Here is a 72,089-nt window from a genome sequence, read left to right as displayed (position 1 = left end):
AAATTATGAGTGATAGGATATTTTGATAAAGCTAATATTTATTATTTATTGTTTTAATATATAAAGAGAATCCAAGTTGATACTTAAATATTGTAGAGGCCTATATTTTGTTCTAAAATTATGGTGATACAAAATGGCATAGGAAACAAATGCACCAGAAAATGAGATAAAGGAAAGAGAAACATCTTTTAATCTTACCCTTTTAAGTTACAATACTAGTTCTTTTTAGGGCTTGGTTGACTATGTACCTATTACTTTGTAACTGAGAGCTTATTGCTATAGATATGTTTCTTTATTGAAATAAAACTTAGAAAAATGTCACTTTTGCATGTTTTATGACACACGATAAGTGTTTAATAAACAATAGTAATATAATACTTTTTTTCTTTTTGCAGTACTCGGCATGGAACCTAGGGGCACTCTACCTCTGAGCTACACCCCCAGGCCTATTTTTTTTTTTTTTTTATTCTTTATTTTGAGACAGGGTCTCACTGAGTTGCAAAGGGCCTCACTAAGTGGTAGATGAGACTGTCCTCAAACCATGATCCTTCTGTATCAGCCTCCCAAATGCTGGGATACAAGCATGAGATGCCATGCCCGGTTTAGAATATTCTTATAACAGTATTTTCTTATTTCCTTGCATACTGGCCTCTCGTTGCTTTATTTATTATCACCCCAGCTTAAAGGATACTTAATATGTAAATATTCAGACTATTTATTTTAATGTATTGCATTTGATATTTCAACTGGTAATTTTGTACAAATTATTTTAATTAATTTTTAATCTGCTTTTCTTTTATTTAAAAACATAAAATCTATATAGTTAATTCTTCCTATGGTAATTTAAGAAGCTGTTTTTACTTTAATAAAACTACAATTTGAATATATACTTTATATTGAAGATATTAAAATATAAGTACACATATGAATTGTGTGCCAGTCATCATCATGTCTGTTGTATCTGTTTGACATAAAACATTTCCTGAAGAATTCAGTTATTAATATTTGGAGCCAATGTAACTGCGTCAAGAGAGTTGGAATCCCAAAAGTGGATAAATGAATGGATAAATCCATTGCAATGGATTTACTTGGGTGGTACCTGGTAGGCAGGTCGGGCATGGCTAGAGGAGGTGGTTCCCTGAGGGTGCAGCCTTGAGGACTATGTTATAATTCTTCCTTTTGCTCTGTCTCTATCTCTGTCCTGCACTTTCTCGCTTCCTGACTCTAAGATGTGACCACAGTCAGCATGTTCTCCTTTTCTCCACTTTGTGTTGCCATGCCCTGAGATCCATCTTCCAGGGACTCACATGGACTGGACCCAAAACCGTAAAAAAACTTCTTTCCTCTAAGTTACATGGACAATCTTTAGATTATAGCTCCAAGAATGCTGCTAGATATATCATCTTAATACTTGGAGGAACATTTACAAAAATTTTAGAAATATGGTAATGGTAAGATACAGCTGTTTCAATCCTCTCATTAACAAATACTTATTTAAAAAACTGTTTAATTATATAAGTGAATTCTATTACTTTAGCATGTAATATTATATTCCTATTAGATTATATACTATACAGGAATATTGCAAGAAAGGCATGCAGGGACAATTATTCCATTATAACAAGTGATCTGATTAGTAAACTCAAAGAATATAAGTGTAAAGTAAATGGAGATATTATTCAGGCCATAGTACAGGAAAACTAGTGAAGATACATTTTCATTGCCAAGATGTGAGAATTTTTCAACAGAAGAGATTGAAGTAGCAATATATTAGTGAGTTTCAGGAGAAAAGATTTCTCAAATTTAAAGACTCTCAGTTTTTAAAATAATTTTTTTATAAATAGTAATCTACAACCTTACATGTTTTATCAAAAAGTATGGCAAACATGCTTTCTATGTGATCTTTGGTTATTAGATGGCAAGATAGTTTCAGTTTTTTTATCATATAAATAGAATCATTTTTTCAAAAGAGTGCTTAGTATAGCATAATATTAATTAAAAAATCCAATATTACTTGATAAGGCCAACCTGATTTAGAACTATTGCAATAAAACAGATTCTATTTGAGACTATTGCAACAAAAATAGAAACAACAGTAATGGGATTTCTCAATAAAGGAGAGAGATTGCAGCTTAAGCAAAGAAGAATTTATTTAAAAAAAGTGTTCGTGGATGGAAAATTGCTGGTCAAATGCAAAAAGAAAATATCAGAGACAAAGGGGATTCTGGTTAAGCTAATCTAACGGGATTCTTGCTGGAGACAAGCCAAGGTTGTAAGATATCATTTGAATGATATTGAAAGATAAGGAATGTGAATCAATATTAAAGATAATTAGGGGTGGATGATGGGCATTGGAGGTTTTTCCTAAATTGACTTATCACTGTTATTTGCCAAAATTGTATTTTTATGAAAAATTGTACAGGCAGGCTTAGAAGACATTTCAGGAGGTTGACTAAAATTTTATCAAGCAAAGAATATTTGTCAGTATGAAGATGATCCAAATTTATGCACACCAGATGCTTTGGACCTGCTTTGTGGTAAAAGCTAAAAATTATTGCAGCCCAGTGATGATTTGTGATCAGAAGAGTCTTAAAAGGGCACAGGCTCAGCTAGTTTAAGAAAAAGGATGAATCTGCTGAGGACTCACCAGAAATGACTTTAGTCACCTGCAAGCACTAGAAGAAAAATGACTGCCATCCCAAGACACTGAAAAAGAGATAATGGATTTCTTTTAGCTTTCTTGAAGATCATGGCACTTTTGTGCCTTAATCCTGCCACCTGCTGGTGTCACATAGAACTGAAAAGTGATGTCAAAATAGATTTTAATGTGAATTTTAGAGGAAAAGTCATAAATTTAAGATTCAAATGTTTTAATAAAGCAGCTCAAGTTTTGCTAATGTCGTGTCTTTGAATTTGTTTTATTTAAAAAGTTATACCAGCGTATTTAATTAAAGGAAATAAGAAATGCCTGGAAATGTGTTTAAGCCACTGGTTACCTTTCTTCTATAGTATTTAAGAACTTAATATTCACAAAAAAATTATCTTACTAAAAACTGAGAAGAGTATGCAGAGTGATAGCAAGGAATTTTTACAGAAACTGCAAGTCTGGTTTTCCACACAATATATATATGTTTTCCCTGATAACTATATTCCTGTGGGTTTCTCTATATTCTTGGCTTTCCGTGAATTCTATGCAAATATGTGGCAGAAAATCTGAGCCCCATGAGGAGATGCCATTGTATCATTGCTATACAATGATAATGCAGGATTCTAGAGCTAAATTTGTACAGAGTGAAATTATAGGGAGATTGTAATTACGGTTTACAAGAAAACCTATATGATTATAATTTGGGGAATTTAAAGAAAATGCTATTTCTCATTTGGAGACAAAATCTTTGTCTTATGAAAACTGATTCTTTATCCTTTTCAGGAGTGAACAGACAATTATATACTCAGAAACATAATTGGTACAATACTGATTAAAGGCAAAAGGCACTTTAAGATCTCTTATTAGTCAAGCATTTTCCCATTGTATAAAGAAAAGATCTTAGAATATATCTAAAAACAAAAATAAAAATAAATCAAGGAATTTAAAAATGTCCTCAGGATAGAGCATTTCATATATTTTCAGTCTTTTATCTCAGACTAAATCAAAGATACTTGTTAAGCTGGGTGTGGTGGCATATACTTGTAATCCCAGTATTAGGGAGACTGAGATAGGAGGATCCAGGTTCACAGCCAGCCTCATCTATTTAGGATGCTCTCTACAACTTAGTGAGACCCTGTTTCAAAATATAAACTAAATCATATGTGCTTATTAAATTTTTGCCAATAAAATAAATAAGACAAGTCTGGAGAAAGGAGAACTTGAGACAATGGTTTATTTGCTAGTAGTCTTCCAACCAATATGATTCCAGTAACCAGGGGAGGATCTAGGCACATAAATTATAGAGCTAAGAGGATCGCCTCTGTATGACTTTTGGAAGGATATGTTTGAAGTGTTCTCTGAGAATCCATAGAGCTCTTAGGAAATTCTGATGTGAGCAGCTAATTTATGAGTTCTTAACTTCAAATAGTAGATACATCTCAGAGATGTTACACCCTGGGCATTTCTGACTTGTGTATTAATGTACACTTGAAGACATTAGGCGAGATGCAAGGGATACCAGATAAACTGAATTATTTTTAAATTGGAATAAAGATGGAGTTGGTCACTTAGCAACAGCTGGAAAAAGACAAGGTGAATCAAAAACTTTCATAAAGATAAAAATATTTTCAGATAACCTTAGATATTCAATTGTAATTATACAATTAAAGCATCATGTATTAGTCATAAAACCTTCAAAAGAACATTGTGGTTTTCGGTTACTCATTCAGATACATGTTGAGCATATGGCTGTTATTTAGAAGCAGAACGATAGAAGAGAAATTCCTAGACAAATGAACAAAATAATGGCTAAAAACTTAGTTGTTCATGTCTCTGTCAGTTTGTTTTTAATGTGGGTTCAGTAAAAAATTAACATTTAAATTAAGAATAGAAAAGAACAGCTTACTCTTTCTTTAAATAAATTAATTTAAATACTAAATTAAAAATTATAAGTATATGTTGGAATTATATTTGCATAAGTATAGAAATACCAGTCTAGTGTCTTCAGTAAAAATTGTGATTTTTTTTGTCCTTTTAAGTCCTCTTTGGAAACATGCAATCATATATAAAATTATACTTCATTTACATATGTGAGAATATCAGTTTCAATCTAAATGCCCTGTATGGGGAAGGGGAGAGTGGGGAGGGAGGAAGGCCACCAAGTGCTGTATGCATACATGTAAATATCACTGTGAACTACATTGTGATGAGATACTTTAACGCATCAATAAAAGTATAAAATAAAATTAAAATAAAAATATCAAACAAGAAATGTCTGCATTTTCTGAGCAAAATGAAGATGATTAAGTTAAAAAGAAAAGGGGCTAACATTATGTCATGGTTAGTTATTAGATACCTTAGATACTAGGGATCCTGTTAAGTGTTAAAGTCTTCTGTAGAACACTAAAAAACAAATGTATAGCCTAAAGATAGTGTTCAATACTTTAGACTATGCTATCTATTTTTTAATTTAAAAAAAAAATTTTTGGTCAATTGTAGTCATACATCTTAATGGGATAAAAAACTTGTGCAGACATACACGCACACATCACCCAATCAGCCTTTACCCGAGTCCCTCTCTATTCCCTCCCCATCTCTTCTTCCCATGCTTGGTTTAGTGATTGACTCTGATGTTTGTTGAAGTACATCATGTGCTTTAGAGAGTTCCACTCTTCCCCCCTCCCATCCTCTCAGTTAGGCCACCTTATTTGCTCCTCTTTATGATCTCCTTCTTCATCTAGAGTTCCTCCTGTCACTCATTTCTCCCTAGCTTTCACGTATTAGAGAAAGTATCCAATTTGTTCTTTTTTGTGACTGACTAATCTCACTTAGCATAATGTCCTCCAGTTCCATCCATTTCCCTGTAAATGATGTCATTCTGTTTTCTTTATGGCTGATAAAATTCCATTGTGTATATATCCCAAAGTTTTGTAATCCATTCATCTGTTGATGGGCATCTTGGCTGGTTCCATAGTTTGGCAATGGTGAATTGTGCAGCTATAAACATAGGTACACATGCATTAGTTTGGTAGTTTAGTTTCCTTTCTTTTGGGTAGATACCAAGAAGCGGTATTGCTGGATCAAAAGGTCAGTTTGTTCCCATTCTTCTGAGAATCCTCCATACTGTTTTCCAAAGGGGTTGCACTAATTTGCGGTCCCACCAATGATGTTTTTGATTTTCCAGTTCTCCACATCCTCGCCAGCATTTGTTGTTTGTGTTTGAAATGATTTCCATTCTATCTGGAGTTAGGTGAAATCCCAGGGTAGTTTTGATTTGCATTTCCCTGATTGTCAATGGTGATGAGTATATTTTATGCATTTATTTACCATGATACTACATTATCTATATCAGAGAAAAATGTAAATAAAAAAGTATATGGTAAACAAAATGCTTATCCCCCTCAAAATAATAAAAAATCATCAAACTTTTTATCACCTCTGGTTTCCATGAAGACAAATTAAATTGGCTTAACATTTCTAATTATGGGAAGACATTCTTAATTACTTAGTTTTAAAATAACAATATTCTATTCCAAAAGATATTGTTATATTTAGAAAATAAGGACTTTAAGAACCGGTTTTATCAGCTATTGGAATGTAGTTTTGTAATGTAGTTTTGAAACCCTAATCATAATAAAAACAGACGATAGGAATTATTTTCATCTTGGCTCGTCAAAATGAATATTGAAAACCCAAAATTATATTAAAAGTATTTTTATAGTATTTAGTATTTACTGTTTGTTGGAGATACTTTTTAGTATTTCAAAAATATTAACTTACTTAGGGTCCATGGAAACACCATTCATCTCACCTCTTGCATCTCACCATAACACCTGTAAGCTCATTATTTCTATTTTGTAAGTTCATTATTTCTATTTTGATAATTTGAAAATGGAAGCCTAATGGCTTTAAGCCACTTGCTCAAGGTCATATAGCTATTCTGCTTTTCACACCTATTTTACCTCTACAAAAATAAATGTATGATCTTTTTTTCTTAAAATGTAAATGTGTATATCATATTATATATTCTGTTCACATTGAGGCTATAATTCTAAGTGATATGAAAAAATTATTTAACCAGACTTCAGGCTTCAAAATACTAATAACATGCATATAAAACAAGGAGATACAGTAAAGAGAAAAAAAAATTTTTGAGAGAAGAGAGTACATAGGATAGAGGGAGGAAGCTTGTAAAATAATTGAAGAAGGAAACAAACATTCAGAAAATAAGAAAACAATCAACAAAAACTAACAGGAATAACAATAGCAAATCAAAGACAAAACCAATAAATAACTGACAGAGATAAAAAGAAATAAAAATACTGCAAATTTATATAGATAGGGTCTACTTGACCTCTGCAGTGATACTTTCAGTCATTTAATGTCTGTCCACTCTAGTGGATTCTGGAGCATGGTCTAGTATCTATTAGCTCAGTAACTTATTGTCAGTTTTTAGACCCACTTTTTCTGTGTTTGTGCCCCTCTTTCACCTCTTATCACAGGGTTCTGTGCTTTCTGGACTTGGGCCTGTGCCCCCCTTATCCTCACTGGCAGAGGTTGTCCAGTGTATGATCTGGCTATATCACTCCTGGGTATCTTTTCAAAGGGACTGAAATCAGAGAACTACAGTAATATATGCATGTCCATGTTCATAGCAGCAAAATTTGCAATAACCAAATTATGGAACCAAATTAGGCCTCTATCAATAGAAGAATGGATTGCAAAATTATGAGAAATACACACAATAGAATTCTATTCAACAATAAAGAAGAACAAAATTATGTCATTTGTAAGATGGAAAGAGTCGGAGAACATTATGTTAAGTGAGATTAGCCAAGCACAGAAAGAGAAGGGACATACGTTTTCTCTAATATGTCAAGCTAGGGAGTATTAGGGATGCCAGAAGAACTCCAGATAATGAAGGGGAAACCTCAGCAAAGCCAGGAAGGAAGGGTAGAGAAGGAAGAAGGCTTAATTAATTTTAAAAAAAAGCTATATTCGACTATGTCATGTGAATATAACATTATTATCATGGTCACTGGGTATCAGGAGGGAGAGAAATGGTAACAGGGTTTGGGGGAAGACCAAGTACTGAGTGAATATATGCCATTGACAACATGATCCACATTATGATGGGACAACAGCTAATCCCCTTGAAAAAATCAATCAATAAACAAAACACCAATAAGTCTGTTTTAGGTAAATATCTTTGAGGAAAACTTCAGAGTTCAAGAAAACTGAAAAATTCTCTCATCTTATGTAGGAACATAAAGTGAATGTCAAATGATTAACTAGAAATTCATTTGAAAATATTTGTATTGTTTGATAAGCATACACTATTTTATAGTCAAAGGAAAAGCCCAAAAAATCAAGCTTTTGAGTAGTTATAGCAGTGAGATAAATGTAAATAGTGATCATTATTATAAGATTAATTCAAATAATTCAATATTCTTTAAACCTCAGAACTTATAAAATGGAGGACACAGAGAAATGCTAAATCAAAATGATGAAGAACACTATCACTCTTCCAGTATGCCAGTTGGAACATGCCACTATTTCTTTCTTCCATAATTTCCTCAGTTACACAGAGGAGAGATGCATTGGAATTGTGTTTCCCAGAAGCTTGGCAAAGAATGTCCAAATTTACATTCTGCTATAGAGAAGCATGTGCTTGAGATTTAGAAGAAGTCAGGAGTAATTTCCTTCCTCCAGCTGTGGCCAGCAGAGAAGTGAGTTTCACCAGATGTAAGGCTTTGCAGCAGCCTCCATATATTTCCCTGCAAATCACTCCTCTCATTCCTTAGCCATTTGTGTCCTTGAGCAGTTAAATAAAATATTAAACAACCTAATTCACTGAATTTTAAAGAAAATTCTCTGAAGCAGTACAGCATTTATTTTTGAAATATTATTTTGATGTACCAGCAGGATATGTATTAAGATATGTAGCTTCATTAGCCATAATTTCAAGTCATCCCTTAAAATATTCTAACAAATTAGAAATAGAAATTTGCTTATGTAATATATGACATTATTTTAATTTTTATACACCATAACCTTACTTTAACATTTTAGATGTTTTCCGGAAAAACCTATGCAACAACCTCAGCTCTTTCTTTTCAGTGTGTGTGTGTGTGTGTGTGTGTGTGTGTGTGTGTGTGTGTGTGTGTGTGCACGCATTTGTGTGCATGAGGGTGCTGGGATTTTCTACCAGAGGTTTTCTACCATTGAGTTGCACCCAAAACTCTCTTATAATTATTTCATTTTGAAATAGAGTCTTGCTAAGTTAAGTTAAGGCCACCACACACTGGCTTTGAACCTACTCTCTTCCTCTCCCAACCTCCCAAGTCCTGAGATTGCAGGAGTGTGCCACTGCACCTAATTCAGCTCTGTCATAAATCAAGCTCCTACATTTGTCACTACAGTAACCAATCATTCCTTTCAAATTCAATGTATGAAGAAATAATTTTGGTGCTCTTTCTTGTATTTTTTCTTTTCTCTGATTTTGCTACAGGTAATATTAAAAATGATTCAGCATGTAAAGAAATAAAAATATCATAACTCTATAGTTCTTTATTCAGAACTATAATTCCAAATGTTTTATTAAGATGAGAATTTTTAATATAAAGTCATGTGTTTTTCTCCACGTTTTATGGCTAGAATTATTAAAACAATAAGACAAGGTTAGAATTTACTGCAAAAGGCTGGCCAGGCCTCTCTGTGCTATACCCTAGAATATATACTCAAATTAACCTTGTGCATTTGAATGAAAAATGTAAGTTTCATTTAGTAGGAAAATAATTATAGCCTTCCAAATTCTTAATTTTTCCCTAAAACTGTTTATAAAAGCAAAAAATGTAAGACTTTAAGAAATTGTTAGAATACTTAAGAATATTTACATACTGGTTAAAGGCCTGTCATAGATCATGCAATGAGGCAGAAAAAAAAGAGATGTTTCAAGAGATTAATGGAAACTTCATTTTTAAATGCAGAAATATAAAGGATCGAATTTAGTTATTATATATTATCTTGTCATTTGGTAATTGATCTCCTAACATCATCAAACAACTTTTTTTTACAACATAAACAATTTATTGCTTGTATTTTTTTAGAGAAAGACCACCACTTGAATCTCTGGCAATGTTTCTGAGGGAAGCCAAATAAACTCTGAATCTGCTGAGATCTGAAAGTTCAGTTAAAGGCAACTAAAATGAAGTGAATTCAATGACTTGATTTCATCAAGTGTGAGTAGAATTAATACAGTGCTACTGATCTATAATTGATAATAGTTCAAGAATAAGATTTTGACAGAAAAAAATTTAAAAAATCAACCCAAAATAAAAAATATTGGTAAGAATCTGGGAGAAAAGGAAAAATTATAAATATTTGGTAAGATTGTAAATCAATCCAAGCATTTTGGACACTGGTATGAAGATACCACAAAAAACAAGCAGTTGGATCGTCATATGACCCAAGCATATACTCCTTGGTATCTTTTTAAAGTAAGTTATAGTTCACAATAGCCAAGTTATAGAAACTACCCAGTTGTCCATCAATGGATGAAAAAATAAATAAAATTTATGATGGAGGCTTACACAGCCATAAAGAACAAAATCTTATTTGTGGGTGTATGGAACTGAATAATATCATGCCAATTGAATTCAGCCAGATTCAGAAAATCAAACATCACATATATTCTCTCATGTGTAAAATCTAGAGAAAGAAGGAAAGAAAATTCTTCTGTTTAATGCAATCCCACATACTGATTTCATCATTTAGTTTTTTGTGCCTTGGGGTCTTGTTGATTAAGTATTTACCTGTGCCTTTGTGTTGCAGTCTTGGACCTATGCCCTCTTCAAGGAACTTCAAGGTCTCTGGTTTAATTTCCAAGTTTTAATCCATCCACAATGGATTCTTGTACAGTGTGAGAAAGTAGGGTTTTTTCCACTTTTAAGCATATAGTTAATCAGTTCTGCCAACACCATTTGTTGAACAGGCTATCTTTTTTTCCAGTGTATGTTCTTGGCCCCTTTGTCAAAAATCAATTGGCTGTAAGTGTCCAGATTTGTTTTTGAGTCTTCTATTCTTCTCCATTAGTCTATGTATCTGCTTTAGTGCCAGTACCATGGTGTTTTTATTAATATGGCTTTGTAGTATAGTTTTAAGTCAGGTATTGTGATTCTTCCTGCAAAGTTTTTGTTACTGAGAATTACTATGGCTATTCTGAGTTTTTAATTGTGCCAAATGAATTTAAGGACTAATTTTCTTATGTCTATAAGGAATAACCTTAGTAATTTAATGGGTATTTTGTTGAATCTGTAGATTGCTTCTCAAAGAATGACCATTTTGATGATATTTATTCTGTCTATACCAAAACATAGAAGATCTTTCTATGCATATATATGTTTATAATGCACAGTTCACAACTGCCAAACTGTGGAACCAACAAAGTTGTCCATCAAGAGACGAATGGATTACAAAACTATGGGATATGTACACAATGGAATTTTTACTCAGCCATAAAAAAGAACAAAATTGCATCATTTACAGGGAAATGGATAGAACTAGAGAACATTATTCTAAGTGAGATTAGTCAGTCACAAAAAGTAAGAAATCAAATGTTCTCCGTAAATTGTAGAAGCTAGGGAGAAAATGAGTCATAGGAGAAACTCTAGAAGAAGGAGAAACTATAAATGAGCAAATAGGGTGATCTAATTGAGGGGGATAGAGGGGAAAAGGGAACTCCTCTAATGTACATGATGTACATTCACAAACATATCAAAGTCAATCACCAAGCCAAATATAAGAAGCAAGGAAGAATAAGGGAATAAGGAAGGAGTTAGGGAAGGACTAAATGAGTGCATTTATGTCTCTAGCAGCTTGTGTGCATGTATGTCTCTAGCAGCTTGTACCACATTAAGATGTATGACTACAATACACCAATAATAAAATTTTAAAAAGAAAGAAAAAAGTAAAAAGAAAAAGTAATCTCCTGAAAAAGAAGAAAGACAGTAGCTTAATGAATTAAAAAATAAGGGAAAAGGGACAGGAGGGAAAGGAAAGGAAGGTATATGGAAGAAACAGACTACGTAATTTTAAGTGCATTCATGAACTTAAATTATACTTAGGAAAACATTGTAAACTGTGCACATATTATTTAAATGCATTATTCAAATTTATCTGAAAACTAGACTTTTAATAGTTTGAGATAACAAATAAATTATATAAATTTAATTGCTCTATGTTCCCAACTAACAAGGAAGCATGTTGTCTAGCTGTTGAAATGCACAGGAACCTTTGGAGACCACCATGCTGCCAAAAATGTAAATGAATACAACAAAAGTTCAAAGCTTTATTCAAGATTACAGACCAAAGTGGGAACAGGACACATGCTAATTTTTTAAATATTTTATTGATTCTAACCAGCCAGTCCCCAATGGATAGAATAAAGATAGACTAAAGAAGAGTAGTATATAAGATTATATAATTTAAAATTTTTAAATCTAGACATTTTTTAAAAACTTATTGTACTAAAGTATTTAGAAATTTCTGAAGAATGTTTTAATTATTATAGTAATTGTGTTAGTTTTTTATAACCACAAATTCAGTGGATGTAAGTAATGGGCATTTTTTGTCACACAGATTTCCTAGTTCAAGATCTGGGTTGAACAAATACAGTTCCTTAGCTGGAGTGCTCATAGCTGTGATCAAATGTCACTGAGCGTTCAGGTTTTATCTCAGCTTTTAAGCCATCTTCCAAGATTCAAGTTCACAAGGTTGTTGGGAGAATTTATTTCTTCAAAGCTATGGAAATCAAGGAAGAGTTTCACATCTTCAAAATCAGTGGTCAGAGAATCTCTGATTTCCAGATCCTCTTTTAAAAGGCAAACCTGATTATGTCCAGTCTAACAAGGGTAAATTACTTTCTATTAGCTAAAAGTCAATTCATTAGAGGGCCTTTATTGCATTTCCAAAATCACTTTATATGTACCTTACAACAAAACATAATCACAGAAGTGCATGCCCCTTTTTCATATTCTACCTATTAGAATGAGTATTAGAATTAGAATCAGTATTAGAACCATAGATTTTACAGAGTCTTTGTATTCAAGAAGAGCACTCAAATATTGTTTCCTCTTCCAAAATACTTATTAAAATATAATTAATTAAAATAAGCTATCATCTAGGATATATGTAGAATTTTTAAATGACATTTTTTAAAAATAAGTTTTTACATTTTTTTATATCAAAGAATGGCTTCCAGACCATAATCTCAAATTTATAATATTTGACTAGGTTTTTGGCTTAAAGTTGTAGATGTTATTGGCCATAAGAGAGAGATGGACTTAATATTGCAAACTAAAAAACACATTGGTTGCTACACAATAAATATTACTGATATGACACCCATGAGCCCCTCTTAGGTAACACCTGGGAGTAGATTATCTGAATATCACACTATATGAATATGTATATTTAACCTCATTAAATATTTATACAAATAGTACTCCAAAATTGGTAATTCAACATATAATTCAATCTGTGATGTTTATGTTTCACGGATTATCCTAGTTAGCTCATAACTCCTGATTTTGATGACATTTAAAAAAAAAACTTATTTGTTTTAGATTTTGTTGTTAGATTTTCTCTTATTACTTGTGAAGTCAAGTATTATTCCATATGTTGAATTGTAATTTTATGCTCATATTTTAAGACACTCTAAGTATTTTAACCATTTCTCTACACTTTTATTTCTATTGTGTGATATGAGATTTTTATGTATTCTCTCTCAAAAATGTATCTTTATATATTGGATACAACACTCATTGCACCTTTTATTTGGCTTATGATCATTTTGTTACACTTTTTGTAAAAGTAATATATCTGAGTTTCCAAAAAAATTTCTTCAAATTTAGTAGGATTTTTGTTTGCTTAAAAACAAAACCTCTACCTCATGAAATTATGATAATCTTTCCCTGGATTTTCTTCAATGAGTTTTGTCATTTTAATTTTAACATGTAAGTCATTTATCTACTAGAATTATTTTATTGTAAAGATGTAACTTATTTATTTCCATATGGATTTCCAAGTGAATGAACATCATTAGTGTAACCCCCACAACTCCTCCCCTCTTTTTTACAGCCCCATGTATCTGTATACTATTTGGCCAAATGATTTACTGTCTTTCAGCTACTATGGTAAATATCATAAATTATATGGCTTACAAGCAACAGAGATACATTTCTCAGTTTTATAAACTGAGAAGTCCAAGATCAAGGATACAAGGGATTGGGTGTATAGTAAAGGCTTTTTGAATCCTAAAACAGAAGGGGAAAACTAGCTCTGTAAAGTCTTTTATAAGAACAATAATCTCTGGATCTAAAAATTCCCCAGTGACATCTCTTTTCAATACCATCATCTTTGGGTTACGTTTTAATATTTAAATTTTGAGCTGTACACAACCATTTAAACCATAGCATGAGAGATGTATGGATAAATTTTTATATATTCTCACTTTATTTTTGTTTGTGGTAGTGCTATACATCTTAATATGATCTTACAGAAATTACTATTTTTTGGTAGAACAGTTCCCACTTTGTTATTTTTTTCAGAGTTTCACAGAAAGTTTACTTTTCACATATCCGTGCATATCACAGAACCAGCTTACTAATGTTCAGGAGAAAGCCAGATGGGTAACTGAGAGAGGCAAATGTTTTCTAATTTATTCCAGAATGGTTGCATATATCTAAGATGTACCAAATAAATGTAAATTTCCTTTTAAGAGATCTATTTCACAAGTTAAAAGCTTAGCTCAAAAAATAAAACTGTGGACATATTTATTAGTAAATACTATTTTATTTATTTTATGTAGAATGTTTAAAATTTAACAACAGGAAGCAATATATAACTTAATGATTCCTTTATAAATACTCATGTTATTATGTGAGATGGTAATATGAAAGTAAATAAGCATTCAGAAATTATTTTTCAAGTTTTTATTTTAATAATCTATTCTGTACTATACATGTATATGCATAGTATTGTTAGGGTCCGAGAGTCGCCCCCTTACCCAAATAATGAAGAACACACCAAGGATGTAAATCACAAGCAGATTTTATTGTGCTGCAGCTCTTACTGGCAAGCCAGGGTCAAGTTTCCTTCACAAGCCTAACTGTCATTCAGAGGAATTGTCCAGCAGCTACCAGAGGAATGCTTCCTTCTGGCCAGGCTAACGGTCAGCCTCTTAGACAGCAGGCAAGTGGTCGGAGCTTGACCCCAAGCCCAAAATAGACCTTACTTTTATAATCCCAGAAGGAGTGTTCACATTGGGATACAGCCAATAGGTTTACAGAGTAAACAAGTGCAGCCATCTTGTTCTTTGCAGCCATCTTGTTCTTTGCAGCCATCTTGTTCTTTGCAGCCATTTTGTTCTTTGCAGCCATCTTGTTCTTTTGTTAAGTTCCAGATACTTTGGAAACATTCTTAACAGAAACACACTTTGGAAACATTCTTAACAGAAAAATGCTTTGGAAACATTCTTAACAGGAAAACAAGTTCTAGACACCTTAACTTACTTCTATATCATAATATTTTAATTTTATAAGGGGAATGGGATGGCCCTCTCAATACTCTTATATTCCTAATTTTATAAGGGGAGTAGGATGGCCCTCTCAATACTCTTACAGTATTATTATTGTTGTTGTTGTTGTTGTTGTTGTTGTTGTTATTATTATTATTATTATTATTTTTGCACTGCTGTGGATGGAACCCAGATAAACCCCCAGCTCAATTTTTTTATTTTTATTTTTTTGAAACAGGATCTCACTGAGTTGCAAAGTCCTCACTAAGTAGCTGAGGCTGTCGGCAAACTGTGATCCTGTCTTAGCCTCCCAAATTCTGGGATTACCAGTGTGTACCACCACACCCTATAGATTATTTTTAAATTCTTCTATTTAATTAAATTTTTCCTTGTTGTTACATGTGTTAGATAAATATACTTTTGATCTAGCATTATATATTATAAGAAGAAGAAAATTGTAATGTGATTTAATCTGCTTTTAATGGTGTATTAAATGTCATATCATAATGTAAATCATGTTGACAGTGCCATACTTGCTCACAGAACTTGGTGACTTCTCATATATCTCCCCTTTTTTGCCCTTCCCAATGCATAGTATTGAGATTGATGTTGGTATATTCATATATGTACACATAGAAAAATGGTAGTATTTCTATTAATTAACCTCAGCAAATTATCAAGATGCTGTTTCAAAATAAAATTTAAAAAAATAAAAGAAGGAAAGAAAGAAAGAAAGAAAGAAAGAAAGAAAGAGAGAGAGAAAGAAAGAAAGAAAGAAGAAAGAAAGAAAAAGAACTAGCCAGGCTGGGGTATAACTTGGTAGTAAAATGTCTCTGTATTCACTCTCCAGTACCCCCCACAATATGTTATAGTACTTGAATTACATAGACATGAGTAGAGACATATATTCATTTGTCCATATATTCAATAAATGATTAATGTATGAATAGTACCAATGATCACTCCAGATGATTGGAATTTTTAAAATTTACAATGACCCAGTTAGAATTTGCCTTTCATGATAACTAGTATAAAATATAACATAGTGTGTCCTAGGTCAGGTGTACATTTTATTTTATCTGCATTTGTTTTCTAAATATATGCTCCATTTCATAATTACATAATATTCACATACACTGTAGTTGAGACACTATTCCTACGCTCATATTTAAAGTGAAAACCAACCCTGCTCCAGAGTCTACTTCTGTAGTTAATGAAAAAGTAATTTTTGGAATTATAACTTGAGGCTCAAGAGTAAAGACAATTTTGACATGTGTGAAACTGAGTCCTTCTTTTTTCTGCAGTTGATAATAAATCCTGAAATGGGTTTGAAACATCTGATCATTGACAACTAAAAGTAAGGGTGGGTTTTCATTTTGAACTCGTGTAGGTAGGTAAATACTTTAATTTCATGTTCTCAATAGTGTTTCATCCTCTTACCCAAAATGTAAAATATGTTTATCTTGGTTTTATCTACGCAAAAAGAGTACTCTTGTACTCTTGCTGGACAGAGTCGGGCTCATTTGTAATTCCAGTTCTTGGAAGGCTAAGACTAGAGGATCACAAGTTCAAGGTAAACCTCAGCAATATAGGAAGATACTTAGTAACTTAGCAATATCTTGTTTCAGAATAAAAATAGAATAGGGCTTAGGGTGTAGCTAAGAAGAATGCCCTTGGATTCAATTCCTGGTAACAAAAACAAGAATGATCTTTGTTTGGATTTTGTGTTTGTAGCCTTCCTGCAAAAGGCTTTAGAGATTCAAGTCACCCACTGACAGGATTCTTTTCCCTTTATTATTTCTTAATCATTCAGCCTTCAGTTATGTGATTACATCAACCACATAAAATGTAATTTGATCCTAAAACATTTCAGCACCTTAAAGAGAACTTTCATTTCCTACTTTCTTATCTGTTTGAGGTGGTTCACATTTATCAGACTTTCAATTTTATCACGACAAAGCAGTGGTACAAATTTTCTTAAATTATACTTTCTGACAATAAACTACCCACAAGATAATTTAAAGGCAATTTGTTGTGAAGAAAGTATGTTCTTTAAAAATGTTAATTGATATGAGTATACTGAAATTAATTTAAAAACACAATGCAGTATAATCAAAGGCTGAGAAGACCCTGCGTATATCATCTCTGAGATATGATTATTTCCCAGTAGTATAATGATCTCTAATGAAAATCAAAAGTCATAAGACATGGTAACATAATGCATCTTCAACTTGAAATAAAAATCAAAAAATAGGGAAAATAAAAATGATTAGTCCTTTCGGTGGGGGACAAACATCTCTAACACCAACTAAAGATTTAATTAGAGATTATTATGACAATCACACACATATTTGGAAAATACCTGCCTGTTCTTTGCACTTAATTGATATTTACCTAATTTAGTACAAAAGAAGTATACTGAGTAAAGTAAGAAAATAATTTTTATTTATTATTATAATAATTATATTGTTATGCTTTGGGGATTATTTTAGATAAACTACTTTGTGAGTAAAACAAATAAAATCTTTAAAAATGTTTGACATTTCTGAAATATGGCACACAAATTTTTATAGTACTAAGCTTTTTTAATACAATATACAGTACATAATGCCTTAGGGCAGGTATTATCTCTTATTTCAGAAGTTGTTTCTGATTGGAAGAATAAGTCAATACTAAACACTTCCTCTTCTAATTAGGACACTCTGAGTCAAATGTACTGCCAATGTATTTCCTAATGCATCACTTTAATACACAATTTGTTGCATTCACAGGCCAAATTGGCAATATACTTAACTCAGAGTATTTTATTAAGTGGAGGGAGTGTTTAGTATTGACTTATTCTTCTAATGTGTTTGTGTGTGTTTACATACATGTATGTACATGGATCTAGTAACACTGATACAGTATTTATGTGTGTAGTTTTATTCATTAAGCACTTTGAAATAAAATATATAAGCATTGATATTATGTATTACATACTGACGACATAAAAAGTGAAGAACTACTTCAAAGTCTAGAAAATGTTGAATATTTAAAAAACATTTAAATATTTTATTTATTATTATTTATAAGTTTATATCAGATTAATTAGAGAAAAGGAATTAAACTGGTTATTTTTTACTGGACTGAACTTATTTTTTTATATTTTTATTGGTGCATTGTAGTTCAATTTATAATCTCACAAAAAGAAAAAAAAAATGAATCATATTCTGTAGAATCAGGAGACTAGACATGTAAACAAGCATTAATTTCCATAGAAAAGAGACAGAGCTCACTACTGAGACAATCTTGCAAGATACAGTCTAAGTTAACAAGTTAAAAATAAATAAACTACCTTGTTTATTTACATTGTCTAAGTAGAACTAATAGAAATGTTGATTTTACTGTGATTCATTTCAACCCCTTCCTCACCAGCTACTCCTCCTTGACACACATAGATAAGCTAATTTGTTCCTAAAGTTTGAAACAAATCTGATACTTCTTAGTGCTCAATAGTTGGTAAATATTAAATAAGAATATCTTACACTTGGGAGATTACCAAAGCAGTTGACCATGAGTGGAAAAGAAGCAACATGTTAAGATGTATCATAAATATTTAGCTATGGAGTACAGTCATTTCCTGAGTTAAACTATGTGTATTTCCTGCAAAATGGTGCCCCAATGGAGTTCTTATTTCAAGTCAAGAAAGTTTTATTCATTATTTGTTCAATATTTATTCAATATTTTATAATTTTAAAATTCAAATAAAAATTGAATTTGTACTAACACTATTTGTCTAACAATATTTGTCTAATATTTTTAGTTTAAATCTATTAACTCATTATAAATTAAAACTACCAAAACTAATATATTAAGAATATAAAATTAAACATTAAATTTCCAAGGTGATAAAATGTTTTCATTTCTAATATAAATATCATGAAGAAACCAGACAAGTGTCTTAGTTTACTATTGCTACAAGTTAACAACAACTTAGAGGCTTAAATGACAGTATCTCATAATTTGTATGGGCTAAGAGTATGGTCACAGTTTCTCTGTGTTTTCTGCTCAGAGATTTACAGGATGACATTGAAAACAGTCAATTCTGTGTAAAGAACTGGGGAGGATGCTTTCAAATTCATGTCGAAATTTAATTTCTGACAGTTGTGGAACTGACGTTCCTGGGGTTTTTTTTTTGTTGTTGTTTGTTTGTTTTGTTTTTGTTTTTGTTTTCTGACTGCCAGCAGGGTTTTACTCTCAACACCTAGAAGCTATGGATACTACTTGTCACAACCCCTCCTGTTCATGTGGAAGGCCAGCTATAGAGAATCTTGTTCTCATTGACTTCCTCTGAAGTCTTGGATCTCTTTCATCAGAAACAGTCTAGTTACTTTTAAAGCTTCCCATAATTAGGTTAGATCCCCTGAGGATAAATTTTTCATCTTAACATCAAATTAGAGACCTTAAATATCTGCAAAATCCTTTCACAGCAGCACCTAAATTGGTGTTCCATTGACTAACTTGGAGAAAATGTTAGCACACCAGAGGATGAGCATCTTTAGGGAACATTGTAGAATTCTGCCTAACCCAAGAAGTTAGTGGATGGGATATTAAGAAGGTCTAGGCATATAAGCATACATACGGTCAAAGTATTCTACTGGCCACCAACAAAGCAGAGGAAATTGGTATTACAATCTAATTGTGTGTAGAAATTGGTACTAAAACTAGATGGACTTTTATCTTTGTTGCAGAGTAAAAGTATTCTGTAATCCCTTTGCCTAAGTTTTACACACACATACACACACATGCACATACACAAACACAAACACATAAGCACTTGAGATTTTTTATAAAGGTCAGAGATAAGGATCTAGTACCAATAAGAAATTATGTTTACAGATAATTGTTTACATTAAAGACATTACTTATTGGGTATTTTAGTCATGAATTATTGATTAATATAGTAAAATATTAATTAAATATAAGGGAAGAACTATTGGGAACAGAACAGTAGAAACAATAGGGTGTGATCCATGAGTGACATTGCTTATAGTATTTGGAGTTAATATGTTTTAGAATTTAAAATATAAGAAATAACTAGCTATATCATTGAAAATATAGAACTACGGGATATATGGAATGTAAAAATAAAAAAATATATATCTGCAGAGAAAAAATTAAAGACCACAGGAATGTTTTGGTTTTTAAATTTTCTAATAGTATTTTATTTGGAAGGTGTATATATTATTCCTCAAATAAAAACTAACATTGTCTTGGTTAAAAATACCTATTTAAGTACATTTATAGGGTATACTAATTCCAGTCAAAAATCAACAGAAAGTAACCATGCCTGGTAGATTTTTTTAATGCCTAAAGTAATATTCATTTCTCTAAATCAGAAGATGAAATAAAATTAAGAACTTAAGAATAGTTAAAATTATAGAAGAGTTATATAAAAGAGCTTTGAATTAATTCTAAAATAAATGGCTGAAAGCTTTATGTGAATCTAATTTAATAAGCATATAAATAATTTTGACAAACACTAGAAAAAATTACACAGCATAAAAATTTAAGCATGTCTTTTCAGGGCAGGTGTAGAAAATAAATGTGTAATAATACCTTTGTTATATAAAATATGAAATTAAGCAATGTAATGAATGCAACAAATTTAATAACTAAACTTCAAAGAATAAGTTTGTGAGACAGTATCATAATATAAACCAAAGAAAAACTATAAAATATTTAGGAAGAATAAAGTGAGATTTGAGGAATCAAAGTAAAAAAAGTGTGTACATATGTAGTATACATAATTTTAGTTTTTTATGAATGTTCTTATGTGTGTCCCTGTGTATAAAATTGACGCCAATTCATGATAATGAAAGGATAAAGAGATCATAATACTCTAGATATATAAATTACATCACCAAAAACTCCCATTAAAAAGTAATACTAATGAGAAGCCAAAATAAGTGTCTGTCTGATTTAAAAAATCATTAACCAATTAAAATTAGTAAAATAAAAATTATTAATAAAGTAAGTTAGCTAAAGAAGAAAAAGTTATATTACAGCTTTAGCTTCATTATTCTTAGAAAATAAGCAATTTTTGCACCATAGTTTTATTACTTAAAAACAGCCAATTTTAAAAAGCACTTATAAAACTAAGTTGGCACATGTAAGTACGTTAGAATAAAAGGAAAACCCATGCATTATTTCACAATACTGAATTTCGTATATGTTATGGATGAAAACAACCACTTTTTGATATAACCTATTTCTTTTACACATATATTGTTTAAAGGGTATCACAAACTAGATGCTAATGTTCAAATTTGTTCATTTCTAAAGAAGAAAAGGCATCATGTTTGTGTCTTGTTGGGGTTTGATATAGAAGTTGAAAATGGAGAGTCTTATCCCTTTGAAAATTTGGTACTTTCTTAATTTTCTTGAATAAATCTTATGTTTGTTATAAAATTTAGTTTATTTGTGCTTGGATAAAATGTGTCTTATAGAGTAATTTCTTTAAACCATATTGTGGACTATGATGAAACTTTTCTTTCCTATTTTTACTTCTAAGAAGACAAAACTCAAAGGAAAAAATACATAGGAATATCAAATAGTGGTTATAGCTGTGGTCTCAATGAACTTCTCAGTGACATTTAGACAGATAAGTAACTTGAAATGTTTCACAAATACAATTTTAACAAGTTAGAGATAATTTTTTTTCCAGAAGAAAATCTTAGATTTTGAGAACCATGCACATAAAAAACATAAAATATTTTCCAAATCTATACAGTGGAAACATGCTTACAATTTATTTAGTATCACTTTTTTGAAATTGTGTTTAACCAGTTAAACATGCAATAAATGAGCCAGGAGTAGTGGCTTAGTACTTGAGAGGCTGAGACAGGAGGACCCAAGTTTGCCGCCAGCTTCAGCTACTTAGTGGGGCCCTCTGCAACTTAGCAAGACCCTGTTTCAAAAATAAAAGAATAAAAGCCAGGTGTGGTGGCGCATGCTTGTAATCCCCGTGCTTGGTAGGCTGAGACAGGAGGATCTCGCAGGTTCGAAGCCAGCCTCAACTGGCTTAAGAGAATCTGTTTCCAAATAAAAAATAAAATAGGTCTGTGAGTGTATCCTGGAGGTAGAAGGTCCCTGGTTCCATCCCCAGTACCACCAAGAAAGAGAGAGAGAGAGAGAGAGAGAGGGAGGGAGGGAGGGAGGGAGGGAGGGAGGAAGGAAGGAAGGAAGGAAGGAAGGAAGGAAGGATAAAAAATTGAGTTGGGGGTGTAGCTCAGAGATAGAATGTCCCTGGTTTCAATTCCCAGTACAACATACACAAAAGAGCAATAAATGTTCAAAAATAAATTCTTTGGGGGAAATAAATATTTCTTATAATAATCCATCACTTGAGAACATTATCCTTAACAAACTTGGGGGAAAATACAACAAAATCTATATCTCTGCAAGTGGTAACTCATGGGCTTTAAAAACAAGTAGTTTGGAGGCCAGACTATAAGAAAAGAGCTATGCATTAGAACAGTCAAAGGCAGGTTTAAAAACAAGTAGCTTGGAGGCCAGACTATAAGAAAAGAGCTATGCATTAGAACAGGCAAAGGTAGGGGTGGAGTTATCCAATGCAATGCACACATCCACAACAACACATTTTGTTTGAATGGGATCATGATTCCTAACAGAAATATACAGAATTCTGATTTATTGATTAATCAAAAACAAAACTCATACAACACAACCCGACTATCATAAATTTGGTCCAATTATAATATTAGGCAATTTGATCATTAGAATCAATCCTGAGTGATGGGGTTTGGGAACTAAAAGAAATTCAGGGAAGTTGGCCAGAGCAGTTCCATTGATGCTATTTATCTAGTTTCAAAATCTTGCCATTTTCTACTTTCAATTCTATCAGTGTAAAAGTGAGAACTTACACCACACTGTGAGAAAATTGCAATTTCCTCATTATTAGTCCACAGTTTTAATCTCTAAATGAAGATGGGGATGAGATGATTTGTGTTTATACTCTAAAAATAATGTTTAAACAAAAACTATGGGATATTCATGAACCATGTTTAGTTCTCCCGGCGTCCATCGCACCAAATCAGTAATATTACCAGCAGTATTGAGCTGGGGATGAAATGCTTTAAAAATTCTAATGAATTTTATAAGTAGCTCTGCTTATTCTAAGGAAACTTACAAGTAAATGTAGCTGTTTTAGGCCATTTAAATTATGTCTCTTGTTGAAGATTCTATAGTCCTAATAAAATTAATGTGCATCTAATTTTTTCCAAAATATTTTTATTTATATACTTTTATTGGTGCATTATAGTCTCACATTATAATGTAAGTCATCGTGATAGTGACATACATACACACAGCACTTGGCAAGTTTCCCCTGGTTTCATTCACATTCTACCCCGACCCTGTCCTTCCATACAAGTTATTGAGATTAATATTGATAATCTCACATATGTACATAAGATCAATGGATCCTTCTTCCCCCTCCCCTTTCCCTAGACCACCTCCCTAGATCCACTAAAATTTTTCCTTTATTACCTAAGGTCCGTCTGGTATCCTGATTACTCTCTAGCTTCTGCATATTAGAGAAAACATATAACCTTTTACTTTCTGTAACTGGCTAATCTCACTTAACATAATGTTCTCAAGGTCCAGATATTCTCCTGCAAATTACTTATTTTTGTGCCCAGTAGAATTTCATTGTGTGTATATTCCACAGTTTTTTAGCTCATTCATCTGTTGATGGACACTTAAGTTGGTTCTATAATTTGGCTATTGTAAATTGTGCTGCTATGAATATGGATATGGATATATTAATGTAATACTTAATATACTCTGATTTCAGCTCCTTTGGAAATATACCCAGGAGGAGTATAGCTGGATCCTCAGGTGGATCCATTCCCAGATTTCTGAGGAATCTCTACACTGATTTAAATGGCTGAAAAATATTTATTCTCCCAGTTCTTTTTGTATCATTGCAAACAAAAGATTCCTGATATGTCTGTTACATTATTAATACAAAAGATATTATGCTTGATATCAGTTTAATTGAGTATACATACTGTAATTTTTAACTATCAAATGGAAGAAATGATTGCCCTTTAATAGTTAATAACTGGTAATACAGTTTAAAAAATCTGGTTGTTCTTAAGACAGCAAAATAGGAAAATACAAAATAAAATTTTGTGGAAGAGATATTTAGCTTCTGTTATATTCTCTCCAATTTTTAAGAGTTCTGTGATTTTCACGGTTGCCTTTTCCCATCATTTGCAAAATGAAACATGATACTTCTCAAAACATTGAGCAGGTACATTTATTTAAATCTGTCTATATATAATTTCATGAAAATGAAAATGAGCATGTTATTATCTAACTTTAGAAATGGAGGAAATTATACAGAAGATAAAAATGGATAAATTTAAAGTAGTACCAAACTAACACTAATTTACCCCATCACATATGTCTCCTAGAATATATATAATAATAATAAGTTGAAAGGTGAGTTATCATCTGAATTCTTGTCAAAATCCAATTTGATTACCATAAAGTATAATGAGAGAGGAAACATTTCCATTTTCCTGCAAAATGGGAAATTTAATCTTGATACAGTCACTAAATATACTAAAAATAAAATATGTAGATGAAAGAGATGAAGAAAGAAAAGGGACTGAGGAGAGAGATAGAGTCTGTGAAATAAAAATAAAGTAAAAATGATAGAAAATGCTGAAAGAGAATGTTTTTCTGACCTTTTATGAAGGGGTTACTGGTTATGTTACACCCCAGGCTCACTTTATTAATTATTTTATGTTGAAACCAGCTATCCTTGAGAATGTCCTTAGACCTGCAATTCTATTGTCTCTGCTTCACAAATACTGGAATTAAAGGCATGTCTCACCACACCAAGCTTGGTTCTGAACTTGATTCTATTTTACAAACATCTTTTAAACCATACTGAATTTTAATTTTCTATTTTGCATCCCCCACCCCATAGAATTGAGAAAGAAAAGGTGAAGCCTAGAATCTGTCCAAATTTCAAAAGAAAATAAAAACTTTCACATAAAGATGCATCACACATGTCTATAACGTCAAATATGGATCACTTTGACATAAATTATTTCTGCAGAATGATCCATGAGGAAGATCTTTCTCTTTGATAAACCAGCACTGGATAAACAATAAATGGAACCCACCATATTTTTGCCTAGGACTATGTGACCACAAGCTGGCCCTCAAATGCATTTATGTACCAAGTTCAAGTACCTGATTCATTCCAAAATTCTGAAACCACAAAATGTGTCTGTAGTTAGCTTTTCATTATTATATTGAAATAGTTCACATAATTAGCTAAAGAAGTGAAAGGTTTATTTTGGATCACAATTTAGAAAGTTCCACTCCATAATCTAGTAGTCTTATTCCTTTGGGCCTCTGATGATGAGAATTCATGGTGGAGTAAAACACTTATGTTCTGAACCAGGAAGCAAAAAAGAGAGAGAGAAGACATCAGGATCCAAAAATACTCTTTGAAGCCACATTCCCCAAACCTATAACCTCCTCAAAGGCTTTACCCTCTAAGTCCCTCAGCACCTCTCAAAAACACCACACTGGAGACAAACTATTATAATTAGATATATAATGGCTTCTTGAAGAGTCCATAAGTTGCTATTTACAGTTATATAATTGGGTCATGAAGCCTATAAATCAAGCACTGGATACATTCATCATAATGGATTTATCTGGCTGGCTGAGACCTGTATGGTGTAGCTGGAGAAGGTGGGTCCCTGGGGCAATGGTCTTGGGGACGTACTTTCTCCTTCCCTTTCTTGCTCTCTCTTCTTCTGACCTCCATTACTCCATGAAATAAAGAGAACAACCCATGTGATCTTCCTCTCCCCACCTTCTACCATTGTTATGCCTTGAAATACAGGGTCCCCTGCCTCACATGGGATCACATCCATATATACCCCCAATATCTCCAAGGAAAACCTTGAGCTAATAAAACTTTCTTCCTCTAAATTATATGGCCAAATCTTTTAGATTACATTGTGTAAATGTGAATGTATGCACCAACCAACCCTTTCTACAAGGACATTTGGGAGACACACATCCAAACCATAGCAGGGCCTATGAACAAAAAGTCAGCAACTATCAATGCACTTTTCAAAAGAATACAGAGAGGATTAATAATTTGAGTCCCCAACTAGACTTTCTAGTTCCTCCTTAATGAACTCTTATCTAATCTTAATAGTTTTGAAACAAAATGACAAGGGTGATGGATTATGAAGTTAAGACAGAGAAGGATTTTGCCTACCATATTCTTTTATATTCTCACTGTACACTTTTAGTGTGGAGCAATGCTGAGAGCAAAAAGATAAAGATTTGTGTTGAATAATGTTTTGAGTTTTTTGTGATTTAAAATTATAGGGTACATGAATAAGACTTGATAAATCAAAATTTCAAAATTTCAATCATGCATAGATTTATTTTTATAATTTTTATGTTCCAATGACACATGCTTAAAATTAACATGACTAAAATAAATTTGAATATCTTATTCTTTAAAAAAAACTCTAAATATGCTTGATATATAAAGGCTTTTATTGCAATACATTTTTCTCACAGTTTCTTACCAAAATTGCCTAATTTTGTTGTCATTTTTATTTGAGAACAATTTAAAGAAATTAAAATAATATTATAATTTGCCATTTATGTGCATGTTTTAGCTTATCTTAAGTTGCAATCTTGTTTTATCTAGTGTACTTATGCTTTTCAGAAGTTAGTTTTCCAAGTAAAAAAATTGGCCATAATCAGTAATCCCAAAGTTTTTGTCTACTGTTCTTCTTAAATCACTCAGAAATTCTGCTTACTTAATGAATATATTGTTGGGTGTCTGCTTAACTTCCAGACAGAACTTCCGACGAATTAACTACATGTAGTGCCAAGTGTGTTGACATCTGCACAACTGCCTGACAGAACTTCCGATGAATCAACTACATGTAGAGTCGAGCGCAGGTCTGCACAACTGCCAGAACTTTCGATGAATGAATCTGCAACATGTAGCGCCGAGGGATACGGAGGGCGTAACTACTCTCCTTGCCCCCACTAGCCCAATTTTGTAATGATGAGAGCCTTATTGGCTCAAATAATGCTTCTGTGCTCGTGAACCCCTCGTGCATTGGAATAATGATTGGCTGCAAGTTATGTGCTTTGCACATGCAAGAGTGACCTTTAGCTTGATAGGTTAGAATAGTTTCCTGTTGGAAATCCCCCTTGGGATTTTTTCTTTAAATTGGGTTGCCTGAGTGAAATAAACGAGATCCTGCTTGACACAACTCCCGGCTGGTGTGTTTCTGTTCTGGCCGTTCACAGCTGATGGGCTGGAACCGTCAATATATATTATTTAAAACTTTGATTTTTAAAATGTAACCATCTTTATAGGCTTCTGCTTCATGATTAAGAGCATATTATATAAAAATTTTGTGCAAGCTGGGTGTGGTGGCCCACCCTTTTAATCATCTCAGCAATCTGGAAGTGGAGACCACAGGATCTCAGTTCTCAGACAGCCTCAGCAACTCAGTGAGGACCTTCGCAACTCCGTGAGACCCTGTTTAAAAAAAAAAAAAAAAAAAAACTAAAAATAGGACTGATGTTATAGCTCAGAGGTAGAAAGCCCCTGGCTTTTTTCCTTAGTACCACAAAAAAAAAATTGTGTAATAAATATACTATAAATTGCTTAAATTTAAAATAGGTTTATATTAATTTATATTCCTGTAAGATTTATAAATAATCACAAGTAGAATTTAATTATAATTCATACATTAAAAACAACAATTCTTGATAATACATTTCTGGATTACTGGGATTATAAGCTTTTTGTTAAAAATTTAATGTTAGATTCTGCCTCTCAAATATTTTTCGCAATTTAGGTGATCAATTTGTTTTTAATCTCAAAGGAATTTGGGTGATTCTATCAATAAACACATAAAATCTTTGTTAATGATAACATTGAAGTATATATTGCTAATTTTTTTCCTTCAAGAAACTTTTATTTTTCAAAAAATGTAAGTCAAATTATTTCTTTGTAAACACTCCTGAGACAATTGTAAGTGTTCTGTTTTGTTTTATTCTGTTGTTGTTTTCCCCAATTTAAAAAGTAGTAGAAAAGTTTTTAGAAGAAAATCTCTACAGGGATTCTCTTTATGCACACAGGCAGGGTTTGACCCCAAGTATATTCACTCCCTGGAGTGAATAATTGCTCAACTGAAGGAAAAAACTGGCCTCACAGGCTGTCTGAAATCTAGAGAGAAACTACAAAGACTTGAAAGTAAAAAAGAAACTGGACTCTGTATATTCTTTGTTTTATCCTGCATGACTGTGATTGTATTTTTGTGTCCCTATAAATTTGATGCACTGCTACTTACACTTGTTTCCACTGAAAATTAAATTTATGTCAAAAAGAAATGTTTTATAGTCTATAAATGCCGATAACACTTGATTCAAGATATTTAAAACCATGTAAGGGTTAAACAGAAATTATAAAAAAGAAAAGTTTGCTTTTAAATTTTGTTTTTTATATTAGTGGCTTTTTAATTTCTTGTAATTTTATATCAGCACAAATGCATCAATACTGTGATAAAAAAAGATCTTATAAGAAATTACTTATTAAGGTCCTCTTTTACATACATTACTATTTTGAAAAATTCAAAAGCAGACCGAAATAAACCATATATATATATTTTTAAAAGTAGAATCGAATTGTTAGACAATATTCTGCTTTCATTATTTTTATGTACATATTTTTGTGTATCTGAGTATTACATTTTTTCTTGCACACTCTCAGGCATACTTTCCACTCTCAATCTCTTCCCCCAAGAATACAGAAAAAAAAAAAAAACACATTTAAAACTTTAGAGTTAAAAATAATTTATAGTTACTTTTTAAAAATACTTATGAATAGTAATTATATAATAACTATAATTATTAGTAAATCAAAGATGATCATCTCTTAAAAGCTTCAAGTGTAAGCAGCATATAATTCAACTCAATTTTTATATTATACCACAAATTCATAACTAGTTTCTGAGTACACTTTTAAATTTGTATACCTTTCTCTCCCATCACTGAGAACTTTTAAAACTGCATTTGTTTTATTTAATTTTAATGATTTTTTTAAATAAAACAATCAGGATCAAAAGGCAGATAAATATAGTCAATCCCTAATCCATAACTTGCTGTTCACTAAAATTTTTCACCTGCAACCTCACTCTGTCAACAGTGCATGGAATGTAACCTTTCCATTTTTCTATTAATAATTAAATTTACCATAGAGGCCAAGTGTAGAATGAAGCCAGGATGTGTTCAAGAAAAACATTTTTATAAAATTTATTATAATCCTGACCAGTTGTGTTTTAGCATTATTATTGTTATAATTCAAAAAACTGATCATACAATTTAGAGTAAGACAGCATTATTTACTCATGGTCTCTTAGGGAATTTGGGGTTCAGTCCATTTGAGGTTGGGAACCACAAAACCAGGAATGGGGGCTGAAATATGAGAGGGTGATGTGAGCACAAGGCTTTGTTCTCACATCATGGACCACAGAAACATGAGAGAGCAAGCAAAGAGAGGAAGGATGATACATAATCCCAAGGGACATACACCCAGGGAACTACCTTCCCCAGCCACGCTCTACCAGCTCAGTCAACCATCCAGATAAATCCATTAAAATTGATTTATGGATTTATCCACTGCTGAGACTATGACCAATCCCTACTTCAAACATTTTTGCTATCTTGTTTCTTTGGGTGCTGGTGGTACATTCTGAATAAAAACCATTATAAGTAGGAAAATGTCAGATCCTAACAGCAGCCCCTGTTGCTCAATAGAAGAGAGCCCCTTCCCTTGTTTCGTCCTAGAATATTTTCCCTTTAATTTTCTCTCTCCTCTCTTTCAGGTAAACCTCCCCAATTAAAGACTTGTCTGTGTGTTTGTATATCATTTGCAAATCTTCATCTCTATTTTCACCAAGTTAAAAGTTTCTATCTCTGGAAAAGCTAGGTGTTGTGGCTCTTGCCTGTAATTTCATCACTTGGAAAACTGAGACAGGGGGAGGTTTTAGGCCAGCCTCAGCAACTTAAATTCATTTGCAAAATGAAAAATAAAGCTGGGTGTGGTGGCACACACTTGTAATCACCCCCCCCCCCCTTGGGAGGCGGAGACAGGAGGACGCACAGGTTCATAGCCAGGCTTGCTGGTTTAAGAGACCCTGTTTCCAAAAAAAAAAAAAAAAAAAAAAAAAATATATATATATATATATATATATTTTGGTCTGGGAGTGTAGCCTGGAGGTAGAAGGGTCTCCAGGAACCCCAGTACCACCAAAAATAAATAAATGAATGAATGAATGAATGAATAAATAAATAAATAAATAAATAAAATAAAATAAAGTTTTGTATGTTTTCCTGGAGGTAGAGTTCCCTGGGTTCAATCTCCAGTATAAAAAATAAGAAATAAAGAAATCTGAAGGAAGTTAAAGAGAGAGCCTGGGGAGTTAGGGGTAAGTAGAATATATAGGGAAGGGAGATGTCGTGAGTAATAAATTATTATCTCTCCAAAGAATCATTTTTCTTTGGGCATATTAGAAGGATCACTTACTCTTTCCTACTCTATGCAAATAAGGCAAAGCTGTGATTTGATGGTTTTATGTATAACTTAAAAACCAGAAATCATTTTAGAGAGTATAGATAAACTAAAGTGAATTCAAATAGATAATATCGTATTGGCTAATTGTTTTTTTTTGTTGTTGTTGTTGATAAATGTGGGAAATAATTTTTCTTAAAAGCTATTTCCAAATAAGTTTATTTGTAAAATATAAAACTTAAAATAGCATGTACATTCAAATAAAAACAAAGCTTTAAAAGGCATGAGGATTTGAATACTAAAAGATAACTATAAAAAATAATGTGTTGCTATAAATTCAAGGTCTTTAATGATCTTCTGAACCTAGATATTTCTAATATTTAGAACATTTTCTTTAAAAGTAAATTGCTTTTCTAAATAATCTATTTTTATTGTAAAATAGTTTTCCAAATATTTCTATAACATGCCATTTATATTGTTACAATTTTTGAAGGGATTTTTCACAAGATGGATTTGAGGAGGCCCAATAGGAGGAAATATTTTAATTCAGGGTGACTGGGTCTTTGACATAAGTGATTAAAAGAAATAATGCTTCAACAGACTTTAGATATCGAGGCAGAGTCATTTATTTATGAAAGTAAAGAGTGTACATTAAAGGGAGTATATAGACTTATCTCTATAGTGAGAAGAACTTTCTGTGTTCTTGTTTTTTGTTTGTTTGTTTCTTTTCTTTATTACAAGAACCCAAGAGCCATGTGTGGAGTGGACATGGAAAAATATGTGAGGCTGACATTTTCTGGTGATCACAAGATATTTTATGATGACCTGGAAATTGTCAGGATCCTAAGGTTGACAATTTCTGCATTATTTAATTAATATATAACATGGAGAAAGTACCCTATATGTTATTTAAAAATAGATAATGTTGGAAAGTATCCCTTTGCTCAATTTATTTTAAAAAATGTTTATATTAGTGTGCTAACAATGCACAGGGTGATTTTCATGAGTGAGTGAATTTCCAGTAACTTTTAAACTGCATAAAGATTTGTAGATTTCCTAGAAATTTGGGATAGGGAGGAAAAGTATGAGAAATTTTAACCTCGAGCTTACAAATGTAAGTCATTGTTTCATATTCCTTCATTTTTCTATTTTATTCTCTTCTGTTGTTTTTTGTAGAACTGGGAATTAGATTCAGGGTCTTTCTTCCTCTGATCTACAACCTCATTCATATTTCACTTTTTATTGTAAAGTAGGGTTTCTATTGTAAAATAGTCTAAATATTTGAGGGCTTGACTAAATTGCTGAGGTGGTCCTTTAACTTGAATCATGGTTTAAGAACAGCCTCAGCTACTATTTACTGAGGCCCTTCCCAACTCAGTGAGACCCTGTTTCCAGATAAAGAATAAAATGTAGGCCTGGGAGTGTAGCTCGGAATTAGAATGCCCCTGGGTTTCATCCCCAGTACTGCAAAAAAACCCCAAAACATTTTATATATATATATATATATATATATATATATATATATATATATATATATCCAAAAATATTAATAAGAGTTAAATATCATTCTTCAAATGTTTATGTAATAAATTCTTCCTAATATACAGAGAACATATGCTAAGACTCTCAGTGTTTATCTGAAATTTAGATAATACCAAATTCTATATATTCTATGTTTTTAATAATTCATGTCTGTGATGACGATTAATTTATAAAGTTGGCCCAATGGGAGATAAGCAAGAAAGTAAAAAATTATATAATTATTCTGCAATAAATTGTTAACATCATTATTCTTGTACTTTGTAACTACTATTATATAAAATAAGAATTATTAAACACAAACACCGAAATAATTCAAGATTCCCTTTAGTAACCCGGATGGATACTATGTGAATAACTGCTGATAGCTGAAACAGAATGAATACACTTGACAAAGGTATGATTAGTTTGTAGGTTGCTGCGTTATTTTATCATGGTACTGGAACAATGGGCAATTTAAAACTTATTATTTCTGAAATTTTCTATGTAGTATTTTTGGACCATTGTTGATGAATGGTAAATACAACCACATAAAGAGAAACAGCAGCTAAAGGAAAACTACTGCACATTCTTTGTGTGTGTGTGTGTGTGTGTGTGTGTGTGTGTGTGTGTGTGTGTGTCTGAAGGTGGAACCCAGAGGCATTTGACCTCCAAGCTACACCCTCTGACCAATTTTTTATTCTTTATTTTGAAACAGGGTCTCACTGAGTTGCGGAGGGCCTCACTATGTAGCTAAGGCTATCCGTGAACTGCGATCCTCCTGTCTCAGCCTCCAAATGCTGGGATTACAAGCATGCACCACCATGCCTGGCTTAAATGTTGATTTACTTTGTGAAGCAAAAAGGAGAAAATGAATTTTCTTCATGCTGAATATTTTGCTATCTTCAGCATAAACATTGGTGTTGTTGTATTAAAAAGCTGTAGATTGATATGAATGCTTATACGTTTGTGTGTATGTAAATTTAATAGCTAACTTCTTATTAATTGATAGAATGTTATAGTTTGCTTGAGGATACTTAAGAATTACATATATATCACAACTTACTTCAAGTCATACTATTCCAAAGTTTCCCAACAAAAATAAAAGCATATTATTTATACAATGACATTTTGTGTAAATTTTTTCACCAAATTTAGAATACATTTTATCATTGAAAATTATTACTGATGTTATTTGAACTGGATTCATAAGACATACTTTAACATGTCATATTATCCAATTTAGCAAAATGTATTTTAAAAAAAAACATTACTTTTGCTTCATAGATTAGATGAAAACTTTTTTGCAGCTGTTTTTTAATTTAGTTCATTATTTAATTTATCATTAATTTAGATACTATTGTTATTACAGTATGAGGGTTGAATAGTATGTAAATAATTTCCTTGCTATTAGCTTTCATACATGCACAAATATCAATTCACTTTTTTTCTGTGTAGGAAGAAACACTGTAGCCAGGTGCTGTGGTGCAAACCAGCAAATCAGTTCTTGAGAGGCTGAGACAGGAGAATTGTACATTTCAGTCCAATCTGGGCAACTCAGCATAAGCTTGTGTCATAGTTTGAATTCGAAATATCCCCCTAGTCCTCACAGAAACAAAATAGCAGGGCTTGGTTGCTAATGAGAGATCTCTGGAAGGGGTAGCTTTGGGAATTATACATTGGTTCTTCCTCCCCTGCTCACTCTCTTTTTTCTATTCTCCATGATGTGAGAGGGAAGCCTTGACATCTTCATTTCTCCACTTCCTGCTACTATGCATGAGATCTGCAGCCCCAGTCCTCAAATGGACTAAACCCACAATCCCCAAAGAATCCATGAGCAAATAAATATTTCTCTCAATTGGTCAGATCTCTTAGATTATAATGGTGATAATGCTAAAAGAGAACTTGACACCAGGACAATGGGGTTGCATCTTTATCTAAGTCTACCCATGTTAATTGTGAGTCACTGAAACTCTTGTGAGAAAAAACTGGAAGGGGCAGGATATGGCAAGAAAAGTAGATGGTAGAGGCTGTGCTCAGGAGATTTTGGAGGGCAGAGGACTCCATAGGGAAACGGAGTAGAGGTCACATGTGCAACATTCTAGCAAAACAAAACAAAACATTCTAGCAAAACAAAACAAAACAAAAAAAAAAACTTATGGGCATTCGTCCAGTGTCCTGAAACTTTGTGTGAGGCAAGATGTAAAGATGCTAGACTGATTACTAAATTCATGGAGAAAATCTCAAAGCAGCAAAATATCTTAACTGGTTTATGGATACTGATATCTGTGTTTAAAGAAATTCAGGAGTGGAAAGTACATCAGAGAGACTTTATAGATTTGGGACTTGGCTAGAAATGCCGGTGTATACCTGGGGCTCAGAAAGATGTTGCTGCAAAAGAAAGTATGAGAGTTGAAAGTTGGTTGGATATTTTGCAAAGGGAGGGTGTGGCTGCAGCATTTTGAACCCAAATGTGGAACCAAGGAAAAAATGTCAGCAATTTGCAGTCAAATTATTTCCCTGTGGCCTTGAAGGAGGCAGGCCTAGCTCAGCCCATAATGGGAATGAGCTCTACCATGGTCAAGATGGAGGCAAGCCCAGTGGCAATGATTTAAAAAAATATGACTAATTTTCCTGCTTGTGGTCAGTATTGACACTTATATAATGCTGGCTTTGCTGGAAAAAAAGAGGTCCTTGAGCCCACCCCACACCCCAATTTCAACAGAAGGCATGCAAAACCAGGCAACATGGGGCTGGGTTGGAGTTCCTTCAAACAAGCCCAAATGGGGCACTTTGTGAGGCTTTGTATGTGAAGCCAAGGTTGTAAGAAGTCCAAGATTTAGAAATGCCAGAGACATGGAACAATCACATAACCAAGCTATAACCCTTGAGCCATGGAGCCAGGCTTGAAGAGTCTGTACAGCATCCATTGCAATCAACCAAGCCACAGGGGCAGGGTTGCCAAGGCTCCTTGTGTTACAATTGTAAGTGGTGCTGTGGGCTCTTTTTCTCTATTCAATTAAAGTTTGTTGAATAGAAAAATTTGAACTAACAGGGATCTTGTCCAGTTTTAACCAGTCTTTATTTAAAAATTATTAGGAAATAGAAGAGAAGGAAAATGAAACTTTGACCACCTCTCCATCCATAGCCTTTAAATGGATTTTATATTGGTATGTTCTTATCTGCGTTACGAAGGCAATGGGCTAGTACCTTATCTCTTAGTTCCATGGTGGCCCTTTGACTCCAGACAATGCACTTACTAAGTGCACAAGACAACAATCTACCTGGCTGCTGACCTATCTTTATGGCTCTGAAATGTCCCAGAAAAATTCACTGTGGTCTTAGGGTTTTTAATTGTCTCTACATATTTTTAGGGCTAGAGGCTTAACTGTGGGTAAAAATTAGGACAAAGGTCAGAAAGAAAGGGAAACTTTGCATTTTAATAGCTGCCATTTCTTCTTGCCTGATTGCCTGAGAAGGACTCAGGCCCTAACTACTTTTTACATTTTGAAAAATATACCAGAACAATTTTTCAATACCAGCACACATAGAGATGCATTACACTGTCATATGCCCGGAATCCCAGAAATGGAGCTGCAGGATTAAATACTTGCCCTGCAAGATTCTGATATTGTTTTGGTCTGACTCTTTCTCTTTATGGCCCTATATGTTCCTTTTGGAATACAAATGTTTTCTCTATGCCTTGCATATTGGATGCATGTAAATTACTTTGAGCTTACCTTATGTCTCAGAGAGAGCTTTGGAGTGGGGATTTTTGAGTGGTGCTAGAAATACTAACACTTTGAGAACTCTTGAAGATAGACTAAATGCATTTTACATTATGAGGTGACCACAAGGTCCAAGACAGCAGAGGTGGAGTGTAATGGTTTGAATTTGGGATATCCTTCTAGCCTTCATGGAGATATTGTAGTAATATTGGAAACATGGCTTGATTGCTAAGAAAGGTTCTTTGGGGGTATAGCTTTGGGTATTATATATTGGGTCCTGCTCGCACTGCTTGCTCTCTTGCTTCCATCCTTCATATTGTGAGAGCAGAGCCCTTGCAGGCTTCCCTTTTCTACTTCCTGTCACCTACTTTATGTCCTGAGATCTACTTCAATCTCTAGCCTCACATGAACTAAACTCCAAATCCTCAAGGAAATTGCGAACAAATAAATCTTTCTCTCTTTAAATTACATGATTAGGGCCAGGCATGGTGGTGCACACTTGTAATCCCCACGCTTGGGAGGCAGAGACAGGAGGATTGCGCAGGTTCGAAGCCAGCCTCGTTGGCTTAAGAGACCCTGTTTTCAAATAAAATTATAAAAATAGGTGTCTGGGAGTGTAGCCTGGAGGTAGAAGGATTTCCAGGAATCCCAGTACCACACACACAAACACACACACACACACACACACACACACACACACACACACAACATTATTAGTTCTTTGGAATATAGCAGTGAGAATGCTAAGATAGTTTGTATTAAAATAAAAATAATAAAAAATCTATGGGTGTAGCTCAGTGGTAGCACAACCCTGGTTTGAAACCAATCAATTATTTTGACCAAAATACAAATCAGAGTGATACATAAATGATCTTTCTACATCTGCATATTCAGTATTGTCACTGAAATCTTGCCGTAAATATTCACTGTTGACGGTGATGGCAATACTTCAGATATTATTTCTCTGGTGTCATCCATTCAATAATATCATAAGACCTCTATCTGTCATGGAAGATACCTAATGTCAAAAAACATTTTGGGTAGTTGCATAGCCATCATAAGATGGAGTGGTTTAGACAACACCAATTTATTTTCATGAAAAAAATTAAAAGAAAAAAAAGATGTACATGAAAACATACTGCACGTTTTCCTCTAAAAATGATCACTTTTTCATAGTTCTTTGCTACCAAAGGGTTTTGCTAACAGAATTTTAGAAAGTTATTATTAAACAATAAAACACACAGCAACCTTAAACTTGAAGTATATGAGAAATGAAAAATCACCATCACCAGAGCTTTTGAATTATTCTCGCATTTATCATATGATAGTTTGACTGACTCTACTTCCTATCCTATTTGAGAAATAAGACTTTTCTTCCAACAAAAAGCCTCTGTGTACCAAAATAAAGGAAAAAAAGAACACAATTTATTACTGAAAAAGTATAGTATCTCCGTATTGTTGTAATAATAAATTACTGAAAATGGTGGTTTAGACAGTACCAATTTATTCTCTTAGAGTTCTGAATGTTAGAAGTTCTAAAAGCAAGACGTCAGCAGGGCTGCCCACTTTGTTTCAAAGCTACGGAAGTATCTGTCTCATTGCTTTTTGTTCAGCTTTAAGAGGCTGCTAACATCGTTCAGCTTATAGACATATACCTTTTCTTTTCCCCTAATCTTTTTCTTGTCACTCTGAATCTTCTTTTTATCTCTCATTCCACAACCCTCAGGATTAGTTTGGGCCCACCCAGATAATCCAGTATAATCTTTCTATCTCAGAATTCTTAAACACATCTACAATTCCTTTTTACCATGTAACACATTCACTGATTTTAGGGATTAGTACTTGGATGTCATTGGAAAGGAGTGTCATTATTCTTACCACAGTAAAGATTAATAAATTTACATTCATATTATATATAACAAAAGGGAGTACTGCATAATGTTAGGATAAAATCTTATATATTTTATGCAGCAAAGCAGAAACAAGAATAATTTTTTTATCTTCTTTAAAGACAAAGAAATTTATCTTCTAACAGCTTCTTTTGTATCCCATAAAATACTGCTCAGTTAATTTCAGTGATTCCTTTGTACCTATCTAGAAGAGTTTGGCTGTGAAAATTTTAAATTATAAATCCATTATTTAACCTAGGAAATAAGCATAATCTCTGGAGAAATTTATCTTCTTTCCATAGATTAGAGTAAGGAAAACGGCTGTGCAGAAAAATTCTAATAAAAAAGAGAAACATACGTCAAAAGAAAATGTTACCCAATTGAGTCAAATAAGCAATAAAGATTTTATTCAAAACTATTTAAATAAGAGAAAGGCACTGAATTCAATTGTGCTGAAAGGGAAGTAGGGGTAGCCCTTACATGTTGAGGAGAACTGTTGGAAAACTATTGGAAGGTTTTAGAGATGACACTTGTACCTGAAATAAGGCCAAGTATTTAGTAATTGGTGCATATTGAAGTTAGACTTTTACACACCCACAGAGCCTGGGAAAGAGGGACTGCTATCTTTCTTGAACATTACACTTCAAAGATGCCTCCTAGGTTCCTGAACAATACTTTCTGGTTTGTACAACTGACAAAAGCTTGAGAAAGACTAACATATCTACTGACAGGAAAAGAATCCACGATTTTAGGTTTTTAAATGAATGCTCTTAAGAAAAGTGGTAAAGGGCTTAGAGTCAAAAATGTTTCTAAAATTTAATAATATTGTAGAAAATATTAATTATTAAAGAAAATGCTTTTGTCCTTTGTTAATGAAGGAAAATATTTTAGTTTATCTACAATTAAACTATAAATTTCCAACATTCTTATGTCTTCGCAGAATTGAATTATATATCCTGATCAGGTTAATAAGTGATTTCCAATGAAAATGATGTTTAAGAATTTTTCTATCATGCTGAAAGATATTAACTCCATTTAGCTATTTCTACCTGAGAATATTTTATTTTCCCATGAATAAAGAGCTTACTTGTAGCCCTTGAAAGAAATTTTTAGGTATTGTTATAAGCACACATTTGGGTTTTCCCCAGATTTGTAATCTCTACTCCTTAATATAATAATATTAAGAGATGGAGCTTCTGGAATATAATTAAGATCAGATAATATCTTAAAAGTAATCCATAGGATAAGTTTCTTTATAAAAGAAAACCCAAAGTGCACCCTGACTCCTTCTATCATATGAAATTGTCAAAGGGTGAAAATCTCTGAGAGAAATAGATATTGTAGAGTGATGATCTCTGATTCTTGGTGTTTGCTTCTTTAAAGAAAGATTTCAAATTAAAAGCACAAATAGGAAAATATGAGTTTATTTAGGGAAATTGGGGTGCAGAATAAGAGAAAGCCATCATAAAAGGGTATATTTCAGAGAAGGAGTCAAGAACAGTCCATTTCCAGAAGGAAGTGGAAAAAGCAGTGAGTTGAGTTCTCTGTCTATATCCATGTAAATATGAACAGAATTATCAAAAGCTTGTAAATATTTAAAAATTGTAATACATAACCATTGTCCTTTTTATTCTTATCTAGCTATTTGTTGCCCACAAAAATCTTAATTTTGACTACTATACATTTATAATGTATACAAACATTATAAATATATTGTAGTCAGAATAATCTAGAATGGATAATACATACAAAAATTTTTATTGCTTCATCACTTTACATTAAGAAATGATCTATAGTAAAAAATTTAAAATGTTTAAATTTGTGTTTTAATATTTACTTGTGTTCATTGAAAGACTAATTGGAAGGAAAATAAATCATTGTAGTATGCAAGGTGATTTTAAATGGAAAAAGGACAGGCATAAACTATGATGTGCCTTATGGCTTTTAGGAGACAGAACTTTGTGCCAGGTTTTTCTTTGTTTTCTATAACTAGAAACAGAAAGTCACCTTAGGGAGCATCATCTTTGTTCTGCTGAGAAGTCATATGATTATCCCCTTTTATATATGCAAATGTTATGACAGAAGCCACATTTACACAGGGTCAGGGTATAAAAGGACCTATTATGTCCAAACAAAAGCAACCCTTTACAAAAGCTTCTTGCTGCGGAGCTGTCACAAAAGCAAGAGTGGAAAAATCTGCTTGAAGACCAAGGAGCCTACCGGGAATACAGGGTGTCATAGTCCATAGCTTATCTTGTTAAGCCCTCTCTGATAGCCTGAGGTGTCTGAAGGAAAGAACACAGGATGAACTCACAATTATCACTGCTTTTTCACCCCAAACTGTGTCCTGATTGATTATGGAACCAATGAGAAGACCAAGCACTGATTGAACTGTGAAGGACCAAGAATGAAAGAAGCAAGGAGACTGGCTGACAGATAAGCTTCTCAATCTGGCCAATTGGGAATTATTGATACAGGGTAAAATAAAAGAGAGATGAGATAGGCTAAAAAAGGGGAGGGGTATTCATGCCTTTCCTGGAAATGGGTGATGATATTCCAGAAATTTGTGTGCTACCTTTTTTTCACGTTTTTTATCGTTCTTTCAGGTTGTCATTATGGCAATAATGAACTTTCATGAAGTGGGGGGGGGGCAGTCACCACGCAGATGGAATTATAATAAAAGTAGAGGCTATTTGGTAGTCACTTTGGCAGTTATCTTAGATTTAACCAGATTTTGCTCTTCTGTTTGCAGTGAAACTTTTGGTTTCCAGGCATTCTGTCCTCAAAGATAAGCACAATTAAGGCAGGTTAGAAATTTAGCTAGGTCATATAGACATTAAACAACTAGGGTAGGATACACATCAAAAAATATGAGAGCTCCTGGTTGCCATTAGGCATCAATATAATAGACTAAGTTTCATAGAAAAGCCATGCTTTAACAACACATATTCTTAGGGTTTGGAATTTGGGGAAATACAAGTATAATAATTAGAATGTATGTGGGTTGCTGAGCATGTATAAGCCACTGTGCTCAGAAATGATTTGGACCAGGAACAAGATCACGTTAGTAGTAGGATAATGTTTACCACAAAAGGTTGGGTAAGTTTTAAAGCTTGCTAACTTAAGTCACTGAGAAGCAGGAGCTATATCAAATTAAATAGACTTCAAGTTTTCTCTTCATTGTGTAGTTGGAAGTAGGATTAATCTTAGTTGGGTATGAACAAAGTACAAGTATCAAATATTATTTCCTATTGGAAAAGATGCTTAAGGTAAAATAATCTATTATTAGGGAAACTTTGGGGCAGGATTGAAGAGTCAGGATACAAATGCACAACTATAAAATGAGCAAACATTAGTCTTATGCACTGCAATGAATTTTTCATTGCATGGGGATCTGAGGAAGTCTCCAAGAATGAGGAGACCTCAGCACAGGCATTTCAGGTTATTGACTGCAATGCAGAAAATAAGATTTGAAGTCACATCAGGTGTGAATAGTAGGACAAGAGATTGATTACAAAAGAATAGTAAACACTTAAGAGTGCTAGTGACAAGAGAGAAGGAGAGGGAGAGGAGAGTGAAAGAGAGAAAAAGAGAGCGAGAAAGAGAGAGAAAAAAGAAAGAAAGAAAGAGAGAAAGAAAGAAAGAAAGAAAGAAAGAAAGAAAGAAAGAAAGAGAGAGAGAGAGAGAGAGACAGTAGTTAGGAGGATGAACTAGAGTTGGAGCCAGAATGGGTTTATGTAATTTTATGCCAGTTTCCTTTGTACTTGTGCATTGATTGCCCATGTAGCAAGTCTCAGTGAAGCAGGGCAGAGAACTTAAGAACAATAATGGTTAAAAGAAACCACCTATATAAACATCAGATTGGGAAACTGAGTGTGATGGTTCATGCCTATTAATTCAGTATGTGGGAGGCTGAAACAGAAGAACCTCAGGTTTGAGGACAGCCTCAGCAACTTAACTGAATATCTCAGCAATTTAACAAGACCCTGTTTCCAAATAAAAAGTAAAATTGATCTGGAGGATAGCTCAAATGTAGAAGGCCTCTTGGTTCAATCCCTAGTAACACACACACACACACACACACACACACACACACACACACACACCAGATTGGAAATGGAACCACCATATGGTACAGCTATATCACTCATGGGAATATTTCCAAAGGAAATGAAATCAGAATATTATAGTGATACATGCATATCCATGTTTATAGCAGCAAAATACACAAAGACCAAATGAAGGAATTAAGCTAGGGTTCCATCAATAGATGAGCAGATTATAGTGTGATAGGATGCACATGCAGTGGAATTCTACTCAGCAATTAAGGAGAAAATTATGTTATTTGCAGGAAAATGAATAAATCTAGAGAAGATTATGCTAAATGAGATTAACTAGTCAGAGAAAGGAAAGGATCATATATTTACTCTCATATATGTAAGCTAGGGAAAAATCAGGATACAAGAGTGACTCTAGATAATGGTAGAGAGAGATCCAGGGGAATGATGGAGGGACCTAGTGGAGGGTGTTTGTGTGTGTACATGAGGAGGAAATTAATGAAGGAAAAACTTCTATTGATTTTGTGTGCATGTACAAAATTATAAATGTCAATTTTAATATTATGCATGGGAAAAGGAAGAAAGTGGGAGTGGGTTGAGAACTGGGGGAAAGTTCACCAAGTGGACATATACGTATGTCTCTGTCAATCTAAACTTTATTATGATGTGAGATTACAATGCACCAATAAATGTACATAAAAAGTCAAGGAATCCCTGGGCTTGATGGTATACACCTGTAATCCCAGTACTTGGGAGTTTGAGGCAGGAGGATGACAGGTTCAAAGCCAATGTGGCAATTTAGCAAGGCCCTCCACAGCTTAGTGAAACTGTATTTCCAAATAAAAAATATAATAGGTCTGGGGATGTAGGTCAGAGGTTGAATGCCCCCTAGTTCAATCCACAACAACCATCACAGTACAATCAAGTATTAATTTAATAAAAATCACTTATCAGATACTGGCAGCTTGACTTTGAACTTACCAGAAACAAAAATGTGAGAAAATAATATTTTAATATTTATAAATTACTCAGTCTGTGGTATTCTGTTACAGCACTACAAAAATGGGTTGTGACAGGGACTGGCTGTGCTTCATGCTTAGAGAGATATAATAAAAAGACTTCTGGGAAGATTGTCAGGAATTGTATACAGAGGCCAACAGAGGTTCCTAAGGGAGCATACACAGCCAACTTCAACATATCTTGCAAATTATAGAAGAAGAAATGAACAATTTTTACTCAGGAAGCTACAAAAATATTATTCTTTACCTGGTGGGCAGATTTCATTTTAAAAAAGTAGTTAAAGCCAACATATTTATGAGTATAAATTGAAAGAGTTTATATAATTGAATTTTGTATGTTAAATTAATCCCATAAATTCCTTGCTTGTATTCAAAGATTAAGAGAATCTGCCAAAATATTATCTGATTCACATTCTCTCTTTATAAAACTACTGTAATTATAAGGAAAATAGATGTCTTTAGTATGTGGTATTTTGCTAAAGAAAAAAACTGAAGGACATTTATGTTATAAAATACTATTTAATTGCTCTTTTGAATATGAATCGATGCAAACTATCGGGTACAAGTGTTTAATCTGGTCAAGATTTCAGATCACTTTTTAGTGCTTAAGAGCAGGTATATGTTATAAAAATATACTCAACAAAAGGGGCATCAGTATGTGGGATTGCATTAAACTGGAGAGCTTCTGTGCAGCAAAACAAAACAAAACAAACAAAACAAAACAAAAACAAAATCAGGAGCTTCCACAGATTGTCAATATAATGGGAGACAATTTTTACCAACTACTCCTTCTATAGAGGACTAATATCTAGAATATAAAGAGAACTCAAGAAACTAACAGCTAAGAAAACAAATAACTCAATCAAAAATTAGGGAAGTGAATTTAACAGATACTTCATACTTCACAAAAGAAGAAATGCAAACAAATGGCTAATAAATGTATAACAATGTTCAAAATTATTAGCAGAGATATGCAAGTCAAAACTACTCTGAGATTTTACCTAACCCCATTTAGAATGTCAACCATTAAGAATACAAACAACAATAAATGCTGGCAAGAATGTAGAGAAGTGGGAACTCTTATATATTCCTGATGAGATTGCAAATGAGTGCAACCACTTTGAGAAACAGTATGGAAGATACTCAGAAGATGAGAATGAACCTACCATATGACCTAGCAATACCACTTCTGGATTTCTACCCAAAAGAATGGAAAACAAATGACCAGACTAATGTTTATAGGTGCACAGTACCCAGTTCCAAAACTATAGATAAACTGGGGAAGGACTAAATGTGTGATGTGTGCATTATGCCTCTACCATCTTGTGCCTTATTAAGATGTGTAATTACAACATAACAGTAAATAAAGATAAATAAATTAAAAAAAAACAAAAACACATGAATTGATTACAAAACTATGGGATATATACACAATGGAATTTTACTCAGCCAAAAAGAAGAACAAAATTATGTCTTTTTCAGAGAAATGAATGGAACTGGAGAACATTATGCTAAGTGAGATTACCCAGTTACAAAATGTAAAAAGTTAGATGTGTTTTTTAATATGCAGAATCTAGGGGGAAAATGTGATATAGGAGGGACTCGAACTAAAGGAAGACAAATCTAGCAATGTGTGCATGTTTTATCTATGTCTCTACCATACTGTTTCTCATAATGATATATGATTACAATATATCAATCAATAAAAAGGTGCACCTGTGATCAGAGTTTGGTCTTATGAATGCTGGATTTTAATATAAGGAAAATAACTATGTCTTGTGTGATATTCATTTGTGATAAGAGCTGGCATGCCAATAATTTTGATTGTTGTTACACATAGAACAGCAAAACCATTTTGGTAAGCGGCCATTTGAGTCAGCTTTCTAAAGGGATTCAGCAGGAAAAGAGTATGGTTCTTTCAATAAATTCATGTATAGCTAGTGTGTCTTAGATGACTCATTGGAAAATGACTTCATCAAAGAGCATGCTTGAGTCATATTTCCAGCTGCGGGTATAAAAAGAGATTCAGTAATATTGAGTTCACAAAACTGATAGAATATAAAATTATAGCTTATATCATATATAAAAGCTCTACTCTGTAAATGGATTTACTGATTCTTCTATAGTGTACAAAATTTAAAATGTTACCATTTCACAAATACTGCTCAATGCCAGTAGTATTTGAATTACTAAACATAGACCCCAGGGATAAAGATAATAATATAGGGTTGGGCGTCGTGGTGCACGCTTGTAATCCCCTCACTTGGGAGGCTGAGACAAGAGGATCACACAGGTTCGAAGCCAGCCTCAGCTACTTAGTGAGGCTCTCAGCAACTTAGTGAGACCCTGTTTTCAAATAAAATATAAAATAGGGCTGGGAGTATAAACCGGAGGTAGAAAGCCCCTGGGTCCCACCCCAGTACCAACAAAAAAAAAAGATATTAATATAAAGATATAATAAGGTAGATGTGATGAAGCATGTAATTTCAGTATGTGGGAGAACTAGAAAGGAGGATCACAAATTTGACACCAGTCTCAGAAGTTTAGTGAGACCATAAATAACTTATTGAGATACTGTTTTAAAAATAAAAAATAATGTATAGGTGTGCAGATCGAAGATAGAACACATCTGGATTAAATCCCCAGTACTAAAACAAAACAAAATGGTCAAACTAAAACAATATGATTAACCTAGATTTTCAAATTAAGTACAAAATGTATATAAATATCCTATTATTTATGTAAATAGGCATATATATTAAATATAGAGAGATACATGATAATATACATATTTTTTATTTAGCTTTCTATAATATCTCTGGACAGAGTCACACACACATACACACACACATAAAAACAGTCAATTCACATGTTAACTGTCTGTGAATGTTTCAAAATATGATATTAGGTCACAGAGTGCCTGGGTAAAAATAAAAATTTACATTTCCCATTACATCTTTTATGCATTTGTCTTGATATTTTGTATCATGTATATGATTAAATCATTTAATCATCTAATTAAGTGTGGTGGCACACACTTGTAATCTCCGCACTTGGGAGGCAGAGACAGGAGGATCACGCAGGTTTGAAGCCAGCCCCTCTGGCTTAAGAGACCCTGTTTCCAAAACTAAAGTATAAAATAGGTATGGGAGTGCAGCCCGGAGGTGGAAGGGCTTCCAGGAACCCCAATAACACCAAAAGAAAAAAAAAAAGAGTAGGAAATGCTTGAATATGGCCTTTTGTTAAATGAAATCTTAAGACTTCAGAAGCCAACATCTAGCTTTATTATTTTAGTGAGATTGGCAAAGGGTAATAAATGTCATAACAAAAATAATGAAATTGCAATAATAAGAATACAGAAACCACATATCTGATAAGTATTAGTTGAGAATATTAATGTTTGCAACTGAAATTATTAAATTAGAACATTAACAACATGGCTATCATTTCTTTTAGCCCATGTTTGAGGGAATCATAATATTATTTATTTATATCTTTGTGAAAGGAACAGAGTGCTATTAACATCTTGCCTGGTACCTAGTTTAGAGTTTACTTTCCAATAAATTACAATGGTAATGTATATTCATTATACTAGTAAAAATCTAGCTATTTTCTAACTGTTGTATTTAATCCTCCTGACACCAAGTTTATCAAGAAATAAATTAGTTATAGCCCATTTCAATTAAAAGGTTATTGTGCACAAATAGCCAAATATTTATAAAACATTAAAATAATATATGCATAAATAACTTTACAAATATTAAATTATCTATACCTAGATAGAGATAGATGCCTACATTTTCAATGGAAATGTTTAGAATGCATATTTTAGTTTTAAATACTCTATTTTGATAATATTCTTTAAAACCAAGATGTATAATCAGTGTATTTATGCAGCAATAATTATCAAGACAATTCAACAATATCACGATCCAGAGGATACTATATTTCCCACAGAGCAAAGGATGATAATTATTGGTAATGCCAAATTGATCTGTTTTAAAGAAAAACAGAACAATTAAGAAGTCTACTTAACCACATGTGTGTGCCATTGTTTTGGTAGGGGAAACTTAAAAAATTATGAAGTATATGTACTCATGGAAAGACGATGATTTTAAAATATTTTGATTTTTGAAAATTTGAATGAAATGTCACTAGGTATTTTGAAAGGTGATTGGAAAATTAAATAAAAAGTTCTGCTCTATTTTTATAGTGATGATTTTCTATCTTGAAATAATACAAAAAGAACACATACTCTGGAAAGATGATATCTGAAGCATCTGAACAACTTATATATATTTTGAAACAAATGCTACTATTAATGTATGATGTATGAGAGTATTTGACTATATCAAAATATTAGAGTAGGTTCTCTTTCTCTCTCTCTCTCTCTCTCTCTCTCTCTCTCTCACACACACACACACACACACACACACACACACACATACACATACACACACACACACACGAGAATGAACACAGGAGCATTTTGCCACTGTACTACATTTGAAGCCTTTATTTATTTATTTATTTACTTACTTACTTATTTACTTATTTATTTATTTATTTATCTATTTTGTTGTTGTTTTTGAGACAAGGTCTTGTTAAATTGCCTAGACTGGCCTGAAGTTGGTATTCTTCAGCCACAGACACCTGCCTTAGTAGTTGGAATTACAAGTGTGTGCCAACATACCGAAAAATATTTTATCATTATATGAAATCGTATTTAACAATATTTTCAATGATAATTCTAAACCTTCACATTTATTGCCTTGCTTAGAATTTTTTTTTTTTTTTTTACAGCATTGGGGATGCAAATCAGGGGCATTCGATCTCCAAGCTACGCTCTCAGTCCTATTTCTGTTGTTTATTTTGAAACAGTGTCTCACTAAGTTTTGGAGAGCCTCACTAAGTTGCTGATGCTGGGCCTGGAACCGTGATCCCCATGTCTCAGCTTCCCAAGTACTGGGATTATAAGTGTGGGCCACCACACCCGGCTTACAAAATAAAGTTTTCTTTTTTTCCTACTTTATAAACGGCCTTGATCTTAAAAGGTTACATTTTTATTTTTGTATTATTCCCTTCATTTTTAAGGTTACCACATGCCTTCTTTTTCAACACACCTGCCTTATTTTCCTCCTCTTTTTCCTGTTTCTACTTTTTCTTTTTTTTCTTGCTTTTATTTTGCTTTATAATTTTGCCAGACATTGAAGTACAATATCAAATAGCAGCACTGGCAATAAAAATTCATCACATCAGTGGAAACCCCAGAAATTTTTCATGAATAATTGTATTCGTTAAAAATTTTCTTTCTTTTTTTTTTTTTTTTTTTTTTTTGGTGGTACTGGGGTTCCTGAAAGCCCTTCTACCTCTGGGCTACATTCCCAGACCTATTCTTATACTTTTTTATTTGGAAACAGGGTGTCTTAAGCCAGCACAGTTGGCTTTGAACCTGTGCAATCCTCCTGTCTTTGCCTCCCAAGCGCAGGGATTGCAAGTGTGTGCCACCATGCCCAGCTTGTTAAAAAATTTTAAGCAAAAAAATTTGTTAAATTTACATAGTAAGTGACTTCTGAGTACAAACTATTAATTGAAGGATATGGAACTCGTGGCTTCAACAAAACCTTACCTTAAATCTGCATGTATTTAATATGTAAAGTGGCAAAGGTAATCCTTATATATATTCCTTAAAAATGTTAAATATAAACCAATGGATCTTAAAAGAGTAATATCTTAGTTATTTTTTCATCTCTGACTTTAGATGACTGGGTGACAACAGAACATTTATACTGAATTTATTTAAATAAATAGAGATGACAATACATTCACTATATTCTACCTCTGTACAATGAGTTAAAATTAAATTGCTTATGGAAGTGTCTACAGGTTTCAGTGTCACAATTTGCTGGTTTTTATTCATTATCTTTTGATTTAGAAAAAATTACATAACTATGAGTCAACTTCAGGAACTGAGTCAATTGAAAGTATTTTTTTTCCTGGTAAATTCTACAATTATAAGAGCCCCACCTTTTGCAAACACTGTGGGACCCTGCTGTGGGACCTGGGGAGGCAAGGACTCAAGTGTGATGGTGAGTCTGGCGGGAGTGAGCATGGGTCCCAAATGGACCCCTAAGGAAGGCAGCACAGCCTCCTGGAGAGCAGGGGGGAGGCTGTGGAGGAGTGACTTTTATACCCAGCCCAAAATGTCCCTTGCCCTGAATGCCCTCTCTCTGGGTTAGTACACCTCTGCTGTTCTTTCCCTTCTACTCACAATGCCTTCATCTTCAAAAAAAAAAGATTTAAGGTGGGCTGCATTTTCATATGAAGGAAATTCCACTTACATAAACATATAAATCAGTAGATGTCATCACTGAAAAGGCATATTTATTTCTACCAAGCAATTTGTCTGTATAACTGTAAAACTGAACACGGTGAGCTATAAGTAGATACAACAGCATAAAAGATCGGTAATAAACTTGACATTAGATATGGTACCTAAAATGTGAGCGTGGGAGTTCTGTAGCCTTTCCAGATAGTTATTTCACACTGTGCTGTGAGAAATAAGCCTTAGATCCTGCAAATTGAAACAAAACAGGGCAACTTCATAGCAGCAACCTACTCTTTCACACCATGGCCTTGGAGTAATGAAAGGTCAGGAACAGTGATCATCTATCTCCATAATTTCACTAATAATTGACAAACACAATTTAGAAACTGACTAAAAATGAAATTGATCTTGTTCTTAGAGAAAATTGTCTCTATCTCTTTAGATTTCTCCACTATGGTACAATAGCATCAATGATAAAGAATTCATTCACAGCCATCAAAAAGAGCATGAAAGCACTGCATTGTAAATGGTTTGATTCAATTGATAGAACACAAAACCCATTTAAATGAAATATTTCTGAGAGAACTGGACATCATGCCCTAATATTTTTCCTTTACATTTACTACTGCAGCTACAGTTGTGAGGGCTGCATAGTTAAGGAACATACAGTTGTTCAAAGGTTTGATGATTCTAATATCCTTAGTATATTTATTTTTCCTAATGAGCTAATACCTTTCCTGGCATTAACTAGAGATTAAAATTTTATTAAAATTGAACAATGATGGCTAGAAAAATTTTAGTATAAAATGACTACTTTAGAATTGAGAATTTTTTATAGTTCTTTATGGCTTAGGTAAGATTATAAAACTACAAACAGATTTCAAAAGTGACTTCTTTTCTCTGTAAATTAATAATAAACAACCACTGAAGTTATATAAAGTTTGGTTTCTGAAGCAACGAAAGTATCCAAACATATTTGCCTCTACTTTGACTTTGAAAACACATGAAGAAATATTAAATCTTAAAAATACATAAACATGAGCCGAGCATGGTGATGAACACTTGTCACCCCAGTACTTTGGAGGCTGAGGCAGGAGGATGGCAGGTTCATCGCCAGCCTCAGCTACTTAGTGAGGCCCTCCACAACTTAGTGAGACCCTGTTTCAAAATAAATTTTAAAAATTGGGCTGGGAGTGTAGCTCAGGGGTAGAATCGCCCTGGGTTCAATCCCCAGAACTGCAAAAAAATTCATAAGCATATGAGAAATTAGTGCAAAGTGAGAGAAATATTTCTCATAGCATATTTTAGGCTGTTTTTTTAATCTACACGAAACAATACAACTGAAGTATAAGTCATAGGATATTGATATATCCAAATATATGATACACAAATATCTATGAAACTATCTCTATATATGTTTATCTATCTAAATTGAATATGTATCTGTATATATCCAAATAGATATATATTTGATTGTTAAAATTTTATATTGTGTACTACCTAGAATTTTCAAGAAATCCAGGGAAATAAATTCTATATTCCTATTTCTTCTTTAAAATAGCACAGGTAATTCTTCTTCCCATCCCATCTGATTCAATGTTTGAGTTGTAGCCCAATTAAGGCAATGTGTCCCAAGAAAATGTATGCTACATCCGGGGCCAGCAAACTAATTTGCACAGCTCAGTGTAAAATAAATATGTCATGTATCACGTTCAAAGCGAAGAGGAAAAAAATACCATCACAGGTACTAAAATATAAGACTTTCTTTCCTTTCCTTCTAGCTATCACTCAACTTGTGGCCTTATTTGCTATTCATTATCTCATGTCACACTCCCACACTCCTACCATGGGATGCTCATAGCACTGTCTGGGTAAAAATCCTGTGTCCTAGGAGGCCATTAGTGGGACTAGCTCTGTGCACAACAGCTGTTGATTCCAACTTCTGCAGCTTCAGGATCTGCATGCTCCATCCCTTCTGTGATCAAGATACCAGTCTAACCTTCCTTCATTTGTAACCTCAGGTGACAGAGAAATATGACTCCCAAGGCCTTGCACACTCCAAACCAGAACAGCCTCAGTACCTATATCAGAGGTTTGCAAGGGCCAAGGGCAGAATATATACCACCATACCTCTCTCAAAGACAGGACACTGTGCTGGTTGCAGGGATGTGAATCTGCCCTAACTAGGCCTTCTGGAAAGTGTATCCTTCTTCTCCTGAAGCTATCATTAACAGGACAAAATAATTGGTAACTGTAACATGAGGAAACTATATTGGCTGGCCAGGTAGCTGACAGATTAAAGGTCACACACAGAGAGGAGTAATCTAGAACAATTACAAAAGCTAATTTTTCCCCCATGGTACTTTCAATAAATTATTTCATTTTTGGATATGTCAACTATAGAAGCAAATATGTTGCTAACAATTTTAGTTAGGTTTTTCTCTTAGAAGCAATTAAAACCACTCAATCTGATGTTTACAACTGAGTTTTTTCAAAACTTTATGTCCTACATTTTATTTCATAGCATTTGTTTGAACACGCTTCTCTACATTGAGGGAAAAAATTTGAGTATAAAGTTACAGCATTTTTCTTCCCCTAAAATATTAAATTTTGATTCTAGTGTATAAGAGTTTTAAATTTTTTTATTTTTTCTATATCAAACATGTCATGTAATGATGAAATCAGGTTAATTAGCATAGTTAGTGAATGTTTTGAATCTGTACGGTCCCCCAAAGCCTCATGTGTTAAAGGCTTGGTCTTCAATGTAGCAATGTTTGGAGGTAGGGCTTAGGGAAGTGGTTGAATCTTGAGGGCTTTAATGCCACTGGTGGACTAATCTAGTGATAGGTTCATAATTTGGTACCATTACTGAGAGGCAATGGGAATTGTAGGAGGTGAAACATACTTGCAGAATATAGGGCATTGATGGCGTGCCCTAGGAGGATACATAAATATATGCATGCACATATGCACATATATGTGTGTGTATGCATGTATGTATGTATGTATACATTCCAACAACCTTCCCTCTTGCTCTCTCTCTCTTTCTGCCTTCTGTCTCCTAGAGGTAACGTTTCCTCCATCATAACCTTTTACCACAATTCTCTGCCTCATCAAAGGCCCACAGGAATGAATAATGCTGATGATGGACTATAACCACCAAAACGATGAATCAAAATACATCTTTCCTCCTTTAAGTTGTTTTTCTCAGGTATTTTAACATAGAGATGGAAAGGTGACTAACATTTCTAGTATCTAAAACATTTCTCTGCAATGAGAACATTCAAAATTCATTCTTGTGACTCTTAAAAATATACAGCACATCATTACTAACTATATTCAACCAACTGTAACATCTCGTTTTTTGAGGAATATTTCCCCCTGAATCCCTGAGCATATTGGTTGAATTTAAATTTATCTTGTTTTATTTATTTATTATTTTTATTTTATTTTATTTTTATTTTATTTTATTTATTTATTTATTTTTTTTTTGGTGGTGGTACTGGGGTTCCTGGAAGCCCATCTACCTCTGGGCTACACTCCCAGACCTATTTTTTTATATTTTGAAACAGGGTCTTGTAAGCCAGCGCGGCTGGCTTCTAACCGAGCGATTCTCCTGTCTCTACCTCCCAAGTGTGGGGATTACAAGCGTGTGCCACCACGCCCAGCCCTAAATTTAGCTTGTTTTAAAATGTTCATGTTTTTCTTGTAAATTTTCTTTGTTTCTTTGTTTTCTTAGTTCAGTTTTTTTTAGTTTAGTTTTATTTTTTATCTCTCCTCTTCTCTCTCTCTCATCTCTCTCTTTATCACTCTCTTCCTCTCCTGTTATTGTCCGTATCTAGGAATTCTCATTTAAGCATGAGTATATTTAATTTTACCTACTTCACATATAAATACTAAGAATTGTACATAGCAGGATTTTCTTTCAACTATTAAGCAATCAGATCTATAACTGGCTAGATCATAAGAAAATGTTAACTGAATTTTTCTAGCTCTCATTTTTGGGAAGAAGCCAGCAAGTTTTGCTTTTAAAATTAAGTCATTTTAAAGTAAAATGGATTAAAGTTATTGGATTATGGGTACCCCCTAATGTACCCAAAGTGCTATAAAATGGAGACTTTACTCATATCAGGGTTAGAGTGTCTGGGGAAAATCCAGGTTATATTTATTTTGTATGCTCCTGGTGGAAAGGTTTATAAACACCAGAATGTAGCAGAATGTAGAATGTAGCATGTTTTTAAACATAAGATCTATGCTAATTCATTTGGTTTTAAAATGAATTCATTGTACCCTTCTGGATTCTAGATACTAAACTCAGAATCTCTGCAGTTTTCTCTAGGACAATCTTCTTTCTCCTCTAGTAGATAATATTCAGTCCTAATCTTTTATACTAAAGTTATTAGTATCTGGTTTAATTCTAAATCCAATTCTAGCTTTTCCCTCTCCCATTCTCTTTCTCTCCTTTTCCCTCTCTCAGTCTCTTTCTAAAATAAATTATTATATTTAGATTTTTATCACATGTTTATTAATTTCTATTTTACTATATTCTTATTTTATTAGTGTATTGGGAGTCATTAAAGATAAAGAAATATGCCTTGTCTGAATTTTTAAACCTTAAATCCCACATTGAATTTCAATAATCCTTCATAATGCTTTTATATTGCATATTTCCAAATGAAATGAACTACCCACTCAAGAATTAAGTATTTGAGTAATTTAGTAATACATTCTTGTTAGTCAAATTTAGCCTAAAAGTAAAAAGAAGAGTTAACACAGGTTTTATCTGTCTTCATTGTTCTACTTGTATCTCTTCTGAAATAAATATATATTCCAACATTTGTGAAATATTTTCTCATTAGTGAGCTTTAACTACTGATCTATGTCCAATAGTTTATAAATACTCATAGCAAGATATCACCTGATTATATGTAACTGATATATCACAACAAATACAGAGGGACCACAGAATCATTGGGAAGAGATTAATGATCATACATCTCTCTTTTATGAAATAGATGGGTTTTATGAATGGAGTACATTAAATAGCAACTCCTCTTCCTCTAAAGATTAGAATATTCTCTCTTTTACTCTTGTAAGTATAGGCACATACACACAAAACACCCCTGATATGACAAAAATTTTAATTCTTATTTTAAAATTAGGAAATAAATGATAACTTGTTACATATCACTTAGCAGTCAGCAATTCATGAGGGTCAACAAATTTTGTTCAACTATAGTGGCCAAAATATGATAATAATGGTGGAAAGAGTTAAATAAAAGTACCAAGTTCAGCCTGTTCGATTACATTATATTCTCAGTAGCTCTCATTACTAAATCCTCTTAATATATGAATATGTTAAATAGTTAATGCAATGATTTGCTTATTAAGTCAATCAAAATGAACATTTTAGATTTAATTAATATAAATGAGAGATAAATCACATGCTAATTCAACACTGAGCTCATTTATTTCTTTGTCCATCTCTTGCTGACTTCATTCCCTTTTTATTAGAGGACCTTTACAACAGTCAATTCAATAAACTCAGAGCTCCTCATCTAAAACTAAAACCAAGCCAGGAGTCGTGGCACACCATGTAACCTCAGTACTAGGGAGAGTGAAATAGCAGAATCAAGACCAGCCTCAGCAACTTAAGCAACCCAGTGAGACACTGTTTCAAAATAAAAAGAGCTGCATGTGTAGCTTAGAGGTAGAATGCCCCTACCTTCACTCCTCAGCCCCAATTAAAAAAGAATGTTCTTTCTACTAAAATGCCTCTATAATTTACATTAAAAAGCATATTATTTATAAAATGTTATATATTTTTGTAAACATTTGTATGTATACCTCGAGGTTTCTTTTTACTCATATCATTAGCTTTAATAAAGTTAAAACAAAATATAAATACAAGTGAAAGGCTAAGTGTTTCATTGTTTAGTAATCAGCAATCTCTCCAATTACATATTCTACCAAGGAGACTGTCTTTTCTCTCCTAGCAATAACTATCAGAATGAATATAGTAGTATACAGGTTTTAACTACGTATGGCTCACTAATGTATCTAAATTTCTAGATTTTTAGAAGAGTATATGGCACTTTTTGTAATCCTATTCCAGGATGTACCACAAACACAACAAAATTGACAACTCAAACTTTAGTCATGTTTCCTCTGAAAAGACTGGTATAGCAGTAGGCTACCATTAACTCAAACAATCATCTCATTGCAAAGAAGAATGATAATTTTCTTACATCTTTAAATCTGCTATGCTTTATGTAGTACATGCTACATAAAAATGATCAATAAAATTCCTTAATATGTAAATAAATATATTGAATATTAACATCTTTTTGAACTGTGATTTGTATTTGTATATCTTTAGAAGATATGCTAAAAGAAGAAAGTGCTATATTATGCCATTTAATATTATAAGCTAAATTATTGAATTAGTTATCCATGTAAGAAAAGCCTTGCGGCAGTAACTAATAACCAATCTAAACAAAGCCACAACCTGTACCAAATTCTATATAATTAGAAATATTAGGAAGATGAAAAGATAATGTATTAAGCTTCAAATGAAATTAATTTATAATTACCTGGGGAAAGTGCTATGGATTTTAATTATGAGCATATTGGGGATGTTGTCTTTTGTTAATTGAATTGCTACTCCCAAACACAGAAAGTACAGTCATAATAAATGAAATGATTTAGCCAGCAAGTTATTACTGGCAAGTGCACTGTGAGATTTTTTTCTGTAAGAAAGAAAGGAAATTTTTTATCAGATCCTGTTAAATTTGTCAGCCAGGAGAAACAGAACAATAAAATTAATAATGTGTTCTCTGATAATACAGGAGCAAGCTGAATGATGAATCAGATAGGATGGTAGATAGTAAACCTGCAACCTTTGGGACTGATAACAATAAAACTATAGAGAGTGTTCCTGAAAGGCAAACAAATGAAAAAGTAAAAATAATAATGGACATGATCGTGATGATTTAGGTAATGTTGAAAGGCTTATCTTTAAGAGAAATGAAGGAACTATGAATGCTCTAAGTTTCTTCAAAGTGAGTATAAGCAAAGTGAGAAAATAAAAAGTAAAAAAAAAATCTGCATATTATTTTACCATTTTTGATGCTACATAGTTTTAAGGTTTCAGCTGCTATAGAATCTTTTGTAATGGCCTCTATGCAACCTATATAGTCACCGTGGTAAACTTTAGATAGTAGCCTACACTGAAACAAAATGTATACACATACAAAAGATAACTTAGTGTCAAGAGTTGGTCTACTTAATTATATCACGTTACCCTGACTTATTGCCCCTTTTGAGATTCTTATTTAAAGAAAACTCTTGGGGAATTTATTCTTCTTAAGTAAAACATTAACCACAAAACAAGAGATGGGGTTTAGCCTTGTATAGCTAGGACCACTCATAACCTTCCCAAAATCTGATCTAGCCCATGTTTCAGAGATCATGCTAAATCCTACTTGTCATCTTAGCTTATTAGGAATAAAAAACAACAAAAACTTATTGTGGAAAAATGAACAACTTTAGTTAATTTTTATGTATGTTGTTATACCCTGTAAACTGATATACCAAAAGTCACAGTTTTATAGTTCTTTTCATACTAACAGCACTTGTACACAATTATCACTATGCCTTTGAGAAACCTGTATCTATTGTAAGCAAGCTGATCTAAAAATTAAAAATTCGAGACACTGGACATGGTGGCGCACGCTTGTAATCCCTGCGTTTGGGAGGCAGAGACAGGAGGATCGTGCAGGATCGAAGCCAGCCGTGCTGGCTTAAGAGACCCTGTTTCCAAATAAAAATATTAAAAAAAATAGGTCTAGGAGTGTAGCCCAGAGGTAGAAGGGCTTCGTGGATCCCCCAGTACAACCAAAAAAAAAAAAAAAATTAAAAAATTCCAGACTACCCTGACACCTGAGATTAATTAAATACTGACGTATAATTTAGATTTGCTTCACTTGTAAAATTTATATTATTTTACACATAAAGTAAAACAGATAATGCAATAGACCCATCTATACTTGGGCCAATAAATAAATGATCGAGAGAAGACTGAGGATCAGTAATGGAAATACTATCACTGACTGTGTGTACATATGTGAATATACCAACATCAATCTCAATAGTGTGTATTTGGAAGGGTAGAAATGGGGAGGCGAGAGGGGACACCAAGTGCTGTGTACATGTATGTCATTGTTATCATGATTTACGTTATGATTTGAGACTATAATGCTCCAATAAAATCACATAAATAAATAAATACATAGTAATTCAGAAAAAATACAAAATGTGTGATCTGTTAGGTATTTTTATCATTTAATTTTATTTTTCTTAAGGCAAAAAGATAGAGATTTTACATTTCATTTGCAAAACTGAGGATGACAATTTGGGAGATGACAATTCTCTTTTTGCTTATTTGGTTTTTATCATAATGAGTTTTTTGACATTCCTTTCTAGCTTTTCTAAGTTATTTATCTTAAATTTCAATGAATGAACTTCCATTCTCTGAATTAAAAATTAGGAACTGGTAGACCCTTCTTGTCTCCTGAGCCTATATTATATCTCATCCATTCTTGTATGGGTCTTCCAAAGAAAAATCACACCCAGCAAAGTTAGGCAAGGAATGCTTTATTTAATACTATTTTGTTAAGGTGAGAGAAATTGAACTTAAGTCCTCTTAAGCAGAAAACTGTAGGATTTTTCTTTTGAAGGTAGATTACGGGAACATACTGGAGGATTGTGGGGCAGGGTTGATAGGTGAGATGTGTGAAGTGCATGAGTATTCCTGTTTCATTCCTGTTTGCATTCTGATTTGTCTACAAATGTATGTTAATTGGGGATTATAGAATCCAAGCCATCAATTCCCTGCAAAAGTGAGAGAATGTGGTGCTATATTTCAAAAGAACAGATCCAGAGACTTTGGGAATGACTCTGGTTTCAAGATTTGCAGGAGGCATGAGGAGATTTGTCGATACTTCAAAGGGGTCAGAAAAAGAATTAACAGTGGTGTTTTTACAGTGACTTCTTAAAACATCCCCAAATATACAGATAGATAGCTTTTAAAATTTTAATAGATGACCAAACTACATGATATTTGAAAATAAAAGCAGAAAGAACACAAAAATATATTTTTAAATAAAATCATACATAACTGTTACCAAAGTAAATAAGTGTAATGTAGATATACACCCATATTCAAATACTTGTGATTTTACAAACGTCTTAATTTTGTACAGCCTGGGTTATAATATATTGAATAAAAATAATACAAGCTAAACTTCTTATATTATATATGAACTAGAGAAAATCAAATATTATTAATATTCAATATATGTGAGGCATGCCAATTTCACATCAATTTGTCTTTGTTTAATAAACCTTTAGAGTGACAATGTCATATATCCAAGATCAGTCTCTTAAAGTAAACCATACATAAAAAGCTACATCTGAACTTTTTTCAATTTAAAAGAATCTAATTACCTATCACAAATGGGCAGAATGATTATCCCTTATCCCATTGATTGAATCACTCCTGTTAACTGATGACTAATCAATGTGTGTGTTTAGCTTGTCTATGCCTACTGAGTTTAACCAAAGAACTAATGATTTTTTAAAAGAATAGATTGATTTCACTTACACCCTTGTTTAGTAATAATAACTATGATGTTTTAAATTGAAAAAGCTGTTTAAAGTCATTTGCTTTTTACTGTCCAAGTTAAATCAGAGTGTCATTTTAATAGCTGAAAGAAAAAAAAGTCAGTGAGTGGCTATAAGAGAATATTAAAACACAAATGATAAACATGGCAGTGTAAATGCAGTGCCTTGGAAAATTATGAAAATAAAATTAAATTATGAGGAGATTATATAAAATTAAAAAATATAATGTACTTGAAGTTTTCCTCTATTACTCTATTATCCTCTTGAATGAAACATATTCTATTTATTTATATTTCTTCCCAAATTTTATATTATTGGAGACTATTTTTCGCTCAGAAATACATTTTCGCTATAATTCAACAGGATCCAAACTGTTGCCTTATTTTACTTTGTTATTCTTTATAACAAATTGTTTTACTTGTTTGTTGACTGTCTTAATAGAATACAGGGTGGGTCAGTTTTATGTATCATTTTATTCCAAAAGTCTTTCAAATAAGTATTTTTCAAATACATCATAATAAATTAAACAACAACAACAATAACAACTTTAAATTCCGTGTTTCTTCCTGCCTGTCCACTTGGTTTGTCAGGCAGTAGTAATGCTCATTGTGCCTTCACCTTCTAGAAATGTCTGACATTTAATGAAATTTGCTGCTAGTAAATCAACTCAGTGGGCTGCAGAAATTGATACATTTAATTCTCCATTCTTGCTCTCATAAACTTGAAACTGAATTCTTGGAAGAGATGACATCAAGTGAAATCAAGAAAGATGTGTTTCCATATAAGTTCTCTGCAAAGCATTAGAATCCGAGGGTTGATGCAGGAGAAGAAGCACACCTTGGTGGATGGCAACACACAGAGAGGGCTCAGAGGTACCAGGGAGAAGCTGCTGCCCTTTCCTGCACTGACACCGTTGGCAATTCTGTAGGCATTAGTATAACAACCTGCTGCAGCAGCTGCTAGCAGTAAAGATGCATAGCCTGCAGCAAATATAACCACAGGGAATAGGAACCAGAACCAAAAGAGAAATAAAAATAGGAAATTAGTGGATCTCAAATGTTGGTGCTGACAATGGTGGCTGTGAGCACACAAGAGGTACTCCCAAATGGTGATGCTGGAAAGTAATCTTTAAGAATTCTTAAAAGTCTCCAACCCCAGACATGGGAAAAAATATAGATAAATAATATTTGCTACAGAGCAAAGGACTGCATATTTTTTCCTAGGCAGCTGATAGCAGGATAAACACAGTTGGCATTGATTTATTAGAGGAAACTTATGCTCAAGGAATCTAAGGTGCATAGTGTATAAGCTCTTCAGGGCACTTTAAGGAATATTTAAACGAAAAAGAAAAGAAACACCAAGTATAAAAACTCCTCCTTGAAAAAGATCCATTTAATGAGGTCAAGACCCTTCACTTGAGATCTGTGCACAGCTTATCAACTTACTCTAATGATTATCAGAAAGATTGTCCAACATTTGTTTAAATAAATGTTTTGAATATAGATATAAGAAACTTGATGATACATCAAACTGATAGTGAAGGGCAGGAATTTTCTAGATGATATAGAATATGTACTGTTCTTATTGAGAGAGCAGAAGAATTTACAGAAAAGGCTTCTTGGAAAATGTACCTTGATGCTGCAACATGAAAAATGAGAAAAAGTTTATTATAAAAATAGAGAAATTTTTGAGGAGTTCCCTGATATGTACCATTGCGGAGTAAAGGGCTTAAAGACCACGGATTGCAAAGCATAAAAAAAAGAACCTGAGCCGGGCCTGGTGGCGCACACTTGTAATCCCACCATTAGGGAAGGAGAGAGGGGAGGATCACTGTTCACAGACAGCCTCAACTACTACTCAATGAGGCCCTTAACAACTCAGTGAGACCCTGTTTCAAACATAAAAAGGACTAAAATATAGAGCTTGGGGTGTGGCTCGGAGGTAGAATGCTCCTGGGTTCCATCTCCAGTGCTGCAAAATTAAAAAAAAAGGAAAGAAAAAAATAAACTGAAAGTTTCTATGCATTCTTTTATTGTAGGAAAGATTATATTTTTGGACGAGAAGATTAAAGGAGACCTAAGCATGAAGGTTAGATTTAGTTATTAAAGCAAGATGAAACCAAACTTTAATTCTATTGACACCTTAAAAATTAGCATTGTCTGGAAACAGCAAGGCTGGGCCCTGGAGCCTGCCATGTGGCAAGGCCGGTTCTGGAGCCAGCGAGACCAGGTCCAGAGGTCCTGTCATGCGGCAGGCCTGGGACTAGGGCTTGCTCTGCAGCAATGGGCCAGCGGGCCCCTGCAACTGTGTGGCCAGGAAGTACTAGAAGCTGCACTGCCTCACCTCATATCTCAGCAGATTCCGAGATCCAAGTGACCTCTATTAAAAAAAATGAGTAGATCATCTTGTCAGATTTACTTACCTTCTGGCTTTCAGAATTTCAGTAAGTGGGAATAAGTGTGGAAATTAAATGAAGGACTTCCAAGGAAGAAAGAAACTGTAATTGATGGTTTGTGGAGAAATAGGAGCTCTAATACATTGTTGGTGGGATTGCAAGTTGGTGCAGCCACTTTGGAAAACAGTATGGAAGATCCTCAGAAGAAGGAAAACAAACTTACCATATGATCTAGCAATGGCACCTCTGGGTATATACCAAAAAGAATGAAAACCGAAATACTAAACTAATGCATGAGCAACCACGTTCATAGATGTACAATTCACCATTGTCAAACTGTGGAGCCAGCCAAGATGTCCTTCAAAAGATGAGTGGATTTTAAAACTATGGAATGTGTACACAATGGATTCTGCCCAGCCATAAGGGAGAACGAAATTATGGCATTTACAGTGAAATGTCACTAAAATAAAAAATCAGATGCATTTCCTAATGTGCAAAAATTAGAGAGAGATGGGTAACAGAAGGAACTCTAGATGAAGAAGGGATCCTATGGAGGAACAATTAAGGTGACCTATCTGAGGGGATGGGAGGGGGGAAGAGGGAAACTTTTTTTTTTAACAGTGAAATGTCACTAAAATAAAAAATCAGATGCTTTTCCTAATGTGCAAAAATTAGGGAGAGATGGGTAACAGGAAGAACTCTAGATGAAGAAGGGATCCTATAGAGGAACAATTAAGGTGACCTATATCTGAGGAGATGGGAGGGGGAAGAGGGAAACTTATTATTTTATTAATTTTTTTTTTGAGTGTGGCTACACTCCCAGACCTATTTTTATACTTTTTTATTTGGAAACAGGGTCTCTTAAGCAAGCGCAGCTGGCTTCGAACCTGCGCGATCCTCCTGTCTCCCCCTCCCGAGCGCGGGGAATTACAAGTGTGCGCCATCATGCCCAACCATGAGGGAAACTATTTAAAGCGATGATGTACTCAAACATATCAAAATCAGTCTGGTAGCCAAGCATGAGTAGGAGGGAGGGGGAGGGAAGGGGTTAGGGATTGGGTAGGGGCTGATTGGGTGATGTGTGCATATATATCTCCACAAGATTTTTTTTTAATCCCATTAAGATATATGCCTACAATACACCAATAAAATTTTTTTAAAAATAGCATTGTCAATTGATTAAGCTATTCTACAGGCCAGAATGTCAAAATTAGGGAAGCTGATGGATAAATATAATCTTGGTGTTCACTGTCATTATAATTACATGAAAACAGATGTGTTTCCAATATATTATTTTTATTGCACTTTCAGAAATTATCTTCTTATATTTTTCACTTGAAGTTCATAATTATTTTATAGTTTCTTAATATTGCCCACAAAACCTTTATTTTGGTTTCATTATTTATATACCCTTTAAACATTTATAAACTAGAACAAACTTATTGTCGTTTTTCAGTGCACCATTTTCATGAGGACTTTATAACATTGCCTAAATCTTATAACTGTACAAATAGTAGATTTTAAATATTATTCACCATTTTGACTTACAAAATTTCAGGGGGCCATGACTACTTCACCTCTGTTGTTTAATAAAGTATATACCAAAAACAATCATTTGGTGATTTGATTCTTTTTTTTATGGAAAGCTTACCAGATCCTGTTTTCATTTTTATTACCTAAATTAATTTGAAACCATAATTAATGGTTTTGTGAAACAAAAAACCAAACATTCCTAAGTTTCATGTATATATTTAAAGATATACTGTGCTAAAACACAAAAGATAATATAATTGTCTGTATAGTATTATAATATAATTTGAATTTATGAGTAAAAAATTTAATTATCCTAAAACTGATTAGAAAAATTCACCTCCTTTCAATAATACAGTTTGTAATACAAGTCAAAATGCGATTTAAACTTTGTCAACTAAGAGTTATAAAATTTATTTTCCATATATAGTCATGTCCTACATTTCACTTAAACTGTAACTTAATCTTAGAATATTATTTTTTGATGTTTAAAATTTTCAAGTATATGTTGGGTGAGGGGCAAATCTGTGAAAGGACTTGGTTTCTGCCAAGAAGCAGGCAACTATTCCAATGTATATTAGCCTAGCTAAAAGTAATTAACAAGTCTATAGGAGAGGGGAACTAGGACTTCCTCATTCTCATTCTCAAGAAAGGTTTTCATAATTGAATAATCTAGCTAGGATGGAAGGAGGGGGTAGACCTTCATGAAAGGAGAAATGTGGGCGTAAACTGAGTTCGGGAAAAGTATGTGGAGGAGCTTTACTGGGACTTTTAATATGTCAGAATTACATGAAACAAGATGGAGGATGTCATGTGCATAAAAAAGTCTGTTCTGTGTTGTGTACTTCGGTGATTTCATTCACAGCAACCTCTCCTGAGGGTAACATGAGGCTATAACTATCTTCTGTATTTCTATCTTTTTAATAAACTCTTTTAAATTTTCAGCAAGAGTCTGGGCTATTGCATATCTACCCTTAGCTTAGGACAAGAACCCACGGTTTTTGTGTTTTGGGGGGGAATTATTCCCATGGGTCTAACAAAGGTCCCTGGGGATACTTCCCCTTTCTGGTAACAGCCCCAGTCCAAACCACAATATCTCTTTTAAACCGTAACATCTTCTCTCAAAACCACAGCATAGGGCAGCAGAAGGTTCCCCAGCTGCAATTAGCTAGATCATTCCTAGAGGTTACAAAGTTAAACTTTAGCTGCTTAAAACAGGAGAGGGGGGGCTTAAAGGGATTTAGTTACAGGATAATGTCAGGGGAGACAAAATGGAGTCTCTTCCGCTTCCACAATATAACTTCTATGAAAATTGGACTCCATTTGGTATTAGCATCATAACCATTTTTTTTTAATTTCCTAAGGAATATCTGATAATCTATCCAGAAAATGATGTATTGATAACTTTACTGATAGTAAAAGATGTAAGTGCATGCTTTTTGTATGTATGTATGTATGTATCTATCCAGATCATCTATCTATCGAATATTTTATTTATATCTAGGGTTAATTAATGTTCTATTAAATTATTGTTTTTTTCAGTTGTTACTTTTGACTTTGAAGCCCACAATAAGAAGGATTAAAAAATACAAATTAAAAAGAACACAAAAATCACTGGGAACTTTGAGAGGTTGGCATTAAGCTAAAAGTATACTCAAACAAGAATAATATTGCTTTTGTATACAGATTTTATTTTTAAAAATGTGTAGAAACTTGTTCCTAATAAAAATTTACTAGGAAGATGAGCTTGGGTTTAGCAAAGTCTAACCATCATCCATGTGATTGCAGTAACAGAGTTTGGATGTAAAAATAAGATATATAGGTTATATTCCTGTGACTTTGGTGATTGTTCATGCCTCATAATGTTGATTAGAATTCTTTTCAAATTCATAGTGACTATGTGAGGAATCATGAATGCTTGGCCATGAGGCAAGTGTCTCTTTGAACTTAGCTTACAGTAAAAAACAAAATGTTATTTAACACATGCACAGCGGCATTCCAACTTTAAATAGAAATGGTATCTACACACTGGATCCAAACAAGTCTGAAAAGATACAAACAAATTACATGAGCAGGTGGCTCAGAGTGCCATAATTCCTGCTCCTGTTGCTCTGCTCCATATTCCTCACAACACAGAAATGACCTCATGGTGTGTCCACTATGACTGTTAACAGAAGAGAAAAAAAAAGTGGCCCAATTTACAGCTGAGTCTGCATATTAACTGGCATCATCCAGAAGTGGATATCTGCAGAAAACCTGCTTTATGCAGTATTGATTTTGAAAACAGTATTTGAAAGCAAACTTCCCAGTAGGCAGAACTTTGAACAAAATATATAATATCCATGTGTAGGAAAAAAAAAGTAGCCAGAGGCAAAGAACTTGGGCAGTGAAGAATGGACAGTGCTAATGAGGAGACTGGTTGATCAGGGTTTTGGAAATTCACGATTGAAATGAATAAGTTATCTATCTAAAGAAGCCTGTTCTGGATATGTCTTTTAGAATAAAAACAAAATGTGATTTTTTCCAATAGATATGACCATTAGAGAAAATTGTACAAATGTCCCTTAATGCTTAGATGATAAGACACATTTTCCTAGAAATGTAATGTTTCTTGGGTTACTTAAATCTGTTCAATAGACTCATACACATAAATATAGATGAATAAAATAAAATATAATGGAACTAGTCTTAACTGGGTCACAGCATACCAGAAAATTCTAATTTATTTTATTAAATCCTTCCTTCCTTCCTTCCTTCCTTCCTTCCTTCCTTCCTTCCTTCCTTCCTTCCTCCCTCCCTCCCTCCCTCCCTCCCTCCCTCCCTCCCTCCCTCTCTCTCTCTCTCTCTCTCTCTCTCTTTCTTTCTTTCTTTCTTTCTTTCTTTGTGTGTGGGTCTGGAAATGGAACCCGGGGGCATTCGACCACTGAGCTATACCCCCTGTCTTATTTTTTATTCTTTATACTGAAACAGGATCTCACTAAGTTGTGGAGGGCCTCACTAAGTAGCTGAGGCTGTCTGTGAACCGCAATTCTCCAGTCTCGGCCTCCCGAATGCTGGGATTACAAGCATGAAACACCACGCCTGGCTTAAATTCACTGATTCTAGCTAGCAATAGCCTACTTATTTTAGCCATCAGTTCATCAACTGAAATAATCTAAATCTGCCTGGTTCTAAGCCAAATTAGGAGCCATAGTTCTATTTATTGGGATGTCTTTGTGAGAATAAAAACTTCTATACATATTGAGTCAAAAACTACAGAAAGAGGAAGCAAATTTTCTGAAACAGAGTAATTCACATACGGTGTATGGTCTATGCGTTTTGGAAAATTAATAATAGCACATGCTCAATCTAATAGTGCCATTTTGAGTAGTGCTCCTTTCTTAAAGATCCTCAGTGCATGTACTATTCATATCAAATCCCCTATCCCAGCCCCTGGCAACAATTGATAATTTTACTGTATGCAGAGTTTTATCTTTTCCAGAATGTCATGTAATTGAAATTACATAGCAATTATTTTCATATTTGAGTCTGTAACATTAATGAAATGGAAATTTTTAATTTTAATAAAATGTCTGCCATTTTTTTATTTAAAGAATTTGCCTAGCTGGGTATGGTGGTACACACTTGTAATCCCAGTATTTGGGGACTAAGACTAAGATATTTATATCTCAGAATAGCAGCTAGCCTCAGCTACTTAGTAAAGCCCTCTGCAACTTAGTGAGGCTCTGTTTATAAAAACAGGATGAGGATATAGCTCAGAGGTTGAATGCTCCCTGAGTTCTACCCACAGTATTGCAAAAGAATAAATCTTAAAAAGGTATTTGCCCTCTGTTTCATACGTAAAATGTTATTGACAAACCCCAAGTTCAGAAATTTTCTCTTACATCATTATACGAGAGTCTTATAGTTATTTATTTTACATTTAGATGTTTTATCCATTCTGCATTAATTCTGTGAACATAGTTAAGGTCTGTGTCTAAATTCACTTCTTTTAAAAGAAATTTGCTCATGTGGATCTGGTATATATTTCCTTACATTAATACATCAGCATTTCATTTTTTGGTGTACTAACATAAATAACATCGTGTTTTCACTTTCAGTTTCCACCCATTTATTGATGGTATTTAGAGAAGATTTTTGGCTTTTGTGTCTTAATATATCCTGTAGCCCTTCTATGATTGCTAATCCATTTTAGAATTTTCTTTCATTCCTTTGGATTTTCTGCATAGATGCATTGTATTAATTACAGTTTATTTCTTTCTTCATAATCTTTTAAACCTTTTGTTTCCTTTCCTTGTCAAAATATTCCAGTATCTAAGATTCTTGGTATAATGTTAAAAACAATAGTAAAAAAAAAAAAAACCCTTTCTTTTATTATCAATCATAGAGGGAAGACATTGAACTTTTACTCATTAGTATGTTAATTGTAGAAATTTTTGTAGATATCTTTAATTTATTTGAAGACATTCCCCTCTATTCCCAGTATAAAGTTTTTATTTTTAAATCATGAATGGTTATTGACATTTGCCAAATGCTCTTTATTTTTTTAAAAATAGTATTAGGGTTGGAACCCAGTGGCCTTCTAGCTCCAGGCTATACCCCCAGATATATGTTTTATATTTAATTTAGAAATGGGGTCTCACTAAGTTGTGAGATCCTCACTTACCTGCTGAGGCTGGCTGTACCTGTGCCTCCTGTCTCAGCCGCCCAAGTACTGGGATTACAATCATGCACCACCATGCCCAGTCCAGCTTTCTCCATTTTTTAATATAATTTTTAGTTTAATGATTGTGGCAGTTGGAAATCAGGAAGGACTAGAGGGAAAAGTTTCTAAAAGTTTGAAGAAACTCATTAATTAAATCTGATGTTGAGATCTTTTTTTTGGGGGGGGGGGGCTGGGAATGGAACCCAGGAGCATTCGACCTCCGAGCTATGCCCCCTGCTCTGTTTTTTATTCTTACTTTGAAACAGGGTCTCACTGAGTTGCGGAGGGCCTCACTAAGTAGCTGAGGCTGTCCACGAACCGCGATTCTCCAGTCTCAGACTCCCAAATGCTGGGATTACAAGCGTGCGCCCCCACGCCGGGCTTGACATTGAGATCCTGAAGGACAGTGAGGTAAATCTATTTGGAGTTTGGGAAAATGAGAAACATTTTAATGTAACAACAAAAATTTGACATAATTTTCTATTTTCTACATTACAAGGAACATAGAAAGCTGACCTCATGAATTCTTGGATCTAGCAAAGGAACTTTCAGGCAATATGAAAGTTTCTACTGTCCATTTACCTGGCAATAATAAATATAAGAAATATTAAACAGGTGTTAGCAGGAGAATTCACTGATTTTTAAAATATTGTAATTTTCTTTTACAATGATTTTTAAAATACTGTAATTTTCTTTTAGCAAAAGATTTTCAAAATAAAAAATAAAATCAAGATGAAGAAAGTATAACAATAAACATACCCTCAGGGCAAAAACAGAAGATATTAGATATATAGTTCTAAGACCCTTTGTGTAGAACCCAGAATACTACAATAGGCATGTCTAGTAGAGATTTCAAATCTCTTAAGGGCATTACAGACTACCACATCCTTTCTCTTTTCGAATTAGAGTTGTGATGGTGTTGGAACGCATTGTGAAAATGAATAAGGTGGAATATTAAGTAACATAAGACCCCAAAAGAAATTATATTGTGTCACTCAAAATATACAGTGAAAAGAGACCTTAAGATCATCAAAGTTCCACAAATAGTGATGAACTGGAAAAGCTATTTGAAATCATGTCCATTCCTAATGAAAAAGTAAGAATGCTACCATAAATATGCACAGCAGGCAGACAATAGATTTATTAGCCAAAAATATTTTCCCTGGAAAGCAGGACCTGGCTCTAACCATACACCTGACAACATGGTCTCAGATTCTGTGCACATTCCCTCACCACTCTACCTTTACTTTTTTTTATTTTCATTTTTTGCAGTCCTGGTGATGGAACGTAAGGGCATTCTACCACCAAACTACACCCCCAGCCCTATTTTTTAGCCTTTATTTTAAAACAGGGTCTCACTGAGTTGCAGAGGACCTAAGTAGTTGAGGCTATCCACTAACCATGATCCTCCTGTCTCAGCCTCCCAAAGCCTGGGATTACAAGGGAGAGCCACCACAGCAGGCTAGCTTTACTTTTTGATTGAGGGTACTCACTGTGTTATGTAAATCATCTCTATCTCAACAAGATCATTGAATCTTTGAATCAAAAGTAATCTTTCAATTACAGGACTTCGATAAAAACTGGTTTAAAAAACTATATACACGACACTCTAATGTATTAACAAGATCCTGGGTTCAGTAATAATTTAGATGATGTCAAACAATAATGTGAAAGTGCAGGGCTTTTTTACGTGAGAGGAATGAAAATTATTAGAGCCCAGAAGGAGATAGTTAATCCACATTGGTCACCAATGAAACACACACATCAATATTCAGAGGAAATTTATGTAACTAAAGGAATGTAGGGAAGTGGAAGAATGTAGTCATGAATTAGGCTAGAAAATCTTCTCGCTTCTATATATGTTTCTTTAAATATAATGGACTCCCACGTATGAAGTGCAAATACCCTGGAAAAATTTATTTCTTGAGGAAACCATGCCAGACATGTAAAAAAGACCATGAAGAGAGAGAAAGAGAAAGAGAGAGAGAGAGAGAGAGAGAGAGAGAGAGAGAGAGAGAGAGAGAGGGAGAAAGAAGAGAAAGTTGCCCAACCTTTGCCTTTCCAACATTTCCATAAGAATGTAAGGTGAATAAGCCATTTTGTATTTCCTGGTCCAGAACAGTTACCAGATAAATATTAATAAAATCAAGAACAAAATAAAATGGCTATTTTTTTTACTAAATTTTCACTAAATTTTACAGAGTATCAATGTATTTTGCTTGAATGCTTTCATGCTACATTAAAATAAAGTTGTGTTTTATATAATTTTCTCAATCAATTTTGCAAGTTAAAACAAATCTATAAAGTGGGGAGAAGGGCACTAAGCACAGTCTCAATGTATACCATTTTCAATATCATCCACATTTAAAAAAAATCTATATTAGAAATCTACTGATTCTTTTATTGTAGTATTTGAGTCATTGTTTTCTTGCAATCATTTTAAAATCCTTATGTTGAATTATTGAAAATAAAAAAAATATGAAAAGAAGATATAGTAACTTCAAACACAGTCAGATGTAGAAATAAATTTACATGCTATGCTAGGACCTTAATTTCTTTTAAACATGCAATGACTAAATAACCCTTCTAACCATTATTTGCATTGAATTCATATAACATGACCTCATACTCACTCTTCATTACAAATGCTTTAAAATGCATCCAAGACTGTCCCCCACGATCAGGATAACTAATTAATCTTCACTTTAATTATGATTTACTTCATTTTATGCTCATTATAATGTCATTAATGTTGGATAGATCACCATTGCCATGGCAACCAGGAATGAAATGATGTGACCTCAAATCTACTAATCAGGCCTTTGCTTTGGGTTACCTCAATATAATGGACAAATTAATGCAAAATATTGCACAACTCTGCTTCTTTTTTATCATTTTCTGGTTTTCTATTATATTATCCTAAATTCAGTTTTTATAAATCCATCACTACTTCTAAATCTCAAATGTGTTTTTCCTATTCCAATAAAAACTCACTCTAGTTTATCAATCATATGAAAACATTTATTTCATATATTTCTCAGTTGATCACCAAGGATCAAAGCATAATACAAGTCTGAAAGAAAAAATGCTAAATTTTTTAATTAACATATTTTAAATGTGTTAATTTGCAGACTGAAAATGTGTATCTCTTACATATAAAACAATATTGAGATAAATGCTCAGAATAAAATTTCAGGGAACATAAAAAATAAAAAAAACACATATCCCGTAAAAGGGAAAGTGACTTCACAGTATATGTTTAAATTTGATTTTTCATTTTATGCTAGGATGAAAGTTGAGCACTAAAAATAATTAAAGCTACAACTGATATTGTACTTTTTCATAATTCATATTATTAAGTAGATTAGTATCTACTTAATATGATAAGTAGCGCGATAATGTAAAATGTTATTTACATTAAAATTATTGGTGTTTAATTTTAATAAAATTAACTTTAATTTTATTTATTTATTTCTGTAGTACTAGGATCCAACTTGAGGTCTTGTTCATCCTATGTCAGTTTTCTGCCACTCTGCTATATCCCCAACTCTGACAGATTAAAAGTAAAAATGCTAAGTTTTAAGCATTATACCTTATTATGATGATGTGATTACTAGAGTAAATTGAAAGCATTTGGTCTAAATTTTTATCTATTATAAAACAAAGTATGCACATTTAAGTGAGTAGATAAATTTAATAATTAAATTTTTATATCTTTCTTACTTATTTAGTTTTAGTTTGCATTTAATTTTTAATTGCAGTTCATTTTCTGCAAAATACTGTAACTTAATATAGGTCATAATGGGGTTTTTCTAGGAACCTCTGGCATAATTATATTTTGGTTTAATAAACTATGCAGACATGAAAACAATATATTGAGGAAATATGATAAACTTCAAAAACATTTTACATAGATATGTATAAAATATGGAAAATGTCCTCTATAATATCAGTCCATTTATGCACGTATTGACTTTAGAGATTTTATTTGAAATTCTTAGAATTAATATATTGTAATTTCATTCTTCTATAGCTATAATCCATTTGCTTAAATACTATTGTACATACTTAAAATACTTTATTCAAATAAATCTTAAAAACAGAAGATAACATGTATAAGTTAAATATCTCAGAGTATTTAACATTACCCTGAGTATTGCAACCTATATTTTATAGGAAAAAGTCATATTAATGACAGGCTAAATGAGGGTTTAAAAAGTTAGAAAATTAACCTCAATATTTGTTTTGCCAAGATATTTTCTTTCTGGTGATCTCTGTCTCTGTTTCTGTCTCTGTCTCTCTGTCTCTCTCTCTTATACACACACAGACACCCCCACATACACATGAATGATGACTGAAATA

This window comes from Muscardinus avellanarius (genome assembly GCF_963383645.1).
Source record: "Muscardinus avellanarius genome assembly, chromosome: 2".
In the NCBI taxonomy this organism is placed as follows: Eukaryota; Metazoa; Chordata; class Mammalia; order Rodentia; family Gliridae; genus Muscardinus; species Muscardinus avellanarius.
Note: the sequence above shows the minus strand (reverse complement) of the source record.